Raw genomic sequence first — 72089 nt, forward strand, 5'->3', positions numbered from 1 at the left:
ATGGCCTCTGGTCATAGGCCTTTTCTGAAAGTTCAGCAACCTGCTTCCCACTGCCTCTGTCCTTGCCACAATCTTCTTTTAGCTCTTTGTTGGTTTGCAGGGTGTGTAGCACCCTCAAGCCTGCATCTACCAGCATGAAGATGGCAGGACAAGGCGGTTAAAGTTTTATCTGATGAAAGTAGGCGTATGGGAACCATAGTCACCTCTGTCATCATCATTTAATTCTGTGACTTTGGGCAACTCACTGTTTCTCCCCCCTCCCTGAATTTCACTTTTTTTCATTTTAAAATGTGCGCATGTAAGTATGAAATGTCTGAAGGTGACTATTAACAGCTGTTGACTCTGGGGTGAGCACCTTGAGGGCTGGGGGAAGGAACAATTAGTTTCCCTCTAACGGCATTTTAAATGATTTTCATTTTAGCAAATTCTCATATATGTGTATTACATATGTGTGTGTAGAGTTTGATCCAATTGTAGTTACCACTTATTATGTCCCAGACACATACTATGGTGTGTAGAGTTGTCAATCAAAGGATCTTTGAAATAGTGGCTCTCAAAGGACAAGGGTGGAGTCTTATATATTCTTGAGGTCTGAGATAGAGTTCAATTCATGGTTGCATGTTAAAAGTAAATAAATCTGTAGATAAGGATTTTCTGAGGTGGGCCTCCAAAGTTGGGTCCCTGTATATTAATGCCTCCCCACCCCTCACCAAAGGGTTTCACATCCTTAGGCAAGATTGTATACTTCTGAGCATCGTGCTCCTTCCTGTATAATGCCAGAGGCCATGGTCTGGGACCTGCAGCAGAAATAGTCAGTGTGGATCTTGGGTAGAGACTATTTTCTCTATATCTTCCGACCTTTGCTGTTGGTCAAGGCTTCCAGGTTGAGGGCTCCCCTGTGTCTGCAGCCAATGATCCAGCCAAAGTTCAGGGGTGCATCCTGTCCTGGGGGAAGGCGAGCAGCATGTATGAAAGGTGAAGACTTCAGGGAAATCCTGACATACGAAGCCTTCCCTTTGGGCACAGCGTGGGCATCAGTTTTGTGGGGGCGACTTCCACCAGGGAGCCAGTCTGTCAGCTTCCAGGCTTTTCCTTGTGCCATCTGCCCTGGCAGCCAGGAGCTGGGCCACCAGCCTCCTCCCTCTCTAGCATCTGTGCAGTGCCGTCCCAGGCAATGAGGGAGGGGAACGCGGGAGTGTGCGCTGAGTTTAAGTGATGTCTTCAGGGCTCGGGAAAATGTAATTCGGTTTGAGCAGTTTGCTGGCAGTTTTGTAACTCATCCCCCTGAATTAGGGACCGAATGAAGTCATTAGGCCCTAATCAAAAGCAGCTAATCAGGTGTCTGTGGGGGAGCTACCAGTTCATCGCGGCTGGAACCCAAGGAGCTGAAGTACCTGAGGCTGGATGAATAAAAGTAATGAAATTAAATACCAGTGCTTGACAAAGCCGCACAACTTCAGGAAAGGGTTATGGGCCACTCAGCCCTTAGGGCTGTATGAGAAATAGACTCTATGCCAAAACATGGATAGGTTGGGAGGCAGCCATGGAGCCTGCCCGAGCTTCTCAGAAATTGAGATGTGCATGCCAAGAAGTGGAGAGGTATGAAAAAGGATGCGGGTGGATTTTTGTAGATGTGACAACTCGGTAATAATATGGTAGAAAACCATATTAACGACATGGTTTGGTATGTGTGATAATGCCCCTTCATAGCATTCCAACAACGTATGCTCAGGTTCCTTGCTGATGTGCCATTCTCCCCATCCAAACTGAAGAGGCAGAGGGTGTTTCTGGTGAGTCTTCATCTCGGGCCCAGCACAGCACCTGGCCCATGGTAGCAGCTAAATAAACATCTTAAAGATGGATTTCACTCATTCAGGGCAGAACAAAGATTTGAACTGACGTGTTTGTGTGTGTTTTTCAACTTCAAATTTTTCACACGGTTTTTCACCCCACTCAGGCAGGAGGACTCAATGCCCTTATCCAGTCCAAATAAGAGTTCTTACGTGCTAGCAGTTTCTGGCTCAGAAATGTCCAACTATTTTGAGTCACAATTTCAGGAATCTTATAGAGTAATCTGTGAAGTCCAAACCTCTACCATCACCTGTGGAGGGACTAGGGCCTGAGAGCGACAGGATCTGGCCTCAGGTGCCTCAGAGTTTGATTCGTGGCAGAGCAACTCCTGGAACTGAAGTGCTAGCTGCCAGTCCAGGCTTTCCCTCTCTTTAGGTCCTTTGCTTTCATTCTTCACCACCATCCTCCCTCTGTGGGTCCCCAGGCTGTTAGTCTGTCTAGATTGGGACCCATGAAAGGTTTACGAAAGTGTTTCTGGAGTTTGTGCTGGGAGACCAGACAGGGAGGCACCTTCTCAGGCTGAGGGATCATCTGCAGGAGGAGGTCAACTTGTGTTTGAAAGAAGGCAAGACTGATTTATGGTAGGGAAAGTTCTGAAGGGGTGGGCACTTGACTGAAGTCTGGGCTGTAAGATGAAGTACCAGAAAGTGTTGGTAGAAAGAAAACTGGTCAGGAGAGGAGGGCGGGGAGGGAAAGGTATTATACACAGTGCATTTTTTGTTATATTCTATATATGATTTTGCATATAAAAGTACTTGATTCTATCATATTTTTAAAGTACATGCCAGGATTTGTCTGCAGTATGTGTAGGTGTAAGGGGTGCATTTGAGCATGGATATTTATGTGTGTTTGTTTGGTGTCTACAGACTTCTGGAAGTTGCTGCTGGTAGGGAATATTGAGGGGTGTGTTTGTATGCATTTTCTTTTCACTTTTCTTTGCACATCATTTCCCTAGATTTCTGTCTTACATGTTTGTAGGTCTGAGAATCTGTTTGTGTCTGTGAAAGTGGGTGTGTATTCTTACTGTGGGATGGATGATTTAGGTAAGAATTTGAAAGTGCATTTAGAATTTGAGGGCATCTGTGCATTCTGCTGTGTGTGTGTGTGTGTGTGTGTGTGTGTACATACGTACATATGTATGTATATTTTAGAATGCTTTGATGTATTTGTCTGTTTGTAGGGAGAAGGGGAATTCAGTGTGTTGATATGCTTGTATGTGTTTTTATGTGTGTTTGTTTGTATGGTATATTTTTGGGGGAATGTATACTTAAAAATTCAGGTAACTGTCTAATTTATCATCCATATTGGATATGTTTGAAAATAAAATGTGTGGGTGTGCATGTTTAATTTATAATTACACTTGAAGGAAGGTTAAAAATCCATGAATGTCCCCAGGAATCCAGGATATATTGATACCCACACATATGTATGTGATTATGTATATGAGAAAGTATGTCTCTGAATGAATACTGTGTGTATTTAATTTTGTATATGTTATTGGTCAGGAATTCACAAGGATAACAGAACAACAGTAGAAGTAATTATCTTATTTAGGTCTTTTTCAGATTACAAATTTATAATAGAAGCATTAATAGAATGAACAGGTAAGAGCAAGTCAGCTTCAAAAAGTTAAAAAAAATTAAACCAGGTCAATGAACTAAGAAAAGAGGCCATACATATCTTGTGGTAACAAAACCGCACGTGGTTCGAAAAATGAGCAGTCAGTAAGGAGAGGAAATGTGAACTACATTGGGCTAGAAAGTGTCTTTTATGTACAACATCCACTCTGCCGTGTCCTCTTTATGCCTCCTGCTTTGTTCCCCACGAGTAACTGGAGCTTGTGATGGCCAAGATAAGGGAGACCTTTTATCCTCTCACCTCCACAGTTTGGGAAAATAACCCTACGTGACCTCCCTCATGTAAGAGACAGAAAAAGGCTGGAGAGAGTCTCCTGTTTCATTGCAGGTGATTCAGAAAAGAAATCCCAGGGAGGCTCTTAGCATTCTCACTTCTATTCAGAGTGTGCTGCCCCTGAGTCCCTGGTTTAGACATGCACTCCGCTGGGACTGGGAAATCCACCTGCTTAGTTCCCACTGGCTTTTCAGGGTGTAGTGGTGAGGCTGAAATAATGCTGTTCCTTCAACTCTACCACGTTAGTGTAGTGGTTTCTCAGTCGCTCCATGCTTGCATCCCCCCCCCATTGTCCCTTTTCTTTTTAAAATATATTTTGATTGATTTCAGAGAAGAAGGGAGAGGGAGAGAGAGATAGAGAGAGATGAACATCAATGATGAGAGAGAATTATTGATTGGCTGCCTCCTACACACCTCATACTGGGGATCAAGCCCACAACCCGGGCATGTGTCCTGACCGGGAGTCAAACTGTGACCTCCTGGTTCATAGGTCAATGCTCAACTACTGAGCCATGCTAGCTGGGCCCATCATCCCTTTTCCATGCACATTCTATATGTTTCTTGAAGTGAAGTGTCTGTTATTGCTTCTAAATGCTACCCTTGTATCCGTAGTACTATTTGAATGGTTGATGAAAGATGGCTCCCCATTCTTTGTGACCCTTCCAAAGAAAGGTGGAGTCTAATTGCCTCCTTTTGAATGTGGGCTGGCCGTAATGACTTATTTGACCAAGAGGATGTGTCAGAAGTGGTGTCCTGCAACTTCTGAGGCTATCACATGGTTCTCTTTCCTTACTAGGAAACAAGTCATAACTCTGTGAGATGCCCAAGCCACTGGAGAGACCACTGCTCTACCTGGTCTTTGTGACCACTATAGTCAGGAGCCTGAGCTGAACATCTGGCCGACCACTAGCATCCTTCCCCTGCACAAGTGCCATCCCAGTCCAAGAATCTTAGTAAGGACCTTGGTTTCTAGTTTGCATGCCTTAATTCATGGAGGCACCCTACAATCAAACAGAATACAATGCAGGAGGGACAGTTTCTTCCCACTCCCCTAGAGAGATGCTGGATGGGAGGTTGAGGGGGTGGATGGGGAGAGAGAGGACAAGTCATAGGCCTGCAAGAGCATGGATCTCAGAAGATGGTTACAGCATATCAACAGCTGTGATGAAAACTGAACTGTATGCCAGACCCTCTCTGGCATAATGAGTGTGATTTTTTAACATAAGGCATTGCTGGAGTGAAGTTGTCAGAAAAGCTAGAGGTGAAGGAGGCAATCTGAGACTTCAAAAATGAGAAGATTGGAGCCATTTTATGTGGCTGGAAATGAGTCACTTGTCAGCACTGCCAAGTGTTGTCAGCTCCTCAGGAGAGATGACTGGGCACCCCAGGGGGAGGGCTGGTGAAGGTGTCAACCTCCAGTCACCAGAGGCCATGTGTGGGGTAAGACGTGTCAGTCACATCACATCTTTGTCCTGACCTGGGTCAGGGTGAAATCAAGGTCATTCAGAGCATTTAGCATTCTAACCAAGGAAACTTATAACCTGCATCTGTCAGGAGCAAACTAATGCACTCAGCATTATTAAAAACAGTTCAGAACTTTAATTCTTCAGGAGATTTACATTTTAAAAGAACAATGAGAGGGCAACCTTAGGAAAGATACCCAGAACATGAAACCTAAGAAGAGTAGATTGTGGCACATGGGAGAAGACATTCCTGAGCCTGAGGTCACTGAAAGAGGACCTAGTAGGTGAACACACTTCTCTTTGTTCGGCTGCCCAGTCTAGGGGGCATCTCCAAGGGAGTGACAACCTGCTTTCATGCAGGAATCCTGCTTCTTAAGCCATTGTGTTACCTGTTAGGTCCCTCCCCACACTGTGCCATTATCTAGGGCATTACACTTGGGCATTTGAGCCCCAGGCTCCTCCAAGGTGGTCTTCCTGTGTTCATTTTTCTATTTTAATCCACCTTCCTGCCACCATGATGATCCTTTAAATTAAACTGGAATCCTGATGCAGAAGATTTGTGTAAGAATGGGGCACCATCTTTCCTCCAGCCTGGAGCTGCCTTTCTGCCTTCACTCTGGCCCGCAACCACCTTTCCACTTCCCACGCTGCCTAGAGGCCATCAGCTGCTCCACTAGGCATCTGTGTATGCAAATTAGTCTGCCATTTTGTTGCATTAATTTGCATACTCACTCCTGATTGGGCAACTTGAAGGCATACTAAATTTGCATCTTTTTCTTTTATTAGTGTAGAAGATCTTCTTCTTGCTCCCAGTGTCCTCCTATGCCTTTTGCTCTGTTCTCTACCAACCTATGCATTTTCCAGCTCAAGTCAGACACACCCTGCAATCTAGGTGTATTTGTCCTCTAGTTTCTTGAACATGCTAGGTCTGTCTCTCTCTGAAGATTTTTGCACAGCTTTGTCTTTTTTCTTGGATAATGTCTATGCTTCCTTCAGCTCAGCTTAAAGGCTGAAGTACTTCCTAGCTCTCCAGTTCAATTCTGCCCCATGCTCAGCACATACAGTCTGTTCTATCTCATAGCACCTTCTTTTCTCTTGTGATGTTTATGGTTATTTTGTTGCTATTTTCTATATCGTGAGTGGAGAACCTTTTCCTGCCAAGGGCCATTTGGATATTTATATCATCATTCACAGGCCATAAAAAATTATCAACTTAAAAATTAGTCTGCTATAGTTAGTCAAACATTTAATTTACTCACCCCTAATGCCTTGGCAGGGCCAGACCAAATGATTTCATGGGCCTTATATGGCCCACGGGCTGGATGTTTCCCATCCCTAGTCTATATTCTGAGATCTCCTTTTGACCCTGATCTCCAGAAGAACAAGGGTAATGCTTATATTTTTTGCTATTGCATCTACATGCTTGGAATAGTGCCTAATATACATGCTCCACAAGCATTTATAGGATGGATCAATGAATAAGAGAATAAATCAACAGTGCTTTAATTATTCTGGTGGGAAGAAAGGTTTGGGACTCCAGGCATCAGGCAACATCACAGAAGGACCAGTGACTTATGTTGGCCAAGAGACAAGTAAGAAATTTAGAAACCTTATCAAATTTCCTGTCACTTTAAGTTCTGCTTCCCATTCACACTTTCTGTGCCAGGATCTCATTGAGGGACCAAAGTTACAAAATACTTTTTAATAGACCAAAATTTTCAGAAGAGTTTATTAAAATGTAGATTACTGGCCTTGTGTTTCCTGATACATCTTGGACGGGATTTGACAATTTACATTTCTAAAAGTTCTTAGGTGATAATGATGCTATTGGTCCAGAAATCACACTTTCAGAAAGGAAGCATTAGGCTATCAACTCTAAGATGAAAGGCTCTGCTTTTCACATGCACTACTGATGCATACAGATGTTGTGATATAAACATATAATTTTTACATAGGACTTACTCAAATATATTTATTTATTTTTAAATCATTTTATTGATTTCAGAGATGGAGAGAAAGATAATTTCTGATGAGAGATAATCACTGATTGATTGCCTCCTGCATGCCCCCTCCTACTGGGGATCAAGTTCGCAACCTGGGCATGTGCCCTGGCAGGGAATCGAACCATGAACTCCTTAGTGGTTGATGCCCAACCACTAAGCCACACCAATCTGGAAAATAATATTTATTGAATAGATAAAAGGAGCTTGATGGGCACCTGTCCTGACCTGGGTCAAGACATCTTGATGCCCAACATCTGGTTCTAATCTCAGGGCTAAATCATCCTCTCTTACCCATCTACTTGGTTTTCTCTAGGTAGCTATTTTCCCAGAGAAACATGACACCTGATAAACCTCTCTAGTCACAGTGTTAACCAGCAATGCCAGACTAACATGTTACTTGTCTAAAGAAAAATGTTATTCTAATATCAGATTGAATATTTGTATCCAAAGAACACTGATTAATAGTGGCAGTCAATTTGTAAAATCATAACTTGAAGGCTGAAATAAGCCTTCATACATACTATTAAAAATGTTTTATTTAGTAAACCATCTAGCATGAAAATGATTGTGGGGTAGGCAATAATAAGGCAGCTTAATAGTAGAAATGACTTCTCTGTACTTTAGAATCATCTATGTGTGTGGTATTAAATGGTAGGTTAATTATGGTAGTATAGGATCTATCATACAAGAATCTTTATTGAGCAAATAATTTGATATAGTATATAGACATGCCATTTATATCTAAAGAAATAAATGCAACCATAATTACATAGATATGGATTTAGATAAAGATGCATGTGTATATATTTTTTCCTCATGAAATCCTAAAATTCCAGTTTTTCTTGCCTCACTCCATTGAGTTTTAAGAATAATCATTAATAATTAAGTTCCATAGACACAGATAATAGCATGGTTATTACCAGAGGGAAAGGGGTTGGGGTGGTGAACATACAATACAATATATAGAATTGTATACCTGAAACCTATATAATTTTATTAACCAATGTCAGCCCAATAAATTCAATTATAATTTAAAAAATTAAATTAAAATTATTATGTTTTATTTAATGAAATAAAACCTATTATAATAGCATTATCTGTTCTCATACATATTACATGTGTCATTTGCCTTACAGTCATTAAATAATCATTTAGTAAAACCTATAAATAATGACTTCTGCTAGAGCAAGCTAGAAACTATTGGGGACATAAAGTGATGTTTGTTTGTTTTTTGGTAAAGCAATGTACCAGGGTGATTTAACTTAGAGTCACTTCCATGCATTCCTGTAGTCTACCCTCAATCTCCAGTTGAACAGTGTTAGAAATTGATGAAATGTTCTACCCTATGTCACATTTACACACAAAGTTCAATTTCAGCACTGACACTCTCCTGTACAGGCTTGGTTCTACTTGGGGAAAATCAAATATTGTCTTTCCTTTCCAACCAGATAGGTGCCTCTGACAATGAGAAACGAGGAAGAAAACTGATGCACTGAACACACACTATCTGACAGGTGCTCTTTGTAGGTCAGTAACGATCCTAACACAACACTGGACGATACACATCATTGTTCCTCCCAGGGCAATTAAGCAAAAAGCAGACACAAAGGGAAGGTCTAGGAACGAAATCATATGCTTAAGGTAACACATCTAGCAAATGGCAAAGAGTGGATTCTTTGAAGAAATGGGTCCACTTGTCACTAAAACCCATGTGCTGCCTCTGAGCGGGGGCAATACCTTCAGTAGAACCTCTTATGGACACTGCATAAGAAAATAATCACCAAGAAACACAAGGAATCAGCTATTGCTGATGGAAGTGCAATCCTTGCCATGTTTTGATAAAAAAAAGTATTTTGGGGGGCCCACAAAAGTATTTTGGGGGGATAAGGTTGAGTTGTAAGAATTATTTGGGTGAAAACAGAAAGCAGTGCCTGGGTTTCCACTGTTCCATTCTGTCAGTCCCACCATGAGAAATCAAGGCCAATGTCCAGAGGTTCTGTGCTATCTTAGAGCTCAGTCTGGCCAAGCCTTTCTCAGCATCCGACTAGCTAGCTTAGCTTGTGTTGCTGGCAGCAAACCATTGTTGCCTGGAGCCTGCATGAGTCCACCTGGCCAATGACTGCTAAGACTACATGGATATGGAAAGAGAATTCTCAAACCAATGAAATGAAGGGGCCAGTGCTGAGTGAGAGAGAGAGAGAGAGAGAGAGAGAGAGAGAGAGAGAGAGAGAGAGAGAGTTTTCTTTATTCCCTGGGCTATATTATCTTGGCTTGGGAAGGAAAAGGAGCTTTTTCAAAATAACCAATCAACTTCCCAAGCTTTTCTAGGCTTGTACTGGGCACGCCTTCCAACCAATTTATTATTTCCCCAAGCTAGACTGACAGGTCTCTATAGCCAAGCACCTCCCCCTGCACCATTTTGACTTCTACTGTGCATGTGCTTACCTCCCTCTGTCCTCCCACCCCCATCTCCACCCCCACCAATCTGGTAGCAGAAGGGGGAAGGGAGGGGTATTAATCCTTGGTGGGGCAATGCTGTGATCCCCTGGAGTATGTAAAGATCTAGATTCTTGGTGAAAAATGTCTGATTCCCTTTGCTATATTGCTTATGAATATCTAGCTGCCTATGCTAACCAGTCATAGACTTTCATCTGTTTAACTCCAAGGGGGATGTGTGGTATTCTCCCATTTGTCTATTTCAAAATAAAGATTTTATACCACTTTCCTGAATCTTCTCTGGGATCCTTAAAAGTCCCCATTTCCTTTTTTGTTGTTGCTGTATCTAATTTTGAGAATCAACTTCAGTCTTTCAAATCTAAGAATTCTTCTCTAATTCAGCCTTCTATATGAATTCTGTGTCTTTCATATAGCATTTGATATTTTGCAAACTGACTTATAACTGTTCAATGTCCAGGGATATTGGGATTGATGGGAGAGATATAGGAGGCTCATATTTTGGATCAAATCAGTGACATCAGTTTGTTCAATCTCTAATTTCCTCAGAAAATGGTGAGAGAGAGAGAGAAAAAGAGAGAGAGGGGGTGGAGAGAGAGAGAGAGAGAGAGAGAGAGAGAGAGAGAGAGAGAGAGAGAGAAAGTACCTAATTGGCATTTCTCTCTGAACCTCAATTTCTCCTTTGTTAAATGGGAATAAAATTACATTTGATGCCTCTCGCAGGGCTAATATGAGGATCAAATGAGATTATATAAGGAAGAGTTCTTTAAAATATTTATATCATTAATATTACTGTTAGGGCAACAACAAAAACTAACAAAAATTTACGGGTCCTGGAACTACTGAAAAAAACAACTCAAGATAAATTGAATATCATGAATATCACTTATGCTTTTCCTTTTGCGTTTACTAAATTCCTATTTAAGTCTAATTTAGACATCTTCATATTTTAGAACTAGTAAAGATTTTAACAAGTATCAGACCTATTATTTTTAATAGGCTTTCCAGGCAGTGAAAATGGAAAACAAAGTTATGAATGGGAGTGAGAAAAAGATAGTTTAAACTATTCAAGAAATCAGACATTATTCAAGAGTTCATAAAAAATCTATTTAGCCAGATCCAACTGCTTGCCAAACCTACACAAAACATTCTTATTTATATTCATTTCTTCATATTGCAGTAAACTTGCATGTACTAAAATGGCATTTAAAAATGAACAAAATCTAAACCTCTTTTCTAAATGCAGGGAATTGGAAAACATTCGCAGACTAGATAGTTTTCCATCAGTTAAAAATAGTTGGATTAGATCAGGAACAGAAAGAACACAGCACATTGGGTCCAACACTGTCTAAACCTTTGCCCATGGCAGACATCACAATGGATTATAGCACTTTCCCCTCAAGCTAAAAAGTGTCCTGTGAATCATTCTCTTCTTAGTGCTCCCAGTGGCTGCTATCACCCAATTGGAACGATGCCATGATAGGGTTAGATGATTTCTAAGATATTATTATTTAACTCTGACATATATAAATGCAGTGAGTTTGTCTGATGCTCAAAACTCATTTTGTTAAAAAAAAAAAATCGGTTCCTATTCTCGGGAAGGTGATGACAAATCTCACTTGGTATTTATCATTCAGTTGCCTGTCTTCTCTGTTCCCCAGTATGTGAATGGTACCAGTGTCTCTCAGTAGGGGATGCCAAGCAAATGAAACAGCCCAGCAGGAAACCCTGTTCAGTAATTCTAACAAGGCTCTAAGAATGGGTTTTCTCATGAGAAACAACAAAAGTTTTCTTTCTGGTGAATCTGCAAGTTCTGGGCACTGATCTGATAGATGGCCCTACCTGAACAAAATATGGAAGTATAAGAAAAAGACAAATGAAAAGCAAATATTTGGCATTAATGGGTTGTATCATTCACCTTGACCAGTGGTAGGCAAACTGCTGCTCGCGAGCCACATGTAGCTCTTTGGCTCCTTGAGTGTGGCTCTTCCACAAAATACCACGGCTTGGGTGAGTCTATTTTGAAGATGTAGTACCCTGTTTCCCCTTAAATAAGACAGTGTCTTATATTAATTTTTTCTCCCAAAGTTGCACTAGGTCTTATTTTCAGGGGATGTCTTATCTTTCCATGCTCTAGGTCTTATTTTTGGGGAAACACGGGTATTAGAAGAAGTTTAAGTTTTAAAAAATTTGGCTCTCAAAAGAAATTTCAATAGTTGTCCTGTTGATAGTTGGCTCTGTTGGCTAAGGAGTTTGCAGACCACTGATCCTTGACTATAGGAGTTAAAAATTCCCTTCCCTTGTCAGCCTACTCCTTTCTTCCCTCCCCCCACTCTCCTCTGCCTCACTTCACTATCTCACAGTATTCTTTGAACTACTTTGCAACCTTTTAATTTTTTGTTGTTCTTTAAATAGGGCTTTTAAAAATCGGGATCCTGCTGAAACCGGTTTGGCTCAGTGGTAGAGCGTCGGTCTGCGGACTGAAGGGTCCCAGGTTTGATTCCGGTCAAGGGCATGTACCTAGGTTTCGGGCACATCCCCGGTAGGGGGTGTGCAGGAGGCAGCTGGTCGATGTTTCTCTCTCATCAACACTTCTAGCTCTCTATCTCTCTCCCTTCCTCCTCTCTGTAAAATATCAATAAAATATATCTTAAATAAATAAATAAATAGCCGAAACCGGTTTGGCTCAATGGATAGAGCGTCGGCTTGGGGACTGAAGGGACCCAGGTTCGATTCCGGTCAAGGGCATGTACCTTGGTTGCGGGCATATCCCCAGTATGGGGGTGTGCAAGAGGCAGCTGTTCGATGACTCTCTCTCATCGATGTTTCTGGCTCTCTATCTCTCTCCCTTCCTCTCTGTACAAAATCAATAAAATATATTAAAAAAATAAATAAAATAAATAAATAAATAAATAAATAAATAAATAAATAAATAAATAAAAATCGGGATCCTTGGTTTATTTTCATTCCATCTTAGCCTTTTGATACCTTGGCAGTAAATTGCTCTTAAATTCATTCCTACCAACCCCTCCACCCGTGTTCTGCCATACTTGGATTTATACTTCTCCTCTGCTTGTCTGATACATATAGCCACAAATAAAATAAAATGTATATACATATATAAGTTACACACATTCGCTCCCTGCTCACAGTTTTGGGGTTTGGGGGTTGTTGTGTTTTGTTTTCCAATCATAAACGATGTTTCCCTTCTACTGCCATTCTCTAGAGAAGACCAATAAAATTTGACTCACGAAGAGAGAAAAGGAAAAAAAATCCAGGAGGCGAAGTAATATGGGGAGAAAATGAAAGAGATTTAGTGCAGCTATCAACCGACCGTTGTGCTGTCTTTAAGAGTCTGTTGAAACAACATAATAAAAGGTAATAAAGGTTGGATTTATAGCCTACCTGGTGGAAATGGCTGCCTATTTGTAACTTGCCCACTCATAGCCCACTCTGGATCTTTGTTTTGGGAGTGGGATGAATCTCCTCCACCCTCCCCCTGCCCGGGAGCCCTGGAGTCATCCCCTCCCCACCCCCCTTGCCATGGACTAAAAAGGCTTTGGGCAAATCAGAGAACACCCAAATCAGGCTGGCAGGTGAGTTAACCAGCCCTCTGGTTTTTTCCTTTCCCTTCTTTGTCCTGGGGTTTAATGGCCCAGCTTCGTTTCTTTTTAAAGCTGCATTTGGTTGAAGTTGCCCAGGAAAACCCTCCGTGACTCACTAACATCGGCAAAGGGGATCTTCCAACCTTGAAAATGGGCATGTCAGCTTCCAGGGAACCGAAAGCTTACTGCTTCCCCTTCAAGTTCAAATAAATCTCCATAAACTTCTAAATCAGCGCTAATCAGTCTATTTAGAGGAAGGATGGCACACATGCCACAGGTAGTTTGGGAAAACCAAGGATCAGAAGGACAAGAGAAAGGGTGATGTCTGCCCACAAAAGTGTTGGGACCAAGTTCCAGGAGGCAGTTGGGAAATAGATTCGTCTCTTGCAACTATAGTGCTCCCTGATACCTGGTGGGTGATCAGAAGATTGAAACTTGTTCATTTGTCCTTCATTCATTCATTCATTCATTCATTCATTCATCGAACATTTACTCAGCATCTACTCTGTGACAGTCCTTGTGTCAGTGACAGGGGTACACAAGTGAATAAGTTGAGGGCTCCATACTGAAGCTTGCAGTCTAAGAGTGGAGACACACTCACCCCCTTGAAAGATCATAAATGCAGTGTGAAAGCCCATCAGGTTGGTAAATATGGTAGGTATAGACACAGTCTTTGAAGTTTTCTGAGTAGAGCTAGCCCTTGACACTTGATTCAAGGATTTGCTTGAGTAGATAAATGAATTAATAATTGAAAGAGTAGGCAGAAGAGAAGAATCAAAAGTTACACATTTAAGATCTAACTACCACTTCCTGGGAGATCTCGGGTATGTCTCCTTCCCACCCTAGGCCTCAGTTTCCCCATCTGTGCCCTGAGACGTTTATCTGTCTCTGAGTTCTCTTCCTCCTCTGACACTCTAAATTGCATCAACAGTGTGAAGGGACACAAACACTTTTCCAGATCTGGCTTTGTGGTAGCAGGTCCAAGACTCCCTTTTGTCTCTCGACAATAAGCTCCAACTTCCTCAGATTGGTGTGTTTTCTCACTACTTGTGGTGTAGATTTGGTCTAGCTGAATGACTCCAATTTTTTTGCCAGATAGAAGTTACAGACACTCCAGAATGGTGGTTAATACCAACAGGAAAACTGGGAAATTTGGGCTGGGGTGTGTGTGAGGTGGGCTGGGCGGGGAGTAGGAGAGGGGAGGAGAAACACAGCAATGCAGCCACTGTGGGAAACAAGGAGGAGGAATGCTGGTTGCCAAGCACTGAGGAGAGACCTCATTACTAAAGCATGAGTTATGGTAATAGGCTGAATAAATCCCCATAAAGTCAGGACTAATGGTGTCTGCTGGAGCCTGAATCCTTCCATACACACAGAGCCAGGGCTGCATTCAGTGTCATGCCCAATCAGAGGGGCTGGGGAGCATAAGATGAAGGATTAGTTCAGGGTCCCGTGCACCCAACCTCCCTGGGGACCCTGGCTCAGCCTCTTTGGCGAGAGTTACTCAGTCAGAGGGATGGCCAAGACAAGGACAGCTACTTAGAGAGGGCAATGCCCTCAGTGATGGGTCCACAGTCAGGGCCAGTGTCCAGGGAGTGACCACGCAGCCGAGATGTCACTGTGGGAATCCTGGAACCCTTCTTCCTCAATTTCTTCCCACTCTTGTTCTCCCGATTATCTTCCCCCTCGTTCAATCTTCTCCAATATTTTTTCTTCCAGTTTTTTATTTCTCTTTCTTTGCTCTCTTTTCTTGCTGCTTATCACCACAATTCAGCCCCACCTTCTTATACATTTCATCTCTTCATTTCTCCTCTTCCTCATTTCCCTCCTCCACCTTCCTCTCTTTTCCCATCTTTTCTTTTCTCCCCATTTTTATATCCTCCTCACGTCTCATCACCTTCTTACTCATCTTCCCTTTCTCTCTTCTAATCTCATCTCCCACTCCCGACCCTGCCGTTTTATGTGTATTGTATATTTCTCTTCCTATTTCCTAGCCTCTTTCTTTTACTTGACTTCCTATTCCTTCTGTTTTATTTGTTTGTTTTTCTTTGCTTCTTCTCTCTGCTTTCTCTTCTTCCTTTCCGTGTCCAAGCTTGGCAGCAAGAAACATGGGGTTTGGCAGATGACTGAGCACCTGTCTCATTGTCACCTTTAAGAAACCTTCATGGTTGGACCCTCATGAAGATCTTCTGATGAAAATGCCTTTGAAGGTATAAACGCTCAAAAAGGCTAAATGGTGGGCTAAGGTCACACAGTTACTAAGTAGATTTGCGATTTCATCTTAAAGATTTCTTTAAAAAACAAACAAACATTTTTTATTGATTTCAGAAAGAAAGGGAGAGGGAAAAAGAGATAGAAACATCAATGATGGGAGAGTCATTGATGGACTGACTCCTGCACGCTCCACACTGGGGATGAAGTCAGCAACCCAGGCATATGCCCTGACTGGGAATCAAACTGTTACCTGGGGTTCATAGGTCAGCACTTAAGCAATGAACCATGTTGGCTGAGCTGAAGTCAGGTTTCTTACATAAAATTTGGAATTGGGTGTGGGTGGTAAGAAAACCAATCTTGACTCATTGGTGAGGTACAGGGTCAGATATATCCTCTGAAGACTACGGGGAAATTTCAGCAGCAAGCCTGTCAGCCCCACCCTCCTCTTCCTCAGGCCAGGGTTTATTTAACACACATTAAGTGAGCACCATTCACAGGCATCATCCTTGGTGCTGAGAATACAGAACCAAGTGTCTCTCCACAAGGAACTTACATGCTCATGAGGATGATAGACAATACACAAGGAATAACGTTTATATGTGACATGATGGGCTCTGATGCAGGTATCAGTGGCTATTGGAATGTATGGGATAGATTATAGAAATGAAGAAAACAGACATTGGGAGTTGGTATCATTTTGGAGCACATAAAATCTTTGTAAAGGTCTTGCCTATGGTTTGGCTTTTGCCTGACTTCCTCAGCATGAGAACCACCAGCCCACAAACTATCCTGACATCCTCATGCCAAATGCTCTCTGAGATATCGATAATTTGCATTCTCAGATAACTCAAGAGGTCATGGTCACATGGCAATGGGCTGAAACTGCCATCTACTTCTGCCTGGTTATGGAGAACTTCAGCTTCCCCGGAGCATCCCAAATTGAGCTGAGCATTTTTTATTGTTATTGTTTGTTTGTTTGTTTGTTTGTTTGTTTTTCTTTCCTTCCATTCAGACCTGTTTCCTGTCTGCCAGTAGCTGGGTAGTGTCTCAGGCTCAGTAAACTGTGTAATGGGCAGTAGCCACCTGGAGATCTTGCCATCTGGGAAAGGATGCCAGCTTTTAGTTGTAAGAGCACCAAATCCTAGTGCTCCCATTCACTGTTGGGGGTGGATAAGTAAGCATGTCTCCTTGTATGGAATAGAAAAGGGCCCAGAGAGGGGGAAGGCAGTCCATGGCGGCTGTCTCTGTGACATTAATACTTTACTCCACATCTAAAAAGTCCATTGTTTCCATGTGCATATCTCTCCCCTCATTCAAAGCCCATTCCAAGTGACATTTTCTCCTCCATGGAGCCTCCTTTGAAAATACAAGGATCTATCTACCCATCATCTGAAGTCTCATTGCAAAATCTGCCGGGGCCAGATTGGCCCGGCTCCACACCCAGCTTCCACCATGTACTACCATAAAACTTAAACATGGAGTATTTTTTGCAGTTATATCTCTCATCCCACAGCCTCTTCTGCAGTGTGGCTTTGCCATTTCTCCTTGTCAAACTGGAGTCTAATTTGTCTAATTTCTAAGTTAATTCACATTTTCTTTATAGACACCAAGAGGATACAGCACTACTTCCGATGCTATGACAATAGAACTCGGCCACCACAGGAGCGTAAGCCACCTGGAGAGGCCACAAGGAAATGTCTCCGATGTACAGTTCCACTGAAGCCCAGCCTCAACTCATCCAAGCTCAGGCTGTGAGCAAAGGAATCTCTGGACTACTCCAGCCTGTTGCCATCTGAGTCTTCCCCAGACTTCATGCAGCAGAGACAAGCTATTCCTGCTGTCCCCGTCCTGACTCCTGGCACACAGAATCCAGGAGCAGAAGGAAATGACTTCACACCAGTGTGGCTGGTGGTCTATTAGGCAGCAACAGACAACTAGAGCAGGTTTCTGTTATTAAATCAGCATGATGGGGTGACATTGCCAACCTGAGAGGGCACAGCAGTCCTGCCCCCCGTCCCCTTATCCACAGTTTTGCTTCCCATAGTTTTAGTTACCCATGGGCAATACTGGTCTGAAAATATTAACTGAAAAGTTCAGAAATAAATAATTCATAAGTTTTAAATTGTGTGCTGGTCTGAGTGGCATGACAAAATCTCCTGCTATCACGCTCCCTCCTTTGTCCAGCGGATCCACACTGTGTGTGCCACATGTCTGTAATTACTCACCATGTCCATTATCAGAGAGAGAACACATTCCCGTCACTTTTATTGCAGTATATTGTTCTCATTGCTCTACTTCATTATTAGCTAGTGTTAGTAATCTCTTACTATGCCTAATTTGTAAATTAAACATTACCATAGGAATGTATGTATAGGGGAAATCATGGTATGTACAAGGTTTGGTACCATGTGCAGTTTCAGGCATCTGTTGGAGGTCTGGGGAAGTATCTTTTGTGGATAAAGGGGGGACTACAGTAGTTAAATATTAAATGTAATAGTATACAAGAGGTACCTGTCAATGCATGGCATTTAGAAGACATTTTATAAGTGTAAACTCTTTCCATTTCTTTCTAACTAAAGTTTTAACTGTCTCATTGCCTTACTAGAATGTTTACTCAGAAATCAAATCACATTCAAATTGTAATCCCTGCATTACTCTGCACTATACTATAAGGTAGTATATATTCTGTGTGTTAAAAGTAGTTGGTAGGGGCTGGGCAGAGGTGGGTAAAGGAAGGGAATGGGGGACACCTGTAATATTGTCAATAAAAATATATATTAAAAATAAAGTAAACAGAAACTAAATAAAAAAGTGGTTGTTGACTACACAGATGAATAAGTAAATATTATAAATACAAACAACACCAGATTGGAATCAGAAGCTTTAGTTTTAAGTTGTATGATCTTGGTTCTACCTCCCTCCCTCTGGGGGTTATTTTCTTATGTATAAATGAGAAGGTTTAGACTGAAAGGGCATACTGCGGCCAACTCTCAGAGATCTGGTAACTCTCATATCCTTAAAGAGTTATGGGGGAGAAGAGCATATTTCTTTGGCTCTTAAACAGTACAGTCACAGTCCTGGAGGGAATACAGAAGCACTAGAGAGTGAAAAGCTACCTAAAGAGTCAGAAATGGCCGAAACTGGTTTGACTCAGTGGATAGAGCTTTGGTCTGCAGACTGAAGGGTCCCAGGTTCAATTCTGGTCAAGGGCATGTACCTAGGTTTCGGACACATCCCCGGTAGGGGGTGTGCAGGAAGCAGCTGGTAGATGCTTTTCTCTATCGATGTTTCTAGCTCTCTATCCCTCTCCCTTCCTCTGTGTAAAAAATCAATAAAATATATTTAAAAAACAAAACAAGCAAACAAAAAGAGAGTCAGAAATGCTCAGAGGTTAAAGATGTCATGAACTAGTGACACCTTGGCCCCTAGAGGCTTTGTGCGGGAAACAATGTTTTCCTTCAGCTCTGCTACAGAGGGCAGACAATCATTGAACTAAGTGGAATCTAAGCCCCCATATTCTTTTACGTTTTTTTTTTTTAACCCTTACCTGAGGAGATTTTTCCATTGATTTTTAGAAAGAGTGGAAGAGAGAGGGAAAGACAGAGAGAAATATCAATGCGAGAGAAACACATGGATTGGTTACCTCCCACAGAAGCCCCAACCAGGGCCCTGGCCGGGAGGTACCTGATTTTGACTAGAATGGAACACGGAATCTTCAGTCCACATGTCGATGCTCTATCCACTGAGCCAAACTTGCTAGGGCAGTGGTCGGCAAACTCATTAGTCAACCGAGCCAAATATCAACAGTACAACGATTGAAAATTTTTTTGAGAGCTAAATTTTTTAAACTTAAACTTCTTCGAACGCCACTTCTTCAAAATAGACTTGCCCAGGCAGTGGTATTTTGTGGAAGAGCCACACTTAAGGGGCCAAAGAGCCACAGTTTGCCGACCTCTAGGGCTCCCCATATTCTTAATTCTATGCTGAATCATTTCTCCAGCTCCAAAGGTGTTTAAATTTGCAAAACACCTTTTGAATTTATGGTCTTTTCTTCAATTCCTAACGTGGTGGGTCTGAATGGGATAGATGGGGATCTGGCAGGTATAGCCTGGAGTGTGGGTTACCTGAGGATAGCCAGCTTGTTTATCTCAGTGATGCAGGGAAAGGAAGTAGGAGTGGGGAAGTCACGGGAGGAATATTGATCAGGGACTGACTTTTAAGTGCACTTCCAGAGATGATTACAGGGCCATGATTAATGGTCTGCAGGAGCTCGCCAAGGGAACACTGAGTGTAGAAAACTGGAAAAACACACACAAACCCTTTGGAAAAGATGGGTACAGAAATTCTTATCTAAGGGGTTGCTTAGAAGCCAGACCTTAGACTCTTCATAGGAGTATCTATATTTACCAGCTGAGAACGGGTTAGGTTGCATTAACAAGCCAACGTGCAAAGATTTTAGGATCCACACCAGTAAAGTTTAATTCTCATTTATGTAAAGTCCACACCTCTCTGAGGATAGTAACTCAGCTCTCCAGGCAGCTTTGGTTTTGTGACTCTGTTTTCTCAATATGAGGCTTCAACATGGGAAAAAGGGAGCATGAGACTTTGACAGGGGCGAAGGGGGACTGGAGAAACTGACACCAGCAAATGAAAGGGTTCATGTGCCCACATGGTACATGTGATGACGGGGTTCTTCCTAATAGGTAAGATCCAGGAAGGGCAGCCCTTTGATGTTTACAGAGGAGAGGAGGACCAGATATGTGTGTGCACCAGGAGCTTCTAATAGCAGAGGTAAGAGAATGAGAAAGAAGAGGAAACCCACAGAGCATTTGAGGAACTAGTAGAAAAGAAAAGTAAGTTTCAGCCCAGCTTGGCATGGCTCAGTGGTTGAGTGTGGACTTATGACCAGGAAGTCATGATAAGATTACCAGTCAGGGTATATGCTCTGGTTGCAGGCTCAATCCCCATAGAGGACATGCAGAAGACAGCTGATCAGTGATTCACATCATTGATGTTTCTCTCTCTCTCCCTCTCCTTCCCTCTCTGATATCAATAAAAATATAAATAAGAAAAAGAAAATTTCAGTTTATTCATCTCTTAAATAAAGATAATCTCATCTACATATCAGGGACATTGTGAAGATTAAATAAGAAAATGTACTTATCTTTAACCTTAGCCTTTTGCTAATGGCAAGATTTAAAAAAAAAAAGGCATAATATTGTTTTTATAATTGGTGGTTGAAACCATAAAATGCCAGATTTCATAGGATATAAATGACTGGTACAGTGTTCTCTCCAATATAAGAATGTCCATTACTATAGAAGATCCTAAAAATGACTGACAATCAGAATTGGCTGGGAACACACACACACATGCACAGTCTGACTCAGGCAGATTGGAACAGGGGTTTGTCCTTGTCCGTATTTGGGGCCTGAAGCTTTTACCTGAGTTTTAAAGGAAGCACCCGAGAAGAAACGGGCAGGATGCACCCCATAAGAAATGGACAGAATGGCTGGACATTTTCAAAATGCACTGGGTCAATTAAAAGAGATCTGATGCTACTTTTAGGAAACTGCAGGCTAATAATAGTCATGGGTTTCCTGGCTGCGTCATCATTTTGCCTTTGATCTTTTGACCTATTTGTTTTTGTCATTTCTGCTCCATTCCAGTTGTTTGACCTCATTTCAACATCCATACCTGCAGCATTCAGAACAGTGTCAGAAACACTCGTGCTGCCCTTCATTGATGGTTTAACTGACATGCTCATTCTTTCTTCATCAGTTTACTCATCTACTTATTCTTTTCTTTCCTTCCACAAAGTCATTTAGTCTTTTATTCAGAAAACAAACATGTATTGAGCATCTACTATGTCCTGGTCACTGTTATTTTAAGGAAACATGACATTCTAACCAGTGAGCAACACCAGCTAGTGTGAAATATGCCTTAAAAAAAAAAAAAACTATTTTTTTAATTGATTTTAGAGAGAGACGAAGGAAGAGGGAGAGAGACATGGAAATGTCAATGATGAGAGATAATCATTGATCACTGCCTCCTGCATGTGATCCACTGGAGATCAAGCCCAAAATCTGCTTGTGACATGACCAGGAATTAAAGATAACCTTGACCTCCTGATTCATGGGTTGATGCTCAACCATTGAGCCATACTGGCTGGGCGAAATACACTTTTTTTTTTTTTTTTTAATTGATGAAGATTGTGAGGCCTAGAGAGATAAGGAGGGATAACTAGTAATATGGTCTCACATAGCCTTTGGATTCTATTGGGTCGGCAGCTAAGTAATTGCGGATTTTTTAAAGAAAATCAAAGACAATTTTTTCATGGAACTAAATAACTTTATTCTTTAATGCATTGCCCATTTTGATCAATGACCTTTTGCCATCTTTCAGGCAGCATCATAATCCCACGTTCAAAAAACTTCTGGTTTTTATTAGCAAAAAACTGAATCAGATACGATTTGACATCATCATCATTATTGAAATTTTTACCATTCAAGGAGTTTTGTAAAGATCGAAACAAAAAGTAATCAGATGGTGCAAGGTCAGGACTATATGGTGGATGTGGCAAAACATCCCAACCAAGCTCCATTAATTTTTGCCGAGTGACCAAAGATGTGTGTGGCCTTGCATTGTCATGATGGAATACAACACCTTTTCGATTTGTCAATTCGGGCCACTTTTCTTCAACTGCATTGTTTAATTTCATTAGTTGTTCAATGTAGACATCAGAATTGATCGTTCGGTTGGGTGGTAAGAGTTCAAAGTAGACAATTCCTTTGTAATCCCACCAAACTGATAACAAAACCTTCTTTTGATGAATATCAGCTTTTGATGTTGTTTGAGTTGGTTCACCTGGCCTGCTCCACGATCTTTTCCGCTTGATATTGTTGTAAGCAACCCATTTTTCATCGCCAGTTATCAGTCGTTTTAAAAATGGATCATTTTCATTACGTTTCTTTAGCAAATCGCAGCTGCTAATGCGTTGCGTTAACTGTGATTCTTTCAGTTCGTGAGGAACCCATGTATCGAGTTTTTGAACATAGCCAAGTTGTTTTAAGTGATTTTCAATGCATGTATGTGATACATGAAGCTTCTCTGCAATCTCACGTGTTGTACTGTGACAGTCCGAATTGATTATTGCTTTGATTAGGGCGTCATCAACTTCAACTGGACGACCAGAGCGTCTTTCATCTTTGAGTGAAAAATCACCAGAACGAAATTTGGCAAACCAATTTTGACACTTCCGTTCTTTTAAGGCTTTGTCACCATAAACAGCACATAACTTTTTATGAGCTTGTGATGCGTTTTTCCCTTGCGGAAATAAAAAAGCAAAATATGACGAAAATGTTCCTTTTGATTTTCCATTTTTCAACGAACGCCAAACAAAAACTACAAAACAGATCAAAAAACTTTTTTTACTGATTAACAGCTGAATAGCCAACTATCAAATACAAAATGTGTTTTACATTTGTACTACGTCTGCAAACCTAAAAATTCAACTGAAGCCATATATGTGTGAAACCCGCAATTACTTAGTTGCCGACCCAATATTACAACCTCATTTTATTGCTTCCATCGAGAAAAAACAAGAAAATATTTTTTTTTAAAAAAAGGATTTTTCTCTTGAGATTATTTATGTGTATATGTGTGTAAAAATATAAGGTTTGTGCAAGAGAGAAACATTGATTTGTTCCACTTATTTACATGTTCATTGGTTGATTCTTGTATGTGCCCTGACTGGGAATTAAACCTGAAACCTTAGTATATCAGTACCATGCTCTAACCAACTGAGCTACCTGGCCAGGACCAACATATAAGTTATTAATTCAAATTATATATTCAGGTTAACTTTAAGGAATATATGCATATTGTAAAACATGTATAAAAAAACAGGAAAGCATAAGGAAGAATACCACCATCAGAGATATTTTCAGTTTATCCATCATGTGTATATGTGCCTACGTAAAATTTTTAGAAACTTTTATATAGAGGTTATAATTATAATACTACACACATGCATGCATAGTTCTTGTTTCACTTAACTTCATAGCATAAACATTTCCCCAAGTCATTAAATATTCTGCCAAAACACAATTTGGTTTCACTCCATTAAGGTTTGGGTCTATACCACTGGCTCGTCTCCTTGCTATTCAATGTGAGGAGAGAAAAATAAACAGGAACTGGGTTAGGAGAGGGAAGCTCTATGATCTTGCTCTAGTTCTGCCACATTATAAGCCCCTCCCCTGTGTATCTCCATTGGCCCATCTGGGAAATGGGGATGATGCTTCTACCAGCCACACAGCCTTCTCTGAAGGGTCATGTGAGCCATGTGATGGGTGAGCCCAGGAAGGCAGGATCGCTTTGTGCTGTCTTAAGTATCATGTTGGTAAGAACTTCTATTGCTGCTCTACCTGGGCACATGCACAGGAAACTCCCAGGAGGCAGGTGTGTATCTCATCTCAAGGCATCAAGGCAGCACTCGCCTGGGCGGTACAGCTCACAGGAAGCACCTCTGCTCCACTCGTCCCCCTGAATTGTCTGTCTTGATGAAAAATGACCAGTTATTATTTCCAACCTTTGGGTCTGGGAGGCCTGAAAAAAATCAGTAGCCACATAAAATAGCTGCTGTTATTGTAACAGCCTTTTCATTGATGGACTTAAAGTGTGAGATGCTTGCTATCGATTGCTAGCATCTGCCCAGGGGAGGCTGTGCTGTGGGGAAAGCAATGATAATGGCTCCACCAGAGGCTGCAGCATGCTGAGCGGTCTCCCTGGAGCTGTGGGGAAGAGAGCATTGGGGCTGAGAAGGCATCTTGCTTTGCTGAATAAGCGTGCGCCTACAAAAGGTGTTTTCAAAGGCACAATCCTGTAAAGCAAGGGCTGCTTCCTTACTGAATTGCTTTCTGCCTTGAGAGATTTGAAACTGTTTCCCAATTTGAATATTCACTGGGCTCCTAATCTCTTATCTTTCCATTTTTTGGTCCTCCTTTTCTGCAATAAGCGCTTAAATGCAAGAAATGAAACAACAGTGAAGCATGCTTAAATGAGTCCTGTAATAGAACACAGCACTTTTTAAACATTTCTCTTCCCTCCTTCTTATCTGTTTTACACGCCCAGTCCCCCTTCCTCTCTCTCTTTCATGCTTGAAATGTTTCCTCTCACTCTTTCGACCTTCAGAAAACAAAAAGAATGGAGTACCTACCACATTTAAACTATAAGATGTTAAGTCTTGTGGGAAATCCAAAGCTGATTATAGACTTCGGTGCAAAAACGCAGGGGCAAGGTCTTGCAATCCAGAGACACGGCAGTTAGGATAAATGTAGAAGGCGGGTGTAGGGATGGAGGCTGCAGCATCTGCTGCTGTGGTTGGGGGTTGGGGCTGTGGTGAGAAAGTGGTCCTGTAGGCAACTGGGATGAGTGTTGACCAGCAGGTGGATGGCCTGTGTGGCAGATCAAGACTGGGTGCCCTGGGATCCCTGAAGTGTGCTCCCTGAAATCCTGGGGAGAGGGGAGCTGTGGCCCATGGGTATGTTGAGCAGCCTAGCACTGTGCCAGCAGGGGTAAGTCTGAGCTCAGCAGAAGTGTAGTAAATCAGTCAGAGAACAAGTACCACGTGATTTCATTTATACGTGGAATCTAATGAACAAAATAAACTAAGAAAATAGAAACAGACTTATAGATACAGAAAATGGACAGGTATCAGAGGGGAGGCAGGATGTGGGGCTGAGTGAAAAAGATTAAGAAAAAAAACAAAAAAACAAACAAACCTCATACAGACAACATTAAGGAGAGCACTAGGAAGGAAGGGGTGTGTGGGGAGGTAGAAGAGGATAAAGAGGTGATAAATTGGGAATAGTAAACACACAATACAATATACAGATGATGTATTATAGAATTGTATGCCTGAAACCTTTATAATTTTATTAACTAATAAATTCAATGACATTATTTAAAAATTAAATAGAATAAAAGATTGTGCTCTAGGAGAAGAGTAGAGCTCACATAAGGTATATTTATGTAAATTTGGCTACTTGTCTAGCATGCTCAGTGGTTCTTGGAAAGAATCCAGCATGGATACCATTGAACTAGAGATTCCTGGCCAGAATTTTGAGGTAGAAGGACTGCAAGTCACATTGGGGTCACTATATGGAGGCGATGTCTTAGGAAAGCCTAGTCAAGTTATTATTGCCATTCTGGCAGCAGCTCATCTGCTACAGTCGGGTGGTTTCATAGAGTACTGTGGTAAGATGATGAAGGAAACAATTAATGTGAAAGCTGTATGTGGTTATGACACATCAGCAGGGTCCTATGGATTCAATTTTGTAAAGGCAAAGTGCTTTGAAGGATTCAAAACATTTTGAGGCCTCGTCAGCGTGTTGAACTTTTAAATAAACTCAGTATAAATTCATGAGACAGCTCATTGGTTCATCTAACTTCTTTGTGATGCAAGTGGTGGTGGCTGCATATGTAGCTCTTAAAAAGTGGGTATTCCTTCAACCTGTGCCTTCTCGGAACAAATTCTTAAAAGAGCTTTTGACTGAGATAGATGTCTAGTTTCCTATGAGGAGAAAAGATTTTGAAGGTCTGACCTTCCTTAAAACTGAGCAAGAAAGACCATTTGTATCAGTTCTCAGGCCTTCAAGGTTCCAGAATATTATCAGTGATTTGGCTTCTGTAAGAATTACTGAACACAATCCTCTAGTACAGTGGTCAGCAAACTCATTAGTCAACAGAGTCAAATATCAACAGTACAATGATTGAAATTTCTTTTGAGAGCCAAATTTTTTAAACTTAAACTTATGCCACTTCTTCAAAATAGACTTGCCCAGGCCATGATATTTTGTGGAAGAGCCACACTCAAGGAGCCAAAGAGCCACATGTTCTCGCGGGCCACAGTTTGCCAACCACGACTCTAGTACCTTCAGAATGGATGTCTTCTGAGTATAAAGCGGGTGACAAGCAGAAGAGGACAGGGAGGAGGGTCATGAAGATCTCAATAAAGAAGAACTAGAGGGAAGTAGCATGAGGTGTTGGAGAAAGCTCAACAAAGATGGTGGATTCTGCTGGCAGTGGACAGGTTCTAACTTTGCCTTTGACCCTTATACCACTTGATACATCACTGTCAGATGCAATACAATGAATCAGCCACAGGGTGGATCTGTCAGTTTACAACCAAAAGCATAGCTTTTGGATTATGACTGGCCTCTTGATAATACTGGAAAACTAATATGTAGTAGAACAACTGACTATCAAATACCTGCATTTGAAAAGGACCAGGAACATACAGTGATGAACCTGGACAGCAGGCTTCTGATCTTTCCTTTATATGTCTGCTGTAATTTCCTGTACATATCACCAGAAAAAGGATCTGAAAATAATCTTCATCCAGAAAATCTAGAAAGCTGAGGATCATAACAGTTGAAAACTTTTTCTGCCAGCCTTAATTTAATGGCCCGGTGATGTTCACACCTAAAGTCACTAACAACGACAAAGGCTTTATGAACTGTACAGATAATACGGAAGGCTATTCTTATCCTCATTACATTTCTATTCATATATAAAAAACCACTTTAAAGGCAAGATTATATCTGTTAACCCATTTCTGTTATAAAGATGCCAGCTCATGCTTTTAATTTAGTGTCAGTAGAAATCGCTATAGGTAAATTTCACATTTCTCTGCAACCAAATATAGATTTAATTTTTAGCTTAAACTTTGATCCTACTTAATGGTAATATAACACAGCTATCCATCTATAAATTTATTTTTATTTTTTCTATAATAATGATAAAGGAACAATTTGAAAGGATAACACATCTATCCATCTATAAATTTATTTTTATTTTTTCTAAAATAATGGTAAAGGAATTATTTGAAAGGCCAATTACAAATGCTCTTTCAATAAATGCATTTAAGACTGTCCTTTAATTTTTTCAACAGTTCTTTATGATCCTCCTAATAGCTTTGAAATATGTAGTTGTTTTTAAGTATTAAATACTTTTTTCATGACTTTGGAGACAAAAATTTGATTCTTACATAGTCTTTGGCATACCAGAAACCCACTGATATAAAATTTATAGACATGTTTACATTCTCAGACACCACGGTGTTACCCCAGAATGGAGACAAAGGTAATGGACAGGATGGGGAAGATTTGGAGGGCACACCAAAGATGACTATAAATGAACAATTGAGCAGAGGAGGAAGTCAGGGATGACTTGGAAGGAAATCTCAGTCACTTGGGGTTTCATTTGACCACTGATGGCAGCAGAGTAGTCATAAAAGAAACTCAATTCTGTCACCCAAATGGTTGGTCCAACATTAGCACCGTGGGACTGGAGCTGGCACAGAGATGGGGACTCAGGTGTCATGAGCAGAAATATGACACTGGAATTTTAGGATAACTAAGTTCTCCACTTGTGAGAGAAGGGAGTGTGTTGTTCTGGCCCCACACCACTTCTAGCCACTAGCAAGGGAGGACCTTGAGGATGGCAATCCCAGCTGATGGGAGGGCAGGTTCAATTGTGGGAAGTGACTGAAGGCAGTGCGGAAGAGACAGAGTGATGGAATCACTATATGTTACAACTTCATGAGACACTAGAGCACCGCAAGGTGAGCTTCTCTCATCTTGCAGATAGAGGAACTTCAGCCCAGGGAAGCAGAGTCTAGGCCAAGGTCGCCTCAGGACCAGCCTCTGCTTTCCATTCACATTCCTGAGTTTCTGCACTTGAAAGGCTCAGTTTTAAACCTCCCCTCATTCTTACTGGCTGTCAACTTAGCTAACCTCTGTGAAGCTTGGTTTTCTTATCATAAATGACACATTCCAGGAGGATTGTGAGCCTTGTGGTGAAATTGGGTGTACAATGCATCAGACATGGCAGTGTTTGACACATACCTTCCCGTGCTACCCCCATGTCAGCACTCTCCTTTGGAAAGTCACAGGGACTATTATGAACTATATGCTCTTCCTTCACAGTGTACATCCTCCCTTCTGTGAACCAAAATGGATGGAGATACACTTTGGTTAAGTTGTTTGGGTGTTTATCTCAAATGCTAATGATAGCTCCCTTCGGTAGAAAAACAAATTCTGGTCAGTGGGATTCATGGAATATTAGTCCTATTTGTTCACAAAAGAATCTATTCATCAGCAGGACCTCCTGAGCAGGCACCTCATACAGAGAACATCAGAGGCACAGCTGTGACAAGCACTAGCCTGCCACATAGAGCCAAATAACCAAGAACCATGGCTCCCCTCTCTAATCTAGCAGGTGGCTCATGGTCCTCTGATACTCCCTCCCCACCTTTGGCCCTCGCCACCCATACATCTTTTTAAAAGTATATTCATTTTACTTATTTTTAATATATTTTAATTAATTTGAGAGAGGAAGGGAGAGGGAGAGAGAGATAGAAACATCAATGACGATAGAGAGTCATTGATTGGCTGCCTCCTGCACACTCCCTAATAGGGATCTAGTCTACAACCCGGGAATGTGCCCTTGATCAGAATCAAACCTGGGACCTTTCAGTTCGCAGGCTGACGTTCTATGTGTCTGAGCCAAACCAGCCAGAGCACCACCCATCCATATTTACCAGTAAAACTTGAGGCTCAATCTCACTAATATGTGGAATCTAAAGAACAAAATAAACTGACAATGAAACAGAACCAGAGACATGGATACATGGAACAAACTGACTAATGTCTCACTGAGTAAAACAGGGTGAAGAGATTAGCCAAAGAACATAGAAGCCTAGCCCATGGATGTAGACAACACTGCAGTGAAGGCCAGGGGAGGGAGGCAGGGTGGAGGTGGGCAGAGAGAAGGAAAAAAAGAGACATTTGTAATAGAGTGAACAATAAAAAACAACAACCGTGAGGCTCAGAAAGGGAAAATCATTGTCCAGTATCACCCAGCAAATCGGTGGTGACACCTGAGAAGAAACTTAACTTTCTAGAACCTAGTGAAAGTGATTTGTTTCTCAGTTACAGATACCTCTGAGATAACCACCCCAGGTGTTCAGGAAGGTCGACCACCTCTTGTTGAACTGTCTTAGGACAGTGAGAGAAAGATTTCATGTGTTTTTCCCTGTGAAATTAGACATTTCACCAAAGAGTACTTGAGGGTGTGCCACAGAAACTGTGCTTGTGAAATAGGTCAAGATACGTGAACCTGGGGATTTATGATGTGGGCTGAGAAATAGATGGAGGCAGAAAGAACACAATCAGAAACTGGAGGTTAGAGAGAGGGAGAGAGGTAGAAAGAAAGGTGCTGAAACAAAGATGTAGGGAATGAGACATAAGTGGCACAGAAAAATGGTGAGGAAATAGAGCCAGAGACTTTGAGAACATAAGAGAAAAGCATAATATGACTGGAGAAAGAACTGGCACAGAGGCAGAAGAAACCGAGGAGAGAAGCCAGCTACAAGAGGAATGTGTGAGTTTGCAAACAGTGAGAAGCCAGCAGCCAGCAGCAGGGGGCATCAGAACTCCATGGATAGTAAACAAGGATCCTGGGAGGAAGAGAATATTAGAAAAGAGTGAGGAGAGGGCACTAGAGAGAAATAGGAGCCAGAGAAAAGAGATGAGTACACCTCTTGTAACTTTGAAATTAGAACAGTGAATGGCCCTTCTTTAAGGATTCTCCATGTAGCGATATGACTAACTCCCCTAGGCATCTTCCTGCTTCTTATTGGTACTGAAAGTGTATAAGTTATTGTTGTACCTGATATCAAAGACTTTCCAAAAGAAAATGTGTCCAAGGGACTAGGCCTGTGCTTGAATCACCTGAATCACACATAGGCAGAGCTCATTCAGTTACAAATCTAACAGGAACTAACTTAATCCAAAATTTCTCCCCCTTCTTCACTCTCCCCCCCCCCTCCAAAAGAGAGAGAGAGAGAGAGAGAGAGAGAGAGAGAGAGAGAGAGAGAGAGAGAGAGAGAGAGAGAATTAAGAGCACACTTGGATTGCTCACAGATAAGGAAGCTTTTTTTTTTTTTAAGTGAGCCTTGGGGAGGAAAATCCAAGAGATCAAAATATAGCTTTTTTGTTTTATCTTCCCCCCTCATTCTTGCTGAGTAGGTCTTATTTTTTCATGCTTCTCTATATAGATCTCTCACCTGAGTCATCTTCCTCAATCTCTTACCACTCCAATTTCAGTTTTTTAAAAATTCCAGAGGAGGTTTCTGATAGGGTCAGCTTGGATCACGTGCCTATCCTTTGGGCCAGTCATACTCTCCAAGGGAGAGGCATATTCTGATTGGCCCAAGCCTGAGAGACATGCCCACTGTTGTGTAGGACTGGATCTGAGGCAAGATGCATGGGGTAAAAGAATCTGCTATCTGAAGGAGGAATTGGGATTGAATCCTGAAGCCATACCAATGCAAGTCTACTAAGTACATCTTAAAGAAGAATGTTGACTGTGTTACTCTGAGCTCCTTTCCCCATCTGCCAAATGGAATCAGTTATACCTGGCTTGTCTGCCTCCAGGAGTTGTTATGGTGGTCTGTCTGAAATATAGAATGAATCACAACACCTCCTACTAAAAGGTGTGCAGATTAGAATGGCAATATAAAATAGACTGAATATGAGAGTCAGGAATCTTGGGTGCTAATTTGACTGACATAAATAGGATCAACAATCTGAATTTGAGTCAATTCCTTATCTTGATGCATTTAAGTATCCTTACTGTAAAATAAACCTATTTTCCCAACCTTTTTTTGTCTTTAGACACTTTTGAGCATCTGAGGGAAAATAGGTGCCTTTACTGTCCCCTCCCTCAATGCCAGGATTTCATGAATCCTCTACAAACTCATCCTTTGACACCCTTGCCTCCCCAATAAAAGAACTCCTGGATTCTATCATGTTCAAAATGATATCTGAGTCTATTCAACTGAGAGAAAAGAGGGGCTTCATTTTCAGTGGAAAAGACAATTCTGCAAATCAAACAGACACACAGCTCTTTTTGCTTTAAATTCTATTACCAGGAATATCATGCAAGTTTCTCATTATCTCCTTCCTCCAGACTATTCCTTCTCTTCTCTTCCTTTTTTGTCTTCACCACCTCATCTTTCCTTTGCTATAGGTAGTGAAGTATAGGTGTGATTAAAGTTTCCTTTCTATGTGTACTAGCAGCAGAAAGTGTTGCTATTAGGGAAATGGATGGGACATATATCATCTCTTATCTCCATCTCTAAGAACTTAAATGATTTTGTTCCTCTACCAAAATAAATCAAAGGAGAGAAATTTTAATTGTAGTCACCAGGAGGTGATTTCAATGCCTCCATGAGTCTCTGTGCTGGCAGCATTGTCAGAGTTGCTAGCCTCTCCAGGCAGGAGCTGATGGAATTGTGAGAGTGGGGAGAGAGAGAACTCAGGGGATTAACATGGCAGTTCCCTGGTGGAAGGAAACAGCCAACCTGGGCCTGTTAAACATAAAGCCAGAGAAACTTTGCCTGTGTCAGGGCTGTCTCCATTCATGCTCCATCATGAACACTTTCACATGGGATGCATGGGGCTGCACACACAGGTGCTTTCTACACACAAGTCTGAGATGGAGGCTCTGCAGCAATAGTTTTCCTCTGATTCATCAGTTTGGAGGAGTGGCCAGAGCCCTAAGTTGAGTCTCAGAGAGACATGGACTTATATCGGCTTTCACTATTAATTGTTGAGGCTTTTCAAGTGCTTATTGCATGCCAGACCACATGGAAAGCTAGATAGTGGCAATTTATAGCCAAGTTAAAAACACACTTAGCCTATGATCTAGTGATCCTACTCAAAGTATTTACCTAAGAAAACAAAAATATGTTAAAAAAAAACACACAAAACTTGCACATGGATGGCCACAGTAGATTCATTCATAATAGTCTAAAACTGGATGCAACCTAAATATTCATCATAGGTCAACAGATAAACAAATGGTGGTATATTTATTTCAATATAATACTACTTAATAATAAAAAGAAACTACCAATATACAACAGAGCATGAATGGACCTCGAAAACATGATACTGAGCAAAAGGAGCCAGATACAAAAACTTGTATATTATATGATTCCATTTATATGAATTCTAAAAAAGGCAAGATTACAATTCTTGAAATCAGATCAGTTTGTTGGTTGGGATGAGAAGAGGGACACAGATAATTTTGGGGCGTGATGAAAATATTCTACATATGATTACAGTTTATCAAGACTCATCTAACTTTACATTAAAAAGAATGCTCTTAATTTCATGTGAAGTGTAATTCTATAAAGTTGGGTAAAATAAATGTATTCCCAGTCCACATAGAGCTGTGTATTAGTGTTCACAAAAGAAATAAATTAAGAACTTACCTAATAGGTGGGAATAGGTATTAAGATAAAAACAAAGCAGTTTTAGGAGTTAGTGAGTGGCAGGAGAGGGAGAGCTGCTTTTTTATGTGGACTGATCAGAGAAGGCCTTCTGATAAGCTGACATTTGAGAAAATCTGAATGACAGAAAAATAAGAGCCATGTGAGGAAAGGCATTCTGGACCAAGAGAGGAGCAAGCACCAAGGCCCTGAAGCAGAGGTATACTAGTATGTGTCCTAATGAATGAAAGGCAAAAAGGCAAAGTAGTAGGGTTGAGCAGAGCAGGCAAAGGGGAGAGTAGTGAGGCTTGACTCAAGGTTTTGGAAATAGAAAATAATCCAACACATCAGACTTTCAAGACCATTGGTTGAATTTTAGCTTCCTGACTGTGATGAAAAATGGTGAGGATATTTCCACCTGAGGACTCACATAGGTTAACTGAGGTTCCATAAGCCTCATTCTTGGAGAGATGATAGATGTGGTGAGAGAGACCATATGGAAGGCCAGGCAAGAGATGATGGGACTTAAACGGAGGTGATATAATATAATCAGATTATCAGTGTATTTTGAAGGTAGAACTAACTACCTTGTTTCCCCGAAAATAAGACATCCTCCGAAAATAAGACCTATTTACAGGTTTCCTTCTGAGTAAAATATAAGGTATCTCTCAAAAATAAGCCCCCCCCCCCGTCCCCCAGGCTAAACATGAGAGATTTGGTCCACTGATTCTGAAAGAAATGGAGTCACAAGAAATTCACCAGGAAATTCAGTAATTGGATTGTTATATGATGTTCCAGAAGATGATGATATGATTGTCAATGAATAAATGAGTAAATTCTTGATACTGTAGGATTCACAGTTTGTCTGGTTTGTGTTGACAACTACCGTACTACCGTATCGTATACAGGTAATAAATTTCCTTTATTTTCATTTAACAATAAATGTGTACTGTATTCTTCTTCATGGAAAAATAAGACATCCACTGAAAATAAGACCTAGCGCATCTTTGGGAGCAAAAATTAATATAAGACACTGTCTTATTTTCAGGGAAACAGGTACACTTTTTTAGAAGAACTTGGTATGGGAGGATAAGAGAGAGAGCTGTCACAGATGTCTTCCATGTTGACCCAAACAACTGGGAGGATGGAGTAACATTGTGTGGCATTTGTTAAGACACATAACTTTTCAAATATTCAGCCTAAATCCTGCTTCACAGAGTTCCACAGTGGGGTCAGAGAAAATATAAGGGGTGTGCTTAAGACAGGAGAAATTCCATATCTTAATATGCTTTTGGTCTTCATTAGTGAATTGGACATATTCTATTGTGTAGAGGATTTCTAGTTGTATTATTTCATGATTAAATTTTACAAATATCTGAGAGCATCAATACACCCATTTTGCAGGACTAACTGGCACTTAACGAGGTGAAATAATTTACTCAATATCAAATATTGTGGTAAAGTGCTGGACCCCAAAGTAGATCTCTTAAAGTCACATAAAGTAAAACCTGGTGTCCTGACTCCAAAATTACTGCTCTTCTATTTTCAAAGGTCTTCAATAGATGTTTAGTTTAATTGAAACAAACATTTCTCAAATATCACATTTATCAAACATTGATACTAGGGAGAAAAAGAATAAACCATTGTCCTTGAAGTCTGCCTTCTTTTTTTTAGAGGAAAGTCATATTAATAGTTACTAAAAACCATTTAATATCTCTTGACCAAATAAAGTAGCATCTTACATTTTTTTTCTGGCATAATATCATCTAATAGTCCCATTCTTCGTATAAAACAAATTTTGAAATTGTACTCATTATTAGATACTTTGATTATCCTGTTTTATAAATGAGAATGAGGCTTTGAAAATGTAATTAACAAATAAGATTAAACATCTCGTTATCAAAAGAATCATTAGATTTGTTTGACTAAAAACTGTTATCTATCATACTTGTCTCTATCTATTCCCCAATCCCTTGTCATAGAAGAATAAAGGGGAGACTCATCAGGCAGCCCATAGCATCATGCAATGACAGTCCAAGAATGTTGGAGAACATGACATATTGGAGAACGCAGTGGGTCTTGAATATTTGAGTCCCAAGAAGTTCTCAGGTCTGCAGCTGAACACAGCCCTGTCAAGCTTTGGTGAAGTGGAATATCCAGGGAGTTCTGAGCCTCCAACGTGGAGGCTGAGGGAGCTCCTGCCAATGACCAAAAGGGAGAAGTTGCTCAGCTGAGATTTTAGCTTTCTGCTGCCTTTGTGGGGACAACATTAGGCAAATGAGCTGGTCTGAGGGAAACAGATAAGGCGAAGGAAGACAATGTGTGAGTCTTTCCAGAAAGGGCCTTTTGAAGCAGCCACAGAACAATAAAGCTGCTGGCCCAAGATAGAAAAGTCCTTGAAAAATAACCAATTGAGGGCTTCCTCCTTAATTCTTAGGAGCTGAATTTTATCAGGAAGGCCACTTGTGCTTACAGGAAGCTGTAATCGCTCATGGTGGCACACAGATTCTCAGTGAGACTGCAGTGGCTGATCAGGTCTAAATATTCAGGATCCTGCCTAAACACATGTTTTGAACCATGTAGCCTGCCTGTTCTCACAGCTTCTTTAGAATTTCCTAAGCACCCGGACCATCTGAGAATCATGCTTGCTAAAGACTGTTCCATTATTCCAGAAGGTTTGAGCTTTAAGTGGTCTCTGGGGAGGATAGCATTGGCTACACTTGTTCCATCATACCAGCATTAAGAAGGATGCATCCAGGGCACATGATTACCTGCCCACCTTATCACCTCCAGACTGATGATTGGAAACCTTGGTTTTAAAAGTATTGACTCTTCAAACTTTTCTTCTCCTTCTGAGCTCTTCTGTTGGTCAGTGGAAGGACAATTTGGAACCAGAATACCCAAGTTCCAATCCAGGCTCAGTTTTTTATTTATTTAAACCTTACATAAGTCATGACCCTGAAATGGGATTCATTTTTCTTATTCCTGAAATGCAGATTGTGGCCTTAATTCACTGGGCTTATAGAAGAGTCTATATCAACATTGAGTCTAATTAAATTAACATCCCTATGAAATTGTATTAAACAGATTATAAAAATAAAGAATCTACAAAAGTTTAAGAGATTTAAATTATACTAGTTATTACTTTGATTACCTGATACTAGCTACAATTTGATTCTAGTTATGTGTAATTCCAAATAATAAAAGCAAGCATTTACTAAGAACTTTTTAAGTGCACACTGTGTATTAAGGGTTTACACTAAGACCATACTATATAGGTAGCACCACGATCTGTATTTTATAGATAGAGCTGTTACATAAACTCACACAAGGGCACTTGACTAATCAGAGATAGTGGAGCCCAGATTAAACTTGGTTCTATCAGACTCTGGAGCCCAAGTTCCCCATCAGCAACTCACATTCTCTTTCAAAGCCTCAGTAAGTTCTATTACAGCAAAAAGTTTTTTTCTTGGCTCCTACCAAAATTTTGCTTATTAAACTTAGGAATGAACTGGTATTCTCTTCATTATCCACTGATAAAAATTTCATGTTCAACATCTCTATAAATAAAATCTATGACACTGAAAATCTGTGGCTGGCAAGAAACTTGAAAGTTTTACTAAGAATTCCATGAAATGGGAAAGTTCTGGGTAATGAATAAATCACAGAGAATGGACTTACCATTTCTGTCCAAAGGTTAACTCTCACATTTTATTGAAAGCTTATAGTGAAAGAAGAGGATGCCAAAGGGATAACCAAGAAGATTTCAGCTCTTGCACTTGAGGAAGTTTGAGAGGGTTTAGAACTGTTAACTCAAGGAAAAGATCACTGTTTTATGTGTGTATGTGCATTATTATGTTTTTATGTGAAATATGTGGGTTGAGTTTAGTGACAGGAAGGAAGTTAGTTGTTATATCTCTCTTCAAATATTAGAGACTGAGAAGTGGGTGATGTGAGGAAGTAGGTCTTTTCTTAATATAAAGAAATATTTATATCCGTTGGAACACCTACTGGACAATGGAATGGGTGGGGTTCTGAACTTATAACTACAAGTATTCCAGCAGAAGTTACTAGAGATTACTATAGATAGAGCTATCTTATAATTACCCAAACTGGAATCATTTTTACCTGAGAAGAAAGCATATAAGTAATTTTGTGAGGATAGTGACTAGACTAAGGGACCAAGGGTCTCCCTACACACACACTTAGTGACTTCTCAGGTTCCATTCAATTCTAATATTCCACAATGATATTAAGTTAGCAACTTCTAATAATATTGTGGATAATACTTTTGAGGAGTTGGCTATATCCAAGTGAGAAATTACATATTTTTTAGGAATTTCATTGATCCTTATTACATATTTGATTGAGTAGTACATTGGGAGGTTGACTGGAGGTGTTTCATGACCTCACTCACATGTCTATCAGTTTGTTGTGGTGGTTGACCTAAGCATCTCAAATTTCCCAAAAAAACCCTCAACACATGGCTACCTTATATTTCTGCACATGGAGGTTGGTTCCTAAGGGCTTGAGAGAGAAAGTTGAAAGCCTTCTTTAGATCTCCTTGAAAAAAAATCACACAAAAGCTCATCTATTGGTCCAAGGATGTCACAGGCTAGTGCACATTTAAAGGAGTTCAACATTGCCAAGTGGTATAGAAATAGGGAGGATGGGCTATGTTGCATTTTAAAGGTACATGCACAAAGGCATTTGTGGATATATATTTTAATCAATCGCACTGGAAAAGAAGACATGCCTTAAGCATCTTACCTAAATTCTTGCTGACTTTGTACCAATCAAAATCATTATCACTTATGGTAGACTAATGCAAGTTTTTCCCAGTTTCCAGAGTTCTTTAAGACCTACTCCTTTCTCTTTGATTTCCAGAGCACTATGTCTTACTAAGTAATTGACTTAGGGTGAGTTGTTTCATACACTTGGGAGTCAGATTCCACATTTATAAAATAGAGGGGTTAGTCAGGATATGGCTCATCATTCTTCAAATACCTTATGATTCTTGCTATGTCTTATGGTTATGAAAAATACAAGGGGGCAATCTAGGAATGGTTAGCACTGGCCAATCCTATGAGATTTTTGTGACTTCTTTGGTATCAAGCATCAGGAAAAGAAAATCTGTGTGATCATATCTCCTGAACCTCCACTCCTCAAAATATATTTAAGAACTATTACAATGTCTGAGTTCTGAATATAGTTTAGACTTTGAAGCACTGATTTTTTTTTAAAAAAATATTTGATTGGTTTATTACAAAACAGTGGATTCTAAAATTAAGATTGTTTCAGAAAAATCCAGTTGGTTTAATTACCACATTGTAATAGGAAAGCTCCACTGAAAGCCGTTTCAACCAAAATCAAACATCTGAGAACACCAAGATACTGTTTAAACCTTAGAATGTGCCTCTACGGATTGTCTACTCACCTAATACTCAAGTTATTTAAATAAATTTTAAAACCTGTAGGGAACTTGTTTAAATTCCTTAGGGACAGCAAGGAGAGATGGGAGAGAATTATGATTTATCATACTGTTCCTCAGTTTCCAACATCCCATACACAATGGCTCACTCAATCTTTTCAGTGAAGCTGTTACAAATGAGCAGACCTAGGCTTGTCACCACTTGCTCAAAGGTTCAGTTAGTTTATATCAGATCACTGATTCAAACTTGTATTTCCTAACACCAAAGCCTTATAGTCCCAGTATTCAATGCTACTTCTCAGAAAAGCAAAGAGCTTCAAGATGTTATACTTTTGTAGAAAAAAAGAATCCTACAAATTTGAATATGAGGTAGTTACTGTTAGGATGAGGAATCAGACTGACTCCCCTGGGATCTATGGAGAAACCAAGGGAAAGCCCATTGATATAGTCTGTGTTACTGACATGGAGTTAAGAGCAGAAAGATAACAATAAAAGGTCCCTTCAATTCCTTGGAGTGGACTCTCATTAATAATCAGTGGCTACATGGCATCTGACACATTTTCCTCTTTCTCTCTGCATTTTAGGGAACAGAGGAGAAATATATTTTTGAACAGAGAGTTCTCCCAATTCTATTGGCCACATACATATTTCACTTCTTAAGAGCTGCCGACAAACAGTGAGATTCGTTTTAGTGCCAGCCTGCCATAAATTTAGTTGCTTGTTAATGCAGCTTCCTCAGTTCATGTTTTCACTAACTGGGAGCATCAAAATGTCAATCTGTCCCCAGGGGTATATCAACTCGTGATCTGAACTCAGCAATAAGATTAGAGTATGGACCGCTCAAGAACACACGCTGTCTTGAGAATCGAGGCATGTTGAAATCTTATTATCGTAGAATTCTACAATAATAGACCAATATGTATAAAACTACAGATTGACGAAATCTTAGAAATAGATGGAAACCAGGGCTCATTCTGTTTTGTTTTCCTTCCTCTCCCCACCCCAGAGTTTTAACTTCCTTTTATATGGATGGCTGAACCCCAAATGGATATCATCTTAACATAATAGTGAATATCATCATCTGCTAAAAAGCAGAAAGAAGAAAAGAGATCGGTTCAAATGGCAAGATTCAATCTGGTCCTGACAGGCTCCTGGTACAAAACAAAGATATAAATACTGACATGATTCCATCATTATCACAGAAGCATGACACATTTTGTTTGTTTATTTAAGTGTGTGTTTGCTTCTCTCACTCATGTTGGCAGAAGGCTTGTGCTTTTAATTTGGAGAACCATCTCTCCTCAACTCTCTGAGGATATTACGTAGGGGGCTGATCCAGTTCCCTAGCTCCAGTCAGACAATTGGCTTATTTCATCTCCCTAGCCATAGTTCATGAGTCATCATGGCATCCCCATAAGTCAAATGAGAGGGAACACTGGACTTTGATGAAACATGTAGGAAAAAAGGATGTCCCCCCCACTAAAGACACTGATCTAGTGAAATATTAGCCTAATACTGGAGTTACCTTCTCATCATCTTGCTATTATAGCCTGACTAACAATGAATCTACCAGAGAGAAAAGTGGAAGCAAGATGTTAAGAGGTAAAAGACTGATGAGGAGAAGATGGGGGGACCCCACACTCCCCAGCCCTCTGTAGTGAGGCAGGGCAATCCACCCTGGTCCATGATCTGGGAAATGACATACCCTCCAAGGAAGTGATGAGTTGCATATTCAAAAAAGCAGATGATTAAAGGTTAACATATAAACACCATGTAACCCAGCCATTCAAATCCTAGGTATCATCCCATAAAAATGAAAGTATATGTATGTTCATACAAAGACTTTTAAAAAATATATTTTTATTGATTTCAGAGAGGAAGAGGGAGAGATAGAGACATCAGTGATGAGAGAGAATCATTGATTGGCTGCCTCTTGCACACCCCGTACTAGGGATCAAGCCTGCAACACAGGCATGTGCCCTTACCAGAATTGAATCTGGGATCCTTCAGTCCGCAGGCTGATGCTCTATCCACTGAGTCAAACTGGCTAGGACTGTACAAAGACTTTTATGCACATCTTCATAGTATCTTTATTCATAACAGTCAAAAATTGGAAGCAATCCAAATGCTTGTTAATAATAGATGAATGGATTAAGACTATTACACTTGGTTTATAAAATAGAACACTACTCAGCATTTATAGGAATAAATAATTGATATATAAAATGGGAGCGAATCTCAACATAATTATGCATAGTTAAAGAAGCCAGACCAAAAGAACACCAGATGAATGATTCCATTTATAAAAACTTCTAGAAAATACAAACCCATCAGTGGTCACAAAAAGTGAGTTCCATGTTGCCTGATGACAGAGGACTGAGTTAGGGAGGGATTACAGAGGGTAAGATTAAACTTGGGGGGAGGCAATGGACATATATTGTCTTGACTGTGGTCATGCATATATCAAGATGTATTCAAGCTTACAATTTCAATATGTGTAGTTTATTGTAAGGAATCTATGTTCGCCTGAGCCCCTCGCAGAGCAGAGGACCCCTCCCTCCAAACTCTAAATTTTATGTTATTGTTTAAGTATTACAAATAGTAGTACATATATCTCACTTTTTCCCTATTGACCTTCCCTGACTTCCCCTATTTCAGGCACATGCCCTCACCACCCCCCATCTTCTTCTTCTTCCCCCTCCCCCTCCTGCCCTGTTTTGCATCCATTTGTTATGCTTAGATGCATGCATACAAGTTCTTTGGTTGATCTCTTACCTCCCCCCTCCCAACCTTCCCCTGCCTTCCCACTGTAGTTTGACAGTCTGTTCAATGCTCTTTGCATCTGTATCTATTTTTGTTCATCAGTTTATAATGTTCTTTATATTCCACAAATGAGTGAGATCATGTGGTATCTATCTTTCACTGACTGGCTTATTTCACTTAGCATAATGCTCTCCAGTTCCATCCATGCTGTTGCAAATGGTAAGAATTCCTTCTTTTTTTTTTTTACATTTCTAGGAATGTATCCCAAGAAAACAGAATCACCAATCAGAAAGAATATATGCACCCCTATGTTCACAGCAGCACAATTTATAATAGCTAAGATTTGGAAATAGCCTAAATGACCATCAGCAGATGAGTGGATTAGAAAACTGTGGTACATCTACACAATGGAATACTACACAGTGAGATTTCTTGCTGCAATATAGCTGCATAACCAATCATTCCTAAATTCAGTGGCTTAAACATTGACTGCTTTTTGTCACATTTAAAGTTTCTGTGGATTAATTGCAACTTAGTTAAGGGAGGCTGGACTCCAGCATCCTGGCCGAAGATGGGGTTCAGGACTGTTTTGTGTTCTCATTTTCTCCTCCAGCAGCAGTGATTCAGGCCAGGAGTTATGTTCTGTGTATCTCATTCTGGGGCCAGATGGACTGGCAGTAGCTACCTTGCCACATTCTTTTTCATGGAGTATCACGAGAGTGTGAGAGCACAAGCCAAGTTGGACACACATGTGTATAGTCTCTGCTCATGTGATATCTGCCATTGTGCAATTGCCCAAACAAGTCATAGTGAAACCCGCCTTCAGTGGAGTGGAGAATACACCCAGTCACAGTGGAGACTTCCTTTCTGTCCTAAGAATACTGTCAGATGTGTACTGCAATCCAATGCTAAATGGAAGTTTTAATTTTTACAGCCAATAAATTTATTTATTCACTCGATTCCTGTTTGAGTTAGGTTTTCTTCACTTGAGCCTCAAGTTTCCTTACTATTATAATTGCACAGAACAATGGCTAATAAAGAGCAGAGTCCAATAAAATAAATCATATCATTTGAGTACCTACTATGTACCAGTCACTTCACATTATTTCATTTAAGCCTCTTCGTATGCAGCAAGGTCGGTATTGTATACTATGAGTCTTTTATTGAGAAAACTGAGGTTCTAAGTCTCAAAAAAGAGAAATGGAGTTGAAAAGCAAATCCAGGTTGATCAAAGCCAGCACAAATTCTCTACCCAATTTACCATGGTTTTGCTCATGAGTGAACTTGGCACCAAAGGCATTTATGATATTTCTCTGTCTCCAGACAAAGCTGTGGCTAGCTTCTTTCCAAAAGATTGCCATCTATTCTGTGTGTTTTAACTCTCTCTTGCCATTTCCTGCATTGTTGATGTTAGAGCCTGACCGCCCTTTGACATGAAAATTCCTCCTCCACCTAAATAGTGTGCACACAGTGGATGTGCTCTTCTGGCTTGCAATCCCTGATCTGCCATTTAGTGGCAGCGAGACCACTGGAGAACCAATACACATTCAGGGCCTCAGTTTCTCCCTTTATAAAATGAGAACATGATTGATCTCTTGCCCACCCGGTTTGACAGCTAACTTCAATAAACTGAAAGCAGTTTCCAAATGATAAAGTATTTTAAAATAGTATGTAGGGTTAGTATTATTATCTTAATTGAAGTTGTTAATAATGATTCAGAGAAACTAATCTCTCTTGGTTGAAATTTGTTATGAAAGCTGATTTTTTTGAGGGGGGGTGCGTGGGTATTTTATAGATAGGACATTCTTGCCAAGTGGCTCTTTCTGTAGATCACAGAGACAGGCATTGTCTCTGCCTTCATATATGATAGTAACTTCTGCTACCTGTGGTAGATTCAACACCATATCTAGTCTTAAGGTCTCTAATTATCCCCAGCTCTCTCCAGAAGTCTGCAGCCGCTGCATGGTCACCAAAAGTCTCCCAATATGGGCTGTGATGCTTTTTCTCTTTTTACTAAGAGGTCTTTATTAACTCCTCTGCCTCTGCTAAGTCCTGGAGGCCAGGTAGGTGATTAATGGACCCTGAATTATGATCCAACTATAAAGGCTGTAGGTGAAAATTTATACTCAGAGTGGTGAGCTAGAATTCTTTCAACCAGGTACTGGACATTCATTGCACAATTTAATTGCGAAGAGTAGTAGTTAATGAGAGCACAGGGGAAGAGGGTAGAACAGGAGCTGCAAGTCTGGGCCGAAGGCCAGTGCTCCCAGCAGGCAAGCTCCTTCCGGGAGGGATGAATCACAGGGAGGACAAATTACTGCCCTGGAATGGGATTTTCATCATGGTTATGTTTTATCAATAAGGAAACTAAGTCACAAAGAGACTAATGAGTAAAGACAATAGTAACACCACCTCCAAGGGCTTTTTTTGTTTGTTTGTTTTAGGACCTTTCATGAATCAAGCTCTAGGTAGGAATCTTTCCAAGCAGAAAGCACACAAAGCTAATCTCAAAAACAATGTGGGGAAGTCAGAGACCGTCATCTTTATTTCATAGATGAGGATGTTGAGGCTCAGGGAGATCAAGTGAGTTGTCTAAGATTATGCAGCAAGTCTTGGTTTTGGGATTATAAGCAGACTCTGTCTCAACTTTTAAATCCCTGCTCCTCCCAGGGGACCCAGGCATGCTTTTCCTACTTCTCTTTGCTGCTACCACCAATGTAGAGTTTGCTGTGTGCCAGGCAGGATGTATAACTCTTACCACTGTTGTACCCATTTTATGGATGAGGAAACTGAGATGTGGTCTGGGTAAGCAATGTGCCTAAGGCCCTGAGGGGGCAAGAAGCAGAATTGGGATACTCACCCAGGTCTGTCTGTCTCCAGGGATATTTATCTGAGCCACTACCATACGCTGCTTCAGCTGGCACTAATAACCAGCACTGTCACTTCATACCCAAATACTGTGATTGGAAATTCATCTTTCAAGGCACAGACTATTGAAATGTTGCTTGAAGATGTTAGGATGAGATGAGCTGGGGCAACAAGGGCAGCATGTAGAAGGATGTGCATGCTTCTGTTACCACTGCACCAATATATATGATCCAATGGCATGAAGGAGATCTTATTTTCATCATCGACCATGACATTTATCAATCCATGGAGTACACAGAGATCAAGAGTTCAAAATAAACCCACTTCCTACATTGGAAGAATGGTAGTGCTTAATAAAATTACATTGTACTTCTAGCCGATTGGAAAATTGGATGAACCAGGCTGCCAAAATGCATGCAAACCTCTGAGCCTGGCTAAGCTTCCCTGAGTAAATATATTGTGAAAATAAAGTATCTTTTTTACTTTCATATAAAAACAAGAAAATGAATATCGTTCGCATAATTGCTACAAAGGGCCTCAACAAGCCATTTCCATTTGCAATTTCATATTTCAATAAAGTTTTATTCATTTTCATTTGCAAATAAATTTGCTGTTTGTGAAGAGAGGAATCCTTGGTCTGACTGGTGCCAGATTGTTGGGAGGAAATTCCACTCCCAACAACGGCCTTTATGCTGACCAGGAGGCCTCTGTGCTTGTCTCCTTGTGTTCCCTTTCCCAGCTGCCCCTGCCTATCATTGCAGTTATAATTTTTTTTCCCTCCTGATTGCCCAATGATGTTATTTCCTAAATAGCAACCATAAATGTGCTAGCATTTGTCTGTTCAATAAATATTTGTGGAATACCTACTGTGTACCGATAACTGCTCTAAATACCACAGGTACAGCAATAACAGAGCAGACAAGACTCATTGCATCCTAGGATGAAAGATCCAACCAAACATTTTTGTTTGTTCAGAGTAGATATTTTGTTGTTGTTTTTTGTTTGTTTGTTTGTTTGTTTTTTTGGGAGGGGGGGAAGATAAGCAGCATTAACATATTCCATAATAGTGGTAAAAGTATGCTTGAAGGTCCCAAAGTGAAAAGGATCTTGGGGAACTTGTGAAATAGGGAGATATGTGGCTGGAGTGGAGTGGGCAAGGGAAGAGAGGTCAGAGATGAGTCTGGAAAGGTGGCAGGAGCCAGAGACCATGTGGATCTTGCAAATTATATCAGGCACATGAGAGACAGCATGTCGCCATGAAACAAACAAGTACACTAAAAACTAAAGATCCATAGAACATTTCTTTGACAGGCAGGGCAGAATGCATTCCTTTGAAAGGGTGTCTGGACATTAACTGGACTTCTAAATTCATATCGCATATGCTGCTTATTCTCCAGTATCTGTATATTGTGGGGGAAGTGGTGGCAATTGATGTGCTTCAGATCCTTAAATGCTCACATCTGATTTTGACCCAGCCAGTGCTCATGAAAGTTCCAAAGAAAAGATTCCCCTTGACCCCAGAGCCTGATGGTCTTAGGCTCTACAGCAGTGGTTCTCAATCTGTGGATTGTGACTGCTAGCAGGATCGCCTAAGACCATCGGAAAACACAGATATTTACATTGCCATTCATTAACAGTAGCAAAATTACAGTTATGAAGTAGCAACAAAAATAATTTTATGATTGGGGGTCACCATAACACGAAAAACTGTATTAAAGGGTTACAGCATTAGAAAGGTTGAAAACCACAGATCTAGATCATCTTATATCTTGGTCTAATTTGCCCTTTTGGGACACTTGGATCTTTTAGTGTTGGTCAAATCAGAGGACAAGAGAGGTTCCAAGAATTCATGCTATTAAGACAGTTGTAAGTGTATGCAAATCATTACAAAAATTAAAGATGAAGATCTTATTTTCACTATTTTTTGTAGATTGATTGATTGCAAAAAAGTGTCCAACTTTGGTATTGGCAAAACTAATTACAACTTCTTTAGAAGAACAGAAGAATTGTTAGTTGAATGTATCATTTGATGTTGAAATGGGATAAGGGAAACTTTTGACCAATCTTGAGGCCCCAGGTTTACGGCATGTTGAGAGGGACATCAATACAGAATTTAATTGGTGGTGCCCTTAACTATACCCAGATCTGTTTCTTGCTTTAACAGTGTTTGAACAGAACCGACCCAGGAACAACCCTTCTTCAGCTTCTGATCACCCTCCAACCTCTTTTCCAGTGGCCACCTTCAGAACATTCTCAGTCATTCTCAGCCTCCAAGACCATCCAACATCATTTTTTTGTGAGTTTAACTCCTTATTTCCCAGAAACCATGGGGTCCCCCATTCATCAGAATTATTCCACCAGGTTGAATGCCATCATCAACCACCTGCATCTTCAGGCCTCCTACACCTACCTCTGTCTGGGCTTCTATTTCAACCAAGATGAAGTGGTTCTAGATGGCATGGCTGAGGAGTAGCACAAAGGCATCCAGCCTCTCTTAAAAATCCAGAACCAGTGCATTGAGCCCATTCTCTTTCAAGACATTTGGAAGCTTTCCCTCCCTCCCTTCCTTCCCCATCTCATCAGCCTAACTGGACCTCTATTAAAGGAGAGATAAGGAAATAATAAGGGATGGTGATATTATTTAAGTATCTTCGCTATCCTAGGCACTGGGCTAAATACTTTTGTGCTTGTCTTTCCATTTAAGCTGCACAATAATGATGATATAGGGTAATTTACCCCCACTATAAATGAGGGAGGGGGTAAATTACTTACTTGCCCAGTGTTCAGAGAGTTAGTAATAAAGTTGAGATTCATATTTAGCTACATCTGACTCCAAAGTGGGCTTTTTCCATGTATCTTCATTGATATCACTCTTCTTCATCTCTCCAATAGTTCCAATAGTTGTTCTTGCTCCTTGTTTGGGGGATATGTATATATATATATATATATATATATATATATATATATATATGCACATTCATGTAATAAAAACTGATACATACTAAAGAATAAAAAATAGCCCTAACTGGTTTGGCTCAGTGGATAGAGTGCCAGCCTGCAGACTGAAAGGTCCCAGGTTTGATTCCAGGCAAGGGCATGTACCTTGGTTGTGGGCACATCCCCAATAGGAGGTCTCATCGATGTTTTATCTCTCTATCCCTGTCTTTTCCTCTCTGTAAAAAGTCAATAAAATATATTTAAAAAATATAATGAAACAGAGTGTCCATTTTCAAACAGCTCATAGTTGGTATGTGCATGGATGCTTGAGGCTTGGGACTGATAAAGAATGTACATTAGTAAGTACCTCTTAAGACAGAATACTTATTCATTCATTTATTCATTCGTTCCTCAAATGTTTATTAAATACCTATTGCATGCCAGGCATTATTCCGTGCCAGGGTTTTATCAATCCTGGCTGCAAATTAGAATAACCTAGTGCACTTAGAAAACAAACAAACAAAAAACTCTCCCAAAAGAAAAAAAAAAAAACAAACCCAAACTAAAACTAATCCCTGGCCCATAGAACTTACTCTGTTTAATGGACATGGGTGGGTCCTGGAGATACCACAATGGATGAGAGAGCTATTGTCTGTGCCTGCACAGAGCTCATGGTCTAGTGCAGGGGCTGGCAAACTCACGGCACAACCTATGGCCCAAATCCTGCCTGTTTTCACACAGTCTTTGAGCTGAGATTGGTATTCTGTTTTTAAAGGTTTGTTCTAAAAAAAATTAACAGGCATAGATGTGACAAAGACTTGTATGTGGTTTGCAAAGCTTAAATTATTTACCATCTGGTCTTTTGTAAAAGAGTTTTCCTATCCCCAGCCTAATGGAACACATAAGACTCATTCAATAAATGTCTTTCATGTAGCAATCCTTAGCCTGGCATTCCTTTCATGGATTTCTGAGTAATTTATCTAACCCTTCAATTCACCATAGGCTTATTATTGCCTTTGCAACAAAACCCAAACATTTCACGTGGTTACTGGTCCTGCATAAGTGATCCATGTACCCCTGCAGCCTTCTAATTATATTTGGTCTATACACTTGCCAACTGGATTTCTCTCTAGTTGGCAAATATTGCACATTTGCCTCATTCCAGGGAACTATTACTCTCCACCCCTCCCCCACATTTAGCTAATTTTACTTCCTATGTGTCTTTAAAGTCACTCCCTTTGGGAAAATGTCCTTGACCTCTCCTTGAGAGTTCAGCACTCTCCCGACCCCTGACACTTGGGGTGACTTTATATTCATATCCATGGTTATTTTTACTGTCCCTTCCACAAGTTAGTTCCATAAGGCCAGGATACACATTTCTTTATTTTTATTAATTCACCTTCAGCATCTACCACTATTGTCTGGTACTCAATAAAGATTAGGTCAATAAATGAAAGAAATCATGACTGACTCAGTTTAATGTTTGCTAAAAATAAATAGATCAGGAAGCTTATAGTTATTGCAACAGGGGAGGGCTTTTCCTTTCCCAGGGACAAACACCCCCAAGTAGGATTTCTGTGGCTCCATTTAAATATCCTCTTCATTTTCCCTGTGTAATTAGTGGAGGCCCAGCCAGCTGTTTGTGCTGATACATCATCGGCACCACACAGCAAATGCATTTTTTAGAGAGCTATCTGGGCCAAAGCTAATGAAACATTTGCAAATGTCCCGATTTATAAAGAGAAAATTGGTTCACCTGAATGACAAGGTTTGTATGCAAGCGAAATGTTCTTTGCAATTTTCTAGCAGTGTTCTGCAGAGCCGCAGTGAGACTCCCAAGGCAACACACACCAGCAGTCCCCTCTAGAAGTCAAAGACTAGAGGTCACCTTGTAGGTGCACACAGGTTCTGAGATCAAGGTAACTCCATGGGGATCCTCATGTGAGCCTCAGGATGCCCTCTGAAATTGCACAAAAATTGTATGGTTGCACATGTGCACCCTTCTAGGGAGAGATTTTAAAATAATTATTAGGTTTTCACGGGAGACTATGTCACCCCAATACTTGAGAGCTAGTGATCTAAGAAAATCTAGGATTCCGTAATATTTGGGTTTGTTAATTTTTAAATAGTGCTTTTTCTGATTAGTTTAGAGAGTGAAGGAAAGGAGAGGGAGATAGGAACGTCCATGAGAGAGAAACATCGATGGCAGAGCAACATCGATGAAAGAGAAACATTGATTGGCTACTCCCTGCACACCCTCTATTGGGATCCAGCCCACAATCTGGACATGTGCCCTAAACAGGAACCAAATCGGTGATTTCTTGGTGCATGGAATGACACTCAACCACCTGACCCACAACAACCAGATTGACTTTGTTAATTTTTAAGATGAAGACAAAAGGATAAGAAGCAGATATTTATATAAGTCCTGACAGGATCTTTTGTATTTCTTGTCCCAAATGCCCTACCCACTGTGCAGATAGGAGATTTGGTTTAGGTTGCTGAGATGACTTGTCTAGGGCTTTACAGCAGGTAAGACACAAATCCAGGACAAAAATCCTGCCAGTCTGATGTACTTCACACCAAAATCTGCTTTGCAATAATATGATAACCACTCCTTTCTTATTTGATTGGTTTCCCCATTCACTTGCCAAGTTTATTCCTCATTTTTATTCTTTCTCACTATCCCATACTATCATTTTCTTGACATGTATTTTTAAACTTTTTATCAGTTGTGACCAGATTATCACTAAGAAGAATTTTGGCTTCAATAAATGGTTGTTAAACAAGGCTGATGAATTAGAAAATGAAATACAATAGGATAATACACTTATCTTTTCCCTCCCAAATGTATTCCTCAAGTGATAGTAAAGGAATAAAATGTCATACAAATCAGGAACAGAAAGAATTAAAAAGAGATGAGATAATTGAAGAAGAAAGGATGCTATCTGAGAGACTTCAACAAGTTTTAGAAACTGAAAATGGATACTAAGTGAAAGATGCCTATTTGAAAAGGCTATATTTTATATATTTCCAAGTAAATGACACATTTTGGAAAAGAAAAACTATGGAGACATGAAAAAGATCAGTGGCTACTAAGGGTTGGAGGAGAGAGCAATACACAGGCAGAGCACAGACATTTTTTAAAAATCTTCATCCAAGATTATGACTATTGATTTTAGAAACTATGGAATGATGATGATGATGAGAGAGAGAGAGAGAGAGAGAGAGAGAGAGAGAGAGAGAGAGAGAGAGAGAGAGAGAGAGAGAGAGAGAGAGAAGAGAGAGACATCATTTAGTTGCCTCTCATATGTGCCCCAACACTAGGCCAGGGCTGAGCATAGAGATTTTGGGATAGTGAAAATACTCTATGATACTATAATGGGAGTTCATGTCCTTATGAATTTGCTTAAACCCTAGATTTTACAACATGGAGAGTGAACCCTCATGTAAACTGTGGACTCTGGATAATAATGATGTACCAATAACGATTCATCAATTTAAAAAAATGTACCACTCCTGTGGGGGATGTTGATAATGGGGTATATCATGCATGTATGGAGGCAGGGAATATATAAAATCTCTATACTTACAGCTTAATTTTTCTACAAACATAAAACTTCTCTAAAAATAACTTCTAAAAAAATGATACCAGCCATCCATGTATTGCCTGTCAGCTCCAAATGCATCCACCACAGCTGCCTCTGAGATAAGGAAGATGGGTCTTATAAACATTTCTCCTTTGCCAGTTGGCATGACATTATATTTTGCCAGTAAAGGAAATAGGAGGGAGAGTGGAGAATGAAAGGGTTTTCTTTCAGGTTCTAGTTTATGCCTTTCCACGGTCTCCTTTGGGCACACGGCTTCTGCAGCACCCAGTTCTTACAGAGTTTGGTAGCCAGTAGTGCCCAGTGGTCAGCAGTACATGGACCCTCCTCCAGGAACCTCTCGTGTGTTTTTGTAATGTGTTCACAGGCATAGTACCTCCCTCTGGAGGCTTCCCAAACCACTCCAGAAAACAGACAGCAGAGACTGCTTCTGATGAAGCACCTGCATAAACTTTTCTGTTAGCCCCCCAGCAATGGTCCATCCTCTCCAATGAGACCTACATCTCTAGCCACTAAGCTATGGCTCATCCTCTCCATTGAGACCTAGGTCTCTGGCCACTGAACTGTGACCCATCCTTTCCAGTGAGACCTACATCTCTAGCCATTGAACCATGGTCAATCATTTCCAGTGAGATTTAGGTCTTCCCAGGTCAAGAGGAGGTTATTCTTCCCTGGTGGACAGTCATAGCAGCAGGATAGTGGCCTCTACTTACACCAGCTGTCCCTACATACTCCAGAATTGTTTTTACATGTTTGCTAGCCAATTCTTCTTACTGCAATGCCATGTTGTAATTTGTCATTCTTTATATTAAACTTTCACTGTTAAAATTTACTGTGTGATTTCTGGCTCTTGATTGGACCTAATTGTTATGATTAGAGATAAAAGATAAGAACTCTAAAGAACCAATTTAGGAAGAATAATATACATCTAATAGGAATTCTGTTTTAAAAATCAAAGAAAAATTTTGAATTAAGAGATTAAAACGTTTCCAGATTGAAAGTTTCTAATAAGTGGCCAGATTTTTTAAGCTAAAATTGACCCCCAAATAAGCCACATAACCTTAAACTTTCACAACTTGATCTTTGCCAAGGGCAAAGAGAAGATTCTAAAAATTTCCACTTTGGATGAGGAAGATCACCTATTAAAAACATACACAATAAAAATCAGAAGGTATTAATTAACAGTGGTATTAAATTTATAGAATGTTATGAAAATAAAAATAGGGTATTACTAACTCTAGGAACAATACAGTACAGAAATATTTAAGGAAGGAAAAGCAAGTACCATGTTCATTTATATAAATAGACAATATTAACAGGTATTTTATTTAAATTAAAATTATACCATATTGATGTTTGTTTTATAGTAACTTTGGATAAGATAATGTCTAAAATAGATGAATCAAACAATATTATTAGAATGTAAACTTTAGAAATCTTTCTACATACTAAAAAATAATGCTAAGAATGACTTAAAAAAATGAGGTTCCTTTAAGCACTAGGAACGGAGAATACAGTATAGTGCTCTTATGATTTATTATAAAACTTTCTGGTCATCTTTTCAAACTATGGGCATTTATCTATTTTGATTAAACTGTAAATACAATGCAAAAAGAAAACTTCCATAGGGAAGATCAATGAGATATAAATAGAAGAAGAGTGGTGAATTGTTGAAGAAATAAGTTTGGGAAAAATAATCTATGACTTAGCATTAACTTTGGACTGTAATAACTTCAAGAAAGTTGCTAAAATAAAATAAAGAAAGGTAAAACTGGGCTTGGCACAAGGAACCGTACCCATGGTTGAGATTACACAAATATTTTCTGGTGTTCAATTTTAGATAGGTGTTATCACATGGATGTTTCAAAAGAGTCAATGAACAGTACTTTAACTGATGTCTTAGATAAGATTCTGACTGGAAGAGAAAAATCAATCTTTTCAGGAGTGTTTCTTTCTTACACAGCTGACTCAGCACTATCAAACAGACCAGCAAATATTCCCCTCACATCCACATAACAACTACAAATATGGCACTAACATCCTAATACATAGATGCATAGTTTAAAAACTGTAAAAGGCAACATCCATTCCTGTGGGTGGGTTCTAAATTAACAAGATTCTGACAGTCTAATTAATAAAGGACTCAAAGCTAGAATATTGGGAACACTGGATCAATAACTAGCTTTTCAACTGTCTCCTTTTCCAGACTGAGGTCAGTTAAAAGCACTTTGACATCATTTGCAGTCAGGTCATTGGCCTCTTTTCAACAAAGGTCAGGCATGGTCAAACCATGTACTACAAGCATGCACAGTAATGCAAAGGTGGGCTTGCCTAGAAGCAAGTGGCTCACCAGACCTTTAAACTATTTTGGGAAAACTAGTTTCAGGCTCTTTCATTTAAAATGTAGCACCCTACTTGAAGTCAGCCTGATATAACACGATCAAGTTGCATCAACCAGCTTCCATGTAAGGCTGGCAGGTCAAGCTTTAGCAACGAAAGAAAGTCTTATTAAGAAGTGGCATTTGCCTAGGAACTTCTCCACAGGACTCTGATCATATTTCCAGATATATTTTTTAATGAGAAAGAGAGAAGACAGTGAGACAGAGAGACAGATGGCCAGGCAGAGAAATTAAACTGACATACTGACAGTGTTGAAGGAATGGATGAACACCATCCACACTTTGCTGTGAATGGAAAGGTAGAATATTATGAGAGGCTTCATGTGACAAATTAGTGTCCTGGATGAAACTTAAATGTGTAGCCCAGCAATCAGACATCAGCATGAATGCGGTGACAACTCTGCCCTAAAGATCAGAAAGTTTAACTTCTCTCTCAGCTTCAACCACAGTTACCATATCCAGCCTCAGCTGCACTATTCCTCTTCTGATTTGTTTGCTCATCAGGTGGAATTACAATATCATGCCAACTGATTTCACAACAGTGGCTGAGAGGCATACCAGATAATATAAACACAATGGTTTTGAAACAGTATACAATTCTGAGCAGATTATGAGTAATAGAATGGGTGTATAAAAATGTCTGTATAAATTTTTCAAATTCTGACCCAAAATGAGAGTCCATTGCCACATGTAACTGGGAAATCAAAGGGCACAGATGGCCCCAGAGAGCCCTAGGTATTTTAAAATCATCCAGAATTGGTTTATTCTTTATCTCTATTACCTGCATTGCCCAACATGTTGACTTGTGTTTTTTACACCTAAGAGCTTTTCCATGCAATGGGTATCACCCTTTTATTTCCACTGCCCTGAGTGCAATTTTTATTTCAAAAGTGGAGGAGCCAAACAGCATATATGTTGGCTTACATTAAATGAGTTTAGTTATATAGAGGCAAGAGAGAACCCTGTCAGCATCTGCTTGTAAATTTCCAAGAAAGGACTCTAGTTGGACCACCTAGAATCACATACCCATATTTGAGTCAATGATAGTGGCCAAGAAGAGGGGATTTATAATTAGCTAGACCTGGTCACATGAATGCCATGAGTACACAGAATGATAAATCTTTAGCTCTTCAAAGTAAGGAGGTGCTATTCCCAGAAGAATGAGCAAAGAAGTATTGGCAGACAGACATCAGATGTCTATTATTTCTGTGTTCCCACAGCTCCCTGTGTCCCACTCTATCATAGTGACCATCACATTAGAGTGCAATTGTGTCTTTACTTTTCCAGATTGCATGCATGAGTCCAATTCACTTTTGCATTCCCAGCATATATCACAGGACCTAACATAGATCAGTTTCTTAATACATACCAACTGAGGGAATGAAAAAAATAAATTTTCTGTTAAAACTACAGAGGACTCTGCTATCCCAATTCTTCAATGTATATGGGGTATCAACTCCTGTGTGCCTCCATCCCGAAATTCTCCCAGGTTCAAGCGTACTACTTGGGAACCCCATTTCTATATAATTTATCAAATATTTAATTGGGATTGATTATGAGCAAAGCCCTATTCCAAGTTCTTCCAATGATTCAGAAGGGTGGTTTCAGAGTTACTTCTTGGCCTCCTAGATGGTATATAAGAAGCTCTACCTCAAGAATCTTGCAACCAGTTTCAGCTGGTGGTCTAAAATGGATAATCTTTGGGACTATGTAGTGAATGCTGAAATAACCCATTCATATGCCAATGACATTGAGGCTGAGCGACAAGATAAACTAAGACTAACTGGAATCCATGAAAAAGCTAGCCCAGGAGGGAAAACATGGTTCTGGTGAGAAAGCAGGAAGGAAGAATTACATTGGATCTAGTTTGTTACAGACACTATTAGTGCTCAGTATCTTAAAACCCCTGGGAGGTAGACCCTTGTATATCTTCTTGGCAAGGTACAAAACTGAGGTTGAGGGAGGTAAAATAAATCAGTAAGACAATGCAAAAAACTCGATGAACTGACGTTTTTAATGCTGCTGCACTTTATCCTATGGTGTAATGAGTCATACGTATATCACTTCAGCCAGTGCATCCAAGTGAAGATGACCAATCAGGACATATAACACTTAGATAAATTAAATATATGTTGAAAGAGATAATTATAAGAATAGTAATGAATGATAGGAATCCATTGTAAGTAATCAGATTATAAAGATGAGTGGGAAATGGAGATACATGAATATATAATTGGGTTAGATTGATAAATATGTATATATGCACATTGGGATGCTATCAACCCTGTTTTGTGAAAAGTCAATTTGGTGAGATATAATGTGCTGTGGTGTGAAGATAACTGGGCGGTAATGGGGAAACCATGATCGGCTCCTACCTTTCCCACTGCTTCTCTGACCCCATGTCCTTGTCTTTTCTAACCCTCAGTTTCATCATCTGTAAAACAAGAGTCATAAATGCAGTCCAGCCTATTCTCATGGGGTAGCTTTGAGAATCCTACCAGGTAATTTCTGGGGAAGCACCTTGGAAATTGTAACATGCTCTGTTTCCTTCCCGGGTTTGACCTGAGGTGCTTTGCAACTGCCTTTGAAAAGAGAGTGTCTCCCATCTCAGGTCAGGAAATGGATTATTTTCTGAGAGGATGCCAGTACATGGCTGCTGCCGTTTGCCCATAATGAAATGCATGTTTTATCAGGTTCCATGTTGCCTCTATCCTGTAGCTCAGCCCACATCATCAAAAACCACTCTGGTGCCTTCCATGTCAGCAAACGGTTGCCTGTTCAATCTCTTGCACCACCTCCAAAGCTAAGTTCAGTAACAGACCCTTTTTTGATGCCAGATGACATGAAAGCAGGATGAAAAATCAGTAGAATGTTTTCCCACTCAAGATCAATACGCCTTTAACCTCCCTTCTTTCTACCCTTGGGGAAATGTTTCTTCTTACTTCACTGGCTTCTGCTCTCCCACACTCCTCTATTATTCTCTCCTCTCCCACCTCCACCACTGCCTGGCTACACTTCAGCATGCCCTCCTTTTTGGAGCTCCTGTGTTAATATCCATCATACCAGGTTTGTTGGATGGCTTTTCCTATACACAGAGACTCCTATGTCTATGTACCAAAGAAACCAAGGAGCCAGGAGACAAAGTTTTGATTCTTGCTCTGTTATGATGACCATCATGACCTCAGAGAGCTGATTTCACCTGAGTCTGGAGTTCATTTTATGTGAATTGGGGGCAACACTACTGCCCTACTTTTTTATCCCCTGCAACATGGTGCTTTGGCAATAGGAAGACCCTAGGTGTTAAATCTTATATTTAAAGATTTTAGTGGCAAATAGTAGAGTTAATTATTTTATTTAAAAACACATATGGAGTAATTTTTAAATGGTGAAAGCAGTATAATGTTTTAAAAATATTGTTCTAATAATTTAATTGTAATGATGGCCTTGTAAGATATGTATTCACAATATCCCCATGTTATAGTTGAAGAATCAGAGACAAAGTAGGTATGGAAACGTGGCCCAAATTATGTATTTACTAAGTTGTGGCACAATAATTTGAACCCAGGCACTTGGGTTCCAGAAACTGTGATTTAACCACTCAACTATGTTAGTTAAGCAATTTAGTGATCCATTATGAAGATGGATACCCTGGTTTGTATTCCATCATGGTGTACTTATCCAGTACTTAGAAGTATCACAGTAAGGTATGCAAGGCATTATAATGGTAATAAAGGAACACTAACAGAATGTACTTTTCACCCCTGCAGGGTGCAATGAGTGTCTAGACAAACTCTTCAGGGCAGCACTTGATCATCTGATAACTGAGGTAACAAGAATCTGATACTGGTGACCATTACTAACATCTACCATGTGCTATGCCTTAATTAAAAGTAGTGAACTAGATGGACAGATTCAATAATATATCCTTTTAAAGACAGAATACTACTTGAAAAAGAAGAACATGATGTAAAATTTAATTTTATTTAAAATTAAAATATGTGCAATAAGACAATACATACATTGCAAGAATACACACAAAGGGAATATATATTGAATATACTAAAATTGATATATAGTGAAATAGAAGAAGAGAAGAGACATATAAGGAGTATGGATGTTACAAAAATAAGCCAATCAAGACTATGAGTCATGAACTGATAAGTATGTGTAGCTTAGTTCTCTAAAGCAGAGGTTGGCAAACTAGCGCCCAGGAGTCAAATCTCACCTGTCACCTGATTTTATCAATAAAGCTTTATTGGAACATAAGCACATTCACTTGTTACATATTTTCTTTGGATGCTTTTGTGATGCAATAGCAGACTTGACCAGTTGCAACAGGGACAGACTAATTATTAAAGCCAAAAATATTTGGTACCCAGTTTATAGGAAAAAAAAAAGTTTGTACCAGAGAGAAGAGAGACCATACATTACACCTTATGTCAGTTGAAGTTCAGTCAACAAAATGGAAGCCATTCTATATATTCTATATAAGAAGGGCTACATATGAAAACTGAGGATTTCTCCAACCACTGGAAGAGAAGGGAGCAAAGCTAGGAGTTGCCACAGAAGAAATCATCCTGAAACATGGAAGCAGTGGTTCTCAAACATCATCCATGACACTCATGGAGTCTGTAAGAATCTCCGGGAAATGCCTGCCATCTGACTCAGTGTGCAGTAGTGAGAGCACATGGTTTTCTAGAATATTCTGGCAAGCCACTATAATCTCATGACATCCCAACATATCTGGCTGTAACCATCCCCGCCCATGATGGCTTCTTTCCCTCTTCAGCATTCCAAACTTGGTCAAGGGTGAAGCTAGAGCCATACTGTGTGAGGAAGTTTTAGGAAAGGCAGGTTGGCTTTTTCCCCATAGTACAAAGGAGACTTAGAAGAGGTGGAAGTAATGTGAGTTGACAATAGTCAATGGGACATTGCTCTTTATTTCCACTGCCCTGAATATGGTAGTATAGTACATAGTTAATCTTGCTAATGATACTCTGTTCCAGGATACTTTACCCTGGCATTTATGGACTTCTAGGAGGACAATGCTTGGTCTTAAGAGGGTCCGAATAGATTCTCACATCCTCCTCCCATCAGTGAAAGAATGCAGTTGTATGTGTTTCTAGGAAGACAGACTCATCACTTTTACTACCTATCACAGAGTGCAGGATCCCTCGGTGAGGTTTAGATCTATGTGACCACTATGTCTGCCAGACTGTGTGCTCCTTCAAAGCAGAAGGCTTTTTCCCCCCCATCTAACTTGCAGTTTTGCATGTTGTCTGTTACAGAGTAAGCTTTCAATGAATGTTTGTGAAATCAGTAATTGAGCTAATGAACACAGAAAACACTCTTCCCAGTTCAAATAGAGAATATATATCACTAATTATTTTTCTTAAATTCAGCTATCCTCAGTTAATAACATATTCAAGTGTTGCATCAAACCCTTTTCAACATATTTCAGTCAAATTTAGCTCAGCAACAGGTGCTGAAAGAAATTAGTGCACAGATAACATGGGTATAGTTGTCATTCCTGATAGTAGAATGCAAGAGATGAGAGTTGAAAGGAGAGTAAGCCCGGGGGGCAGACTGTGGCCCCTGACCTCTGCCCATACATAAGATCAGCGTTTTTCAACCGCTGTTCCGCGGCACACTAGTGTGCCTCGAGATGTTGCCTGGTGTGCCGTAGGTGCAGACAAGACAAGAATTTTATAATTTTTCACTATTTTGTTTACTTAATATTTCATAATAAAGTAATTATAAAATACTTTCTTTGTGTTTATTTGATTCCTATTCAAGAGAATTACTTTATATATAGTCAATACAGGCACAGAGTTAAATTTTTTAACATTTTCTAATGGTGGTGTGCCTCATGATTTTTTTCATGAAACAAGTGTGCCTTTGCCCCAAAAAGGTTGAAAAACACTGCATAAGATAATGATTGCAGAGCTTCAGTCCAATAAAACAATGGGAGTTACATCCCCCTTGACGGTTCCTCTCCTTCCTCTGTTTAATGGATTCCTCTGCTACTTCAATACCTGGGAAGTCCTGAGAACTGAGAAAGAACTGCTAACTCATGATTGTAAGTCTCACCATGCTAAAGGAATCCCTTAGCATCACTGGAATTTAGAACTTATGGGCTCAAATCCTAACCCTGCCCTCCATATTTGTGTTAACTTTGGAGAGTCACATGAAATATCTGCATTTACATTTCCAACCCTCTAAAAATGGCTGTGATGATGGGTACTCTAGCAAATAGGCAAGCATGTATTAAATCATTTTATATAGTATTATGTGTTAGTAAAATGTAGGCTATTAATAACAGTATTTATCAGGCACACTCCAGGATCCTCATACTTGCCAAAACCTGGGCATTTTAACTCTTGGCTTAAATGAGTCCGTCAACAGCTAATTTTGAGATGCAAAAAGGTCAATAATCACTGAATAGTGAGCTGAAACTAACATCTCCCTCACAAACTGTGACTCAAGCCAACATGTTTTATGAGCTTAATAGCTTCTGATTAGCTGGCTTTCTCTCGTTTTTCCCTCCCCTGTTGCCTGGTTTTATATTACTTCCTTTGCCAACTAACAGCTAAATCCCTGAAAATCTGAACTGAGTGTGCCAGCACAATTCTGCTGGCCATAAACAAACTTGGGATTTAGTTAAAGACCTCTTGTGTCTAAGCTAATGGTTCATCCTCTAGGATTCCTGGAAGTCCCTAGATACTCACTTTCTCCACCTCCTCCATTTTGTTCAGGCCTCTATATAAACATTTAAGGTTCTGGCAGATGAATGTGGAGATCTACAATACTAGTCTTGTGAGTGTCCAAGACAAGACTGGTTCACTTTCTTATTAAAACTTTCACCTATGAGTCTGGAATTGTCTGCCTCTTTCTTCGGTCTCTCCTTGTGCTTTGTGTATGGAGGCCACTTTCAAATTTCACGCAGAGAGCTGATGTTGCAAAACAGCACCTTCCATCCATCCTTCTATCTAGCGTTCTTCCCATCACCGCTTCCGTTCATCCATCCATCCCTTTAATCAAGAAACACTGAGTACACACAACATTGCCAAGTCATTTTCTAGGCTACTGGGATAGACAATGTCCTAGTTACTCCTATCCACAGAGTCAAGGGTGGAGGATCAGCATCAACCAGGTCAGTATATTTCTGGCCCCAAGCTTTGCTGAAGGCAGGGAGCACATTAAGTGCAGAAGAAGAGCCATTTGGCTTTCAAGATATTTGTCAAAAACAGAGAGAGGAAGCACCCACAGATAAATCCTTCATAGGTAGAGTAGCAGGGATGGACTGGAAAGCGTGAGAGCTAATGTCTTTAAGTAGCTAGGAAACAACACGCTGACAGGTATAAGAAATGAAAAAATCAAGGACTGTGGGAACCTATGAGAAATTTCTATAACTTAAAAAGTGAATGAAATCTCTAAAAAGGAAAGCCCTCCAGGGGAGAGGGAAATACAATGATTTGAAAGGCTGGGTCTGTAGATGGAGACAGCAAGCTGGCAATGCAAGGCCTCTGTGTGCAGGTGCATGCCTTTGGGGTGGAGAGAAGGCATTGTGGACACCTACAAATTAATGGGTTAGAAACTAGTAATTTGACCACAAAGAGGTTGTTACAGAAATGTCACACATCATGGAGGCATTGAGTAAAATTTGGTTGTAAGAGCCCTAAGATCTTAGGGAAATTGAAACTTGGAAATCTATCATTTAAAAAGATCAGTATTCCTTTTTTTTTTTTTTTAAAGTTGAGGAAGTTTATTTTCTTAGATAGACCCCTTGTTCCAAGTTAACAGGCAAAAGGGCTTCATTATGATGCACGCAAGATAAACCTCCCCCCTTTCCACTTTAAATTAGGGGATTTGTGGAGATACTCCATGATAATATATCCAAAGATAAGTTCTGAGCTTAGCTGAGAATGGTGGGGCCATGGCAAAGTAGATATTCAACTTCAATCCTTCAAAACACACACACACACACACACACACACACACACTGTTAGCCTCTTTTCTGGATCTAAGCTTTAATGGTAAGACGGGTTTGCCAGAAATCGAAAGTAATGTTTCTAAAAGAACGTTAGTCAACAAAGAGAGCTAGGTCTAAACAGAGGTGTCTGGAGACCTAGTTTGCACATCATAGAAGGAGGCCATCTTTTATCTCTCCCCAGAGGATAAGACATGTTGGAGAAACACTGGGTAATCGCACCTCAGGTCAGGCAGGCCTGGAATTAGGGCCTTCATAGGGGGCATGGCAGAGATGGCAGCTTCACTGATAAGCATTGATGAGCAAAAGAGAAAAGTCAGAGGCCTCTCTGTGGTGATGTGGCTTCCAGCCTGTTTTGTGGACACAAGTGAAGTCCTCTGAGAATTCCCAACTAATTAAGAAGGGGTGAAGGGCCATCAGGGAGGGTAGCATGAGTCATTGTGAGAAGGTCATGGAGCCACTGTAATTTGAGCATAAATGTCAACGGGACTATTGTCTTCCCAGGCTCAGAACGACCCTGATTTATGAGTTATGCTCTTGGAAAAGAATAAAACCAAAGCTGAACTCCTTCCTGCTCATTATTTGCCTGACAAAAGGCATGCATTCCCACACCCTCAATGTGGTTCTTTTTCCACATCCACTCTTCTGCACTTGAAAATCAGACCGGCTGAGGGGAATTCACGGGCTATTAATTCCCTTTTCTTCCCGCCACTAGGCCTTTCACCATCCTGGCAGGTAAGACTAGTTCTATGTCTTAAAACTTCTTTTTCTCGTTCAGCTTTGGATGGGGCTTGAGGGGGTTGGGGAATAGAAAGGAGAGAAGTGGGATTAAAATGTAGGTCAGCCAGTACATTATTTACAGACGCCAGGGATGACAGAGCAGGAGGACTCTCAGTCAAGTCTTTGGAGAGCGTCGAAAAGGTAGAGGTAAAGAAGGACAATTGCTTTCTGCACGAGAATCACCTCTTTGGGGGTCAAAGCCACTTTCCCGAGCTGCTGAAGCGGATCTTTATTTTTTCCTAAAACTCAACAGACAGCATCTTCAGGACCTAATTTGATTTTGATTGATTTTTGAAACTTGAAACACTTCTAAACTAATTTTCAGTATATTACTCTTGTCAACGCTTAAAGATTTTGTCAGGAGGAATTTGCTGAACAGACACAGTAATTTTGTTTCTCATTCTGGCATATCACCCCTAAAGAGGCATCCCGGGGAGGGGCCAGCCCGGTTACTCCAGCTGCTGCTATTAGAATATACACTGCAATTACTCTGTTGCTATTTTGGGGCTTCTCAAGCAGTTATTGCTGTACCCATAGGAGCTGCAAGTCTTGAAATAAGAATCATAGAGAATCATCGCCTCCTTTTAGGTCTGCCATGGGATATAGAGGAGGGATCTGAGGCCTATAGAGACAATGGGATTCACCAAAGGTCATATAGCAATTTAGTGGCGGGCCAGGGACTGGAGAACACCCTCACCTTTTTAGCCTATGTCTGTCCCACTTTATCAACGGACAAAGAAGCTAAGTCATCCCAGCAGTGGACATCATCAATGGGATCTAGTAAATAAATTTACCAATGACAACTTTAATGGGAGTAGGGGTATCCAATTGTGGTAAAGCCACTAATCGATAGGCAGTAAAAGCCACTCTGAACACCCAGCACCATACTGCCCCTTACAAAGGACAGTTGCTGTGTGTGTGTCTCCTCTTTTGTCTCACCAGTAATCAGATCCACCGAAGACCTCTGGAAATAGCAGTGACATTACGAAATAATAACTGCTGCTCATGTCGGCATTGCACCGGAAGGGCTGTCATGAGTGGTTTCCTTTTATTACTTTTTGCCACACAGGGTGTGTGGCACACGGACAGGTGGACGAGCTGATCTCAACAAATTGGCAATGGGGACAAACTGCTGGCTCAAACTGGTAAACATTATCCAAACAGCAAGCACCCGTGAGTGACTGAGTAAAATTATCAGCAGATGAAAAGCGAGGAATTATTCAGGAGAACAGAACTAATAATGAGTCCTAAAAATATATAAATATGCAAAGTTTAAGCCTCACAGGAATGGTAGCAAAGTGTCAGAATTTTGGGGGGAAAGAAGAGATCTCTGGGATTGAGTTCATCGTAGAAGCTTCCTAGAAAACAGGTGAGTGAATTAAACATGACAATATTGAGTTTAGGTGAGACAGAGGTTCTCAAAGTATTGTTGGGGGACCTGAATCATCAGAATCACTGAGGAACTTTGGGGATTGTAAATTCTTGGGCTCTACCCGCTTGGACTACTGCATCCCTGGGTATGGATCCAAGGAAAAGCTCCAGAGTAGGAAATATGGGGTGAAGCAGATTCAGAGACGTTTGGGGGAAGGTCCTTCTGCCAACAATACTGCTGCAGGTGTGACAGTCCAATCACTAGGACTCAGTGACTATCTCAGTACACTTTCATCTCACACGGCTCACAAATAGTCATCAACTATCACATGTTGTTGTTATGTGACTTACAAGGTATTATAATGGCACACACTGACTTCACTTTTATAGTCAAAGCAACTAAGGAAAGAGAAGCCTCAGGTTTCTGACAGCTAATCCAGGGCCCTTTCACCTACACCCCACAGTCATTATGTCCCTTTCCTGTTGATGAGAAGTATTTTGGAATCTTATAGATTGTTAGGACTTTCCTAGCGTGCAGCTGGCATCCTGCATGCCATCTGTGAAGATGGTTAGTGACTGTTGGAACCCTCCACTGGGAAGGATGCTGAGCATGCTCACGGGGTCAGTGGGACAGAGCAAGTGTTGAGATGGATCAATGACGGTTACTGTGGGCATTGGATGGGAAGTGGCAGCTTATGTGCAATAGGTGTGAATGTCCCTCGCTTTCAAAGTGATCTTGGTCTAGCTCTGACTCTATTCTTTCGTTAGAAACCCTCAAGGAAGAAGATCTGGTGAGGAGGATTATTCACTAGGGGTGAGCTGATAGAGGAAGAAAATGATTATTCTTCCTCCCCTTCCAATTATCTCAGTAGTCACTGTGATTCAAGCTAATTCCAACCAGTTTTCTCCAATGTGAAGACAGACTACCAGAAAAGCTCACCCAAATACACCCCACTGCCCTAGACATCCACATGTCTCTAAAGTGCTAGACATTCTAATGACACTGACACTTGTTTTTCCATGGCAACTCTGTGGAAAGATTTATTTGTGCCTGGCCTATTGGTTCTCTTGAATTTCCCTGATACTGTTCTCTCAGGAATGAATGGAAGCTTTCCACTTTTCTGGCATTGTCTTCCTAACTCAGCTTCATCCTTCAAAAAAAAAATCATAAAGCAAGCAAGCAGACAAAGACAATACAATCAAACGACCAAAAATTCTGAAAGCATCAAGTGCTTGGAAACCTGGGGTTGCTGTTGCTGGGTGTAAGCCACGTGCAAGCTCAGGCCCAGTTGTTAGTTGCTCCCAGTTGCCACTCTGCACTGACAGACCAAACCTTTGTCCAAATCATGTGTGACAGAGCAATATTTTCATTCCTTATGATGCCAGCAGTGAACATTAGCTTTTCCGCAGGCTCTTGGTAATTTCTAGGGATTTCACAGCAATTTAGAGGAAGGCCTTTCCCTACAGAGCCCATGGTTTCCAGCCACAGTTGCCTCATTGGCACTGCTCTCCAATCGTCCCCCTACCCTTTGCTCATATTATATCTGCAACCATTACACATTTTGCTGTGATTTTAATTAGAGGACATGTGGCATCTTTTAATATTCCTCTGCACACTGAGGCTCCTGAGCACTGGTTACTAACCAATACCTCAATATAATTTAGAAGCTGTGGCTTCATAAGCAAGTCCTCCAATCTTTTGATATTAAATTTGCAAATTAATCTCTGCTGCATGCATCGCTGGTGATTATCTTGGCCTAAATTATGCATCCTTCTTAAAGTCGGAAAACAACAGCCCTTCCCATCTGACAGTGAATCTATTCATACACCCTTATCTCTAAGAAGAAGTTTGCTTTTAACCCTCTGTGGTTATAAGTAGGGATCTCTGTGACAGCAGCGTTGTTTGCCATCACCCAACATATGGCTATAATAAGAGCAAAACCGGTCCTTTGTGTCCCCTCTTAGTCCCTCTTGTGGCTCCCTTTTGTCTCCAGGAAAAATCCAAGCCCCAATTTAGTCTTCCAAAAATAAAGTTTCCATATCAGGTGAGAGTGGTATAATTATAACTATATTATTAGAAAATATATAGGGTTGATTCATAATTGTATTCTGTGTTATTTCTCAAAGAGGGACTGTATGGTATAGTGTGATGCACACAATCTCTGAAACTTGAGGGACACAGATTCATATCCAGTATTCAATATTTACTACTTGTCCCATTTCAAGAAAATTGTTTCCCTTTCCTACATCTCAATATTTTCTGTTTTGTAAATATAGGGTTTCTATGATAGCACATACTAGGCTCTCTAAAGGGGAACTTCCTTTCCCGCTAACTTTTCACCACTAGGTATTTACTTTTCGGGGCAACCCTCAAGGCTTAAAGGACTACATTTATATATGGACTATCAGGCAATTTAAATAATTTTTTTTCTAGTATTTGTAATTTTACTTTTGAAAGTGGTGTTGAAAGGAGCAAATAATCATTGCAGGCTAAGCATGAAGAAAGAAATCATGAAATTAGATCATTTCTCCAAGGCCCCTATATGTGGTTCTGTGGGCTCTTCCTATTGGGGATGGGATCTGTCCTCCTGGTTTAATTCAACCCCCTTGGCTCTGGTTGAAAAGTGGACAGCACCATCTGAATACAATCCTTCTCTTAGCAGGTATTGTTGAAGTGTCCAAACAAAGCCACTGTCCCACCAAAAGCTCTGACAAATAATCTTCTGCAGAAAAGAACAACAGGATCTGATTTTCACTGCCTGAGACTTTATGAAAAACAACAAATCTGGATCAATCAAGTCATCAGGCAATTGTGGACTATCCTAAAACTCGATCCAAAGTGTAACCAAAAGATGGGACTAAGAATTCAAACCAAAATAATTCCTTGTCTCAGCATTTGACAATACTGACTACAGGCATACTTTCCTCTCTCTGGGGTAAACAACTCTAGGTGGATGCATACATACCTGTTTCTTTGCTAAATAATGCTGAGAGTAAATAAACATGATTTAACTGCTTGCTCTAGGAAACACCTGTGCTTGGAAGATAAGACTCTGGATGAACTAAACAGCTTACTTATCAAGATTAATACCCTAATCATCAAGAATTACTTCAAGACCCTCACCTCACTATGCTCATCAATATGAAACTATCAAATCACAATCTGTACCCAATCACAACTAATTTCCATTCTGCAACACCTACCTTGAATTCACACATCCCAAGCTCTACAACCTTATATATTTTTACTTGGAAACACTAATAAGACAATGTGCCCTTTCCTGCAGTAAATTGAATAAACTAGCTTTTCTTGGATTTTCTGGCTGGTTGGTAACTATGTCTTTTGGAGAACAATCAGGTCCTTCTTTCTATGCTCCTGCTCCTAATAAGTAGGCTATACCACCTGTGCACATCAACAAATGTCCAATAACCCTAACAAAAAGGGGCGCTATGTTAAATTGCTTTGAGAAATATACTTAAACTGCTTCATGTCATAATATGCATGCTATAATAGATTCCCCAAAGGAGGGTTGAATATAAAATATCTCTCAAATTTATTTGACTACAGAGTCTTTTTTCACAGCACATCTCATAAGACAACTGCTTTGCAGAACACACACTGGGAATTGCATTTGTAGTCTATTTCATTGGAGTAAACTCCACTTCATTATAAATTTCCAAAATGTAGGTGCTCAGAGTGGGCAAAATCAGGCAACCAGCCCCCTCATAGAAGATTGTTTGGGCCAGACTCCTCTCTGTCTGCATATGCTATTTGAGTCTCCCTGAACATCTGGAATAGATGTGTCTGCATGTGACTCCATGTTGTGTGGGGAATGTTAATGGCACTCACACTTTTCTTTCCAAGAAATTTCATGACTCTCTCACGTTTTTCCCTCAAACACCACAGGAACATTTTTATTCAACTAGAGACATTTAGCAGAGGCACTCACTTGATATATTTCAGAGTCCTTTCCTTGAACTCAACTTGCAAAACTAAAATGTGTGAAAAAGTTACCCCCCAAAAAAGTAAAAATAAAATTAAATGTAATAATTTTTATCAAAAGTGAGAAAATTTTTTTTACTAAGCTCCTCACAAGTAGGCAGCCATTTGTAAAGTAGGTTCCCTGACCTGGACTAAACATACATTTGGTATTTATAATGTGCTTCTTTTGCATCCCTCTCTATGTATCACCAATGGTAATCATGGAAATAATCAATAATGTAATGAGATGGGAGAAAGATTGATTGCATGTTGAAAAATTCACCGGTCTCCTGACAGATGTGGAGAAAGTGGTCCAAAATGTTAAAGGGATGTGAGGGTGTGGTCTTTGTTTAACAGGGGACCCAGGAAACAGCCTGTGAGATTTCCCAGCTTTGTGATAGTCTATGTTTGTGGAACAGAAGGGAAAGAGGGAGACTTCTATTCACAAGGCCTTTTGAGTCTTCAGAGTTCTTACAACTAGCACAGTGTATCCTAGACCTAGGATTACAGGGAACCTCTAGAGATAAAGACTCAGACCCCTGTCTTTTACTTCAATGAAAGCAGCTCCGTCTTCCTATTGGAGGGAAAATTAAAATTTCAGTAAGGTGAGACTTCTAGTCAACATGGTGTCTGGAGTTCTTACTATTATCACTATGATCTGTATCTAACACTGAAATGTCAAAAAATAGCTTTTAATTGAGGAAGTACAAAGGCATCATCTAATTAGAGGCTGGGGGGGGGGCAGGATATAGAAGAGGCTCAGAGGAGGTGTGGTGTGGCCAAACGAAGCAGAGCTATAGAGACTGGTTGGTAACTATAATATTCTTCACAGGCACAGGGGCCTGACCAGGGCATCTTAACCCCTGGATATGAACGCCAAGTGCACAAGGGTGAAAGGTTCGAAGTGGGCCAGGGTTGCGCACCCATGACATAAGGCCATAATGTAAAATATATTTTATTCCAGGCACCTGGGTACAGGTGGGATGAGATCTAGAAAGGCATCAGCAAAGAGAGCAGGAAGGGGGACATTTTTTTATTAACTTTTGGTGGCTGCAAGCCATTCCTGCTGACATAAGAATCTCATCTGTCCTTGGTTCCTCCTAGGGTGAGATGGCTAGTGGTTACCTGGGCTATGTGGTACCCAAGGCTGAAAGCTTTCTGCAAGGTATCTGCTAAGCCCAATAAGTTTTTCTCTGTCCTGTTTTATTCTATTTAACCCTTTCAATGGGAGGATGAACTTGATATGGGGTGAGGAGTGGCCAGGCTCTGTGAACCTTCCTCACTCCAGGCCTGCAGTACAGGTAGTTATGATAAGGGGGCAATTTCCAGATAGGGGATGAGGCAGATCTGAGCAGCCAACAATTCTGGAGAGATGATTGGGAGAAGTGCTTCTGCTGCTGCTACATCCCACTTCCTTATTGGAAGAAACCAGGGAAAGACCTCAGTAGAAGCTTCCACCGTTAGAAGAGTCAGCAGCTGGCCTGAAGTTACATTCAGCTGTAAACATAAGCTTAGAGGCAAGAGTTACGGGATATGTGGATACTAGTCCCAGGATAGGTAAGCAACAAGAAGAGAAAAGCAGAGCTGATAGAAAAAGTAGAAAATAAATTTGTAATAAGCATAACTAAATGTCCAGTGAAAAGGAAAGGCAGATACTTCATGAAGCAAAACCAAGAGATTGTTGTAAGGAAGGAGCAGGAGATCTTAAGCAAATGGAATTGGTTATATCATGAAAATAATAATGGACCAACAGAAAAGGGACTGAATAGTAGAAAGAATAGACAGAACCAAGGAGAAATTGGGGAGCTGGAAGCTCAGGCTGAGGAAATCTCCCAGAATGCATCTGTCACCTGATATCCCTGTGTGAATACATACACACAAACGGATGGAAAGCGAGTGGTATTTTGATTTTCTAGAAGAGAAAGACATGAAAAACACTCTTTAAAACTTTCTGCCCTTGGAGGAAAAAAAGACACATGATATGGTGTGACAGAATGGGTTTCTTTTCTAAAACAGCAGCCCGCTAATTGCTGTGTACAGAGTGAGAATAAGCTGAAGGCAGACAAGTGGAGAAAATGGTTGTGGGGAACTCTGGGAGAGGAGAAGTTTAATGAGAAGATACCGAATGAGAACTTAAGAAGTCTAATAGTCTAGTCTTGCTACTTCCAAAGGCTATGGCAAGTCATGTATCCTCTGTACTTCAGTTTCCTCACTCGAAATACAGGAGGAGACTGGCCTGACTCATCTCCAAGGTCCTTTAAAGCTCTTTCTGCTTCCTGAACCACTGCTTTATATTGTGTAGTAGCTTTGGATGCATTTGGACCTATTATGTAACCATTCTGCACTTCAAGACACACACAGACACACACACACACAAACACACACACCGCTTATTTTGAGTCAATTCAGCATCAATATCTGACAAGAATGTCATGTATGTCAATCATTTAATGAGTGCATTATATTCCAGGTGCTAACCACCTTACCGACATTTTTTTGCTTCTCTTTTATTCTGATAATAACCCTGTGAGACCTTTGGAGATAGATGCTACTACACTCCTCATTAAGTATGAAAAACTAAAGCTCAGTTGCAGCATGCTGTGCAGGGAAGATCCAAAATTCAAACACTGGGTTTGCCTGGCTCCAAAATCCATCCTTAAACTGCTGGCTGTGTTCGTCTGTCAGGTCACCAAATAGGGTGAAATGCAATTCCTTTTGTTGATACATGTTTCAGCTCTAACTGAACTTGACTTAGTGACCCAAAACTTCTCCTTAATTGCAAAGCCTTGTGGTGATGTATCAGTGAAGGTGAATAAGGAAAAATAAGGAAATCCTCACAGAAACATTCATCTGACAATCCAGTTTGAAATGTGTCTTCCAGGAATGTGTAGTAGATAAATGTAACCCTTCCTCTTAAATGAGAATATCTATTGAAAATATCATTAGTGTGATCATTGAACTAAATGAAAATTGTACCTAATGGGCTCAAATTTGTATGGATACACACATTCAGCAATTTCATGGAAAATTGCTTCCAAAATTACATCACTAGAAGGGACTCTCATTAATAATGCTCCTTGAGGCCACATGAATTCCTTTAGGATCCTTTGCTTCATGCAATTATATGCACTAGAAATCTCCAGCTTCTGAGAGGTAGACTTTGTTAATGAGAACACAGAATTTTTATTAATGAGTTTAAGTTTGCCATGGCCACAGTAGATACTCCCAACAACCAAAGGGAGATAGGTTTCCAAACAGCTCCTTACTGCTTATTGTGTACAATTCCATAAACTGTTGTAATCTTCAGAGCAGCTTTGGATGAAATGGTTTTATCCTTCATTGTAGCAATAAGAAAGAAAATCAGGTCTCAGAGATGGGGATTGATTCAGTTAAGGGGAGGGCCAGTACATAGTACAGCTGGGACTTGAACTTTTCTAATTATGAGAGGAAGGGAAATGTGATTTTCAAAGAATTTATTGTGGATCAGGAGCTGGGTCAGAATTTTCCACGTTGCTAGAGGAGCTAATTTTCCATTCAAGTTGTTTCACACATTCCTTTTCTGATGAATATTTATGAGTTGCCATGAGGTATTCTTGGTTCACTGAATACAGTGATGAATGAGATGGACACATGTTAGTAAATGTCATGGGTAGAATTTGAACCCAGTTCATATGAACACTAAGCCTTTTTCTTTGTCCCTCACTGACACACTGTTGTTGGTTTTGTTTTTGTTTTTTCATTCAATTTATTGGGGTGACATTGGTCAACATGAACACATAGGTTTCAGGTATGGATTTCTATGTTACAAGATTTGTATATTGTACCATGTGTCCACCACCCAAAGTCAAATCTTCTCCTATCACCATAGATTAGGACCCTCTTCCCTCTGGCAACCACCACACTGCTGTTTGTATTCAAGAGTTTCAGTTTTATAGCCCATATTTATCAAATTTTTCATACTGACTTAGCAATTCCTCTCCTGGGTATATACCCAAAAACTTTTTGAAATCATGCATTTGCAAAGATATATGTACCTCTATGTTCATTGCAGCATTATTCACTGTGGCCAAGACATGGAAACAACCAGTGCCATGCAATAGATATGGTACATATAGACAAGGCAATACTACTCAGCCACAAGAAAGGATGAAATAGTCATTTGCAACAACATGGATGGACCTTAAAACAGTATGCCACGGAGTGTTTTACTATCTTCCTTTACCTTTCTTAACTAAAGTTATAGCACATCCTGTGAAGAACCACAGATGGGTATATTTATTTCTGCAGCCAGGTTAAAAGACCAGATATTTCCAAATCCAAAATTATGGCAAAATAGTAGTGTGATCTGAAGCACACATGTAGGAATTGGTTAAAGACTTTTAAACATTGACATTTAGAGAGGAAGGAAGAGGGAGAGGAGTAGACAGAGAGAGAAATATCAATGTGGGAACATAACATCAATCACTGCCTTCTGCACATCCCCTCCCTGGAATAAAGCTGGCAACCTGGGCATTGCCCTGACAGGGAATCAAACCTGCAACCTTTCAGTATACAGGAAGACACCCAACCAACTGAGCCATACCAGTCAGAGGTGGGGTTGGGGGGAAGGCGAAGGGCAGCTAGAATTTGAGCTGAGTGCCTGTTTTACTGTTGACAGGGCACAATGCTTTCTTCCTTCTCCATTCAAGTAATAAACACATGCACCACGGACAGAGGGACAACACGGCTATCCAGAAAGAACTAAGTAGAAAGAGACCAGTGTTAGACTTTGTCTCAGTGTCCTTGAACCTCACTGGCCTCAAAATGCCTTTTCTCCTCAGAGACCCTCCAAATCTTCAGGTATCGTTAGTAACAGAATTCCAGAATCCTCAGAGGAAAACAAAGTATCTTGTATATTCTGTCTCATTGACTTTCCATCTCATTTCCAATCTCATCTAAAAACATCTTTTACTCTCCTGACTGCATCTGCTAATTGCCCTCTCCCCCAGCTATTATTTAACTGAAATATATGCAACACAGTAACAAGGATATTTAACTTCATGGGGTTGAGACGTTGTTCTTAATAAGTTTAGGTGAAAATGTTAGTGGCTGAGGTTCTTTGACCAGAAGGGTGCTTAT

At 40.3% G+C, this 72089-nt stretch overlaps 1 pseudogene across 1 annotated transcript; it reads left to right on the top strand.

Moving 5' to 3' along the window:
- The first annotated feature begins 16066 nt into the window (after window positions 1–16066).
- On the top strand, window positions 16067–46377 carry LOC311630262 (germ cell-less protein-like 1; annotated as a pseudogene). The gene is made up of 5 exons: window positions 16067–16124; window positions 17105–17252; window positions 25481–26217; window positions 27555–27645; window positions 46226–46377. The product of its transcript is annotated as a germ cell-less protein-like 1 (transcript).
- The last annotated feature ends 25712 nt before the right edge of the window (window positions 46378–72089 follow it).

The sequence above is a fragment of the Pipistrellus hanaki genome (genome assembly GCF_964339955.1).
Source record: "Pipistrellus hanaki genome assembly, chromosome: 11".
Taxonomy (NCBI): domain Eukaryota; kingdom Metazoa; phylum Chordata; class Mammalia; order Chiroptera; family Vespertilionidae; genus Pipistrellus; species Pipistrellus hanaki.